Source organism: Pseudorca crassidens, unplaced genomic scaffold, assembly GCF_039906515.1.
Source record: "Pseudorca crassidens isolate mPseCra1 unplaced genomic scaffold, mPseCra1.hap1 Scaffold_189, whole genome shotgun sequence".
Taxonomy (NCBI): Eukaryota; Metazoa; Chordata; class Mammalia; order Artiodactyla; family Delphinidae; genus Pseudorca; species Pseudorca crassidens.
The window spans coordinates 1,773-73,861 of NW_027136116.1; the positions used below are offsets into that span (position 1 = coordinate 1,773).

Here is a 72,089-nt window from a genome sequence, read left to right on the forward strand (position 1 = left end):
GACCTAGTGATACTAAATGTGTGTGCACCAAACAACAGAACTTCAAAATGCATGAAGCAAACACTGAAAAAGGTAAAAGGAGAAAGTTTTAAATCCACAATTATTATTTGAGACTTCAACACAGCAATTTATACAACTACCAGAGAGAAAAATCAGCAAGGATATGGAAGAACTGAAAACATCATCAATCAACAGGATATAACTGACATTTAAAGAACACACTCAGTAAGAGCAGAATACATATTCAAGTGTCCATGGAACATTCACTCATATACCATATACTGGGCGATAAAAAAACATTAGCAGATTTAAAAGAATTAAAATCATAGAGAGTATGTTCTCTAGCCATAATGGAATCAGACTAGAAATCAATAAGAGAAAGACAACAGGAAAATCTTCAATCACATGAAAACTAAACATCACACTTCCAAATAACTCATGGGTAAAAAAGACAGCATCAAGGGAAAAAATTTTAAATGTATAGAATAAAAGAAAATGGAGATATAACAGATCAAAGTTTGTGGAATGAAGTGAAAGCAATGCTGAAAGGGAAGTTTATAGCACTAAATTGGGAAAGAAAATATTTCAAAGCAATAATCTAATTTTCTATATTAAAATAGTAAAAAAGGAAGAGGAAAAAACACTAAACAAGCAGAAAGAAGGAAATAATAAAGATGAAACAGAAATCCATGAAACTGAAAACAGGAAAATAGGGGGGAAAATCAATGAAACAAAAGGCTGGTTCTTTGAAATAAGCAATCTAACCAATAAAGATCTAGAAAGACTGATAAAGATTAAACAGAGAGATAGCACAAATCACAGATATCAGAAATGCAACCAGGGATACCATGACATATCCTGCAGGTTAATGAGGGACAAGTTACTATGAACAAGTCTACACTAGAAATTCAAAAATGTAGATGAAATGGGCCAATGTTTCTACACCCAAAACTACCAAAACTCAGCCAAGATGAAATAGATAATCTCAATTTTCCTGTAACCATTAGAAATACTGGTTTTTCATTTCAAAACTCCCAAAAGAAATGTTCAGGCTTAGATGTTTCACTTTTACCCAAGACTTAAAGAATTAACACCAATTTTACATGATTTGATAAGGAATAGAAGTAGAGGGAACAGTTTCTAATTAATTTTATGAAGCCAGTATTACCTTGATACCAAAACCAGACAGGGATAGTATAGAAAGAAGAAACCTACAGACCAATATTTTTTATGAAATTGGCTGAAAAACCCTCAGCCAAATATTAGCAAATTAAATCCAGAAATATATGAAAAGAATAATATACCATGACCAAGTGGGATTTATTCCAGTTATGCAAAGTTGGTTAAATATTTGAAAATTAAACAGTGTAATCCACCATATCCAATAGATTAAGAGGGAAAAGTCATGTGATCCTATCCATTAATGCAGAGAAAGCATCTGACAAAATCCAATCCCATTCATGATTTTAAAAAAAGAAGAAAAAAAACTCCAAGCAAACTAGGAATAGAAAAGGAGCATACTGAAACTCATAAAGATGATCTACAAACAACCTATACCGACATGATATTTAACTGTGAAAGACTGGGTGCTTTCTCTGTAAGCTCAGAAACAAGGCACCGATATCTGCTCTCACCACTTTTATTAAATATATCACTGGAGGTTCTAGTAAGAAAATAAAGCAAAAATAAATAAATACATAAATTTAAAAGTTAAAGTTTTAAAAAGTTTATTTAAAAGACAAAAGGACTATTCCTACTACGTTGCATAGGAAGGAACATATCCTACTGAATGCTGAACAGTAATATATCCTATTATACTGAATAAGGAAAAGTAAAACTGTCTGTATCTGAAGATGAGATGATAATCTAAATGGAGAAAATACCAAGGAATCCACAAAAAGCTTGAGAAATAATATTAGTTTGTAAATGATTTAGAGTACAAGATCACCACAATTTTATCAAATTATATATTAATAACAAATGTGTAGAAGCTTAAATAAAAATATGTGATGCCATTTACAACTGACCTAAATAAATACTTAAATATAAGCCCAATAAGACATTTATAGGACCTCTAGACTGAAAATTACAAAATGCTGATGAAGAAAAATTTTTAAGTCCCAAACAAATAGGGAGACACACCTTGTTCATGGATTAGAAAACACAACATGATAAAGATGTCAATTCTCCCCAAGTTAAGAGGCTTAACACATTACTCTTAAAATGCCCTCAAGGTTTTTGTGGATATAGACAAGCTTATTCTAAGATTTATATGGTAAGAAGAGGCTGAAGAATAGCTAAAACAACTTGTAAAGGAAGATGAAAATGGGAGGAATTAATCTACCCAATTTCAAGATTTTGCAGTAATGATGGAGGGTAGATACATAGATCAATGGAATGGAATAGAGAACCCAGAAATAGACTGACATAAATACATATAACTTGTTTTTGACAGCAGTGCAAAAGCTATCAAGGAAGAATAGACTTTTCAAAAAATGGTACTGAAACAGTTGGACATCCCTCGACAAAAACAAACAAAAAATGAACCTTAACCTCCACACCTTACACAAAAATTAAATCAAAGTGGATCATAATCTTAAATGTAAAAGCAGGGCATTTTTAGAAAAAAAATAGGAGAAAATGTTTGGCATCTAGAACTAGGGGAATAATTCTTAGACTTGACACCAAAAGTATGATCAATAAAGGCAAAAACTGATAAATTGGATCTCATCAAAATGAGTTAAAAATGCTTCATAGAAGATCCTTTTAAGTGGATGAAAACTCAAATTACACAGTAGGAAAACATATTTGAAAATCCCATATGAGACAAATGACTTGTATCTATAATATACAAAGAACTCTCCAAACAACTTAAAAAAATCCAACTAGAAAATAGGCAGAAGACAGGAACAGACATTTCATGGAAGAGAATATACACACGGCAAAGGAGCACATGAAAAGATGCTCAGCATCATTAGCCATTAGGGAAATGCCAATTAAGACCATAATGAGATGTCAGAGAGTAACTAAAATTAAAGTATAGTGACAACATCAAATGCTGGCGAGTACATAGAAAAATTATATCACATCACTGGTGGGAAAATAAAATGGTTTAGCCACTCTGATCAACAGCTTGACAGTCTCTTTTAATCCTAAAAGTAGATTCACCCTACAACGCAGTAATTGTACTCTTGAGCATTTATCCAAAAGAAACAAAAACTTAATTAAGTTCCCACAGAAACTTACACATAAATGTTCATAGCAGTTTTATTTATAATAGCCAAAAACTGGCAACTACCCAAATGTCTTTCAGTGGATGAATGTTGAAACAAATTGTGATAAAATCTTATGATAGAATACTACCGAGCAACAAAAAGGAACAAATTATTAATATATGCAAAAATTGAAATGAACTTCAAGGGAATGATGCCGAGGGAAAAATTTTGAAAAGCCGATCTCCGAAGATTAAGTAATTCATGATTATGTTTACATATTATTCTTAAAATAACAAAACCGTGGAGATGGAGAACAGATTAGAAGTTGTCAAGGGTTAGAGATGGGGGTAGAAGGTACAGCGGGGGAACTCTGTGAGGTTTTTGTGGTTCCAGTACAAATAATACAGCTATCTTGGTTTTAATCCCTAAAGATTTCTAAAAGCAATTCCTAATAAGAGGTGTCCAGATATTTAGCAATGGCAGATTAGAGGTATAGCTCCCCAACAGAACAACTTCAAAAGAGAACATACCAATTCAATGCATATGTTAATTTCAAAAAAAAGGCCAGTCACAATACTTAAATGGTATATATCTTAACTATATTATTCTAAGTATCCAGCTATACCAGATGGACTAGCAAGATTTTCTGTACATTCAACCTTATTTAAGACAGTAAATCTTATAATAAGACAGTTAGAAAAAGAAAAAAAAAAACAAACCTCAACTACAGTTGGATATTCTCATAGGAAGATGAGGTGAAAATATGCAGCAGTGGTTCAAAAGCTTAAGCAGTGGCACCTAAATTTGGTTGTGCATTAGAATCATCTGAAGCACTTTTTAAAAACCCTCACACTGACGGTTGGTCATCGTAGACCAATAAAATCATTTTAAATCTCCTCAGACGATGCCAATGTCTAGCCAGAACTGAGAACCAGCGGACTAAGCAGAAGGGGATGTTTCTACAAAGATCTCTTAACAATAAGTCCTTTCACCCAATCAGATTTACCTCCCCGCAAAGGGCTAAAGAACGCTAGTGTTGTCCATACTTGCTTAGCTTTAATTAGCACTTGTGACTCGCCCAAAACCTAGATCATGTTTCCCCTAAATTTCATGTTATTCCCTACGTTTTTCAAACCCAGGGCTAAGGGGTTTGCCAGGATGAGATTTTAAGTGCTCACACAGGGGAAGTCCCTGGCAAACCAGGACAGCGGTCCCCCTACACTGAAATGTAAAGCATCCTAAATAACCCTGCCACTGCTCCCAGATCCTAGTCTGTGCCAACCAGTGGAGAAAAGGCATTCTCCATTACTACCACGGCAAATGCTGCTGTACTTGCCTTGGCTGGTCCCTATCTTTTCCAGGCACCACTCCCCTTCACCTGCTGGTGGACGCTTTGGCCAGCTGACAATGCAGATATTTTCAAACTTTAAGGTGAATAAAAATCATCTGGAGGGCCTGTTATAACAGAGATCACTGAGCCTCACCAGAGTCGCTGATTCCATAGGGCTGGGACAGGGCCCTAAAACTTGAATATCTGACACATTATCAGGGGACGCTGGTAAAACTGGTCAGGTTGTTACCGAATGCAGGTTCGTGTGTCTGAAGCACAGTGAAGCCAAACAAACCTAAAGGTTGGAGTCTGGAGCAGAGAAAGGTTTATTGCAGGATCGAGCAAGGAGAGGGGCGGCCCGAGTTCCAAAACACCCTGAAATCTCCAAAGGATTTCAGCAAAGCATTTTTAAAGGCCAGGTGAGGGAGGGACGTCCCAGGGAATGTGATCAGCTCGTGCACAATCCTCTGATTGGTTGATGTGGAGGCCACAGGGCAGGTAACATTATCCATCCTTAGGTGCCAGAAGGTCTGGGGGCTACGTGCTCATGATCATCAAGGAGTTAATTTCTTCCATTGGGTGGTGGTTTTTAGCATCTGAAAACTCAAGAAATATGCCTGAGATACTATTATCTGAGTACTTCAGAGAGGAACTACAGCAGAGGATATGGGGGATGGGTCTGTCCTAGGAAGGCCCCATAGGGTACTGCTTGGTTACAAGGTGACCATACTTTGAGAACCACTGCTCTAGTGGCTTGGAATGTTCAGAAGGTAATGGAAGAATCCCTTCCCAGGTCTAGATTCTAGTATCGCCAGCTATTTTGGTGGGGGGAAGGGTAAGTTTTGTCCTTGCTTGGACTTCTTGTTCATTTATATCAAAGCCTATTTGAGGCAGTGCGCTCGGCAGTCCTGCAGTTCTGTCTTTTGCTTCAACAGTGTTTGGAATGAACAGACCCAGGGACGCTCCTTGCTCCAGCCCCCGACCACCCTCCAACCTTTCTTCCTGTCGCAACCTTTGGAATCAGCCACTCAGCTATCCTCAGCCTCCAGGACAGGCCAACACCGTTTTTTGAGCTTAGCTCCTTCTCACTGATCAACCACGAGTTCCCAGGTGCGTCAGAATTATTCCATCGAGGTGGAGGCCGCCGTCCACCGCCTGTTCAACATGCATCTGGGGACACTTACCTCTCTCTGAGCTTCTATTTCGACAGCAACAGTGGGACTCTGGACAGTGCGGGCCACATTTTTCGCCAACTGGCTGAGGAGAAGTGTGAGGGCGCCCAGCATCTCTTGAAAATGCAAAACCAGTGCTGTGGCCGCGCCCTCTTCCAGGATGCGCGGAAGCCTTCTCAAGATGAGTGGGGTAAAACCCAGGACGCTGTGGAAGCCGCCATTCTTAGGGAGAAGAGCCTGCACCAGGCACTGTCAGATCTGCGCGCCCTGGGTTCCGCCCGCGCAGACTCCCACCTCTGTGACTTCCTGGAGAGCCGCTTCCTGGAGGAGCAGGTGAAACTCATCAAGAAGATGGGCGACCACCTGACCAACCTCCGCAGGCTGGCTGGTCCGCAGGCTGTGCTGGGCGAGTATCTCTTTGAAAGGCTCACCCTCGAGCACAAACAGGAGTCTCTGAAGTCCAGCGGCCTCTGAGGAGCCCCTCTGGCATCAGAGCTTCTGCCTGAAGCCCTGCTCTGCAGCTACTAGGCAGCTTTGTAACCGCCCTGGAGCCGTCTCCCAAGCCTTGGACCAAATGGAAACAATAACGCTTTTTGCAGAAGGAAAAAAAAAAAGCCTATTTGAAACACAAACAGAATAAAGAGGAAAAAAAGAAATATATATATATATGTATATATATATATTCATGGTTTTTTTTCCTTTTTTTAAAAATTTATTTTACTGAAGTATAGTTGATATACAATGTTGTGTTAGTTTATGCTGTACAACTAAGTGATTCAGTTATACATATATACAATTTTTCATATTCTTTTCCATTATGGTTAATTACAGGACATTGACTATAGTTCCCTGTACTATACAGTAGGACCTTGTTGTTTATCCATCATATATATAATAGGTTACCTCTGCTAATCCCAAACTCCCAATCCATCACTCCCCCACCTCCCCCTTCCCCTCGGGAACCACAAGTTTGTGTGCTATGTCTGTGAGTCTGTTTCTGTTTCATGGATAAGTTCATTTGTATCATATTCTAGATTCCACATATAAGTGATATCATATGGTATTTGTCTTTCTCCTTCTCACTTACTTCATTTAGTATAATAGTCTCTAGGTCCAGCCATGTTGCTGCAAATGGCATTATTTCATTCTTTTTTATAGCTGAGTAGTATTCCATTTTATATATATCACATCTTCTTTATCCATTCATCTGTGAGTGGACATTTAGGTTGTTTGCATGTCTTGGCTATTATAAATAGTGCTGCTGTGAACATAGGGGTGCATGTATGTTTTCGAATTATAGTTTTGTCCAGATATTTGCCCAGGAGTAAGATTGCTGGATCATATGGTAGCTCTATTTTTAGCTTTTTGAGGAACTGCCATAGTGTTTCCATAGTGGTTGCACCAATTTACATCCCCACCAACAGTGTAGAAGTAAGTCAGAAAGAGAGAGACAAATACCGTATGCTAACACATATATATGGAATTTAAGAAAAAAAAATGTCATGAAGAACCTCGGGGTAAAACAGGAATAAAGACACAGACTTACTAGAGAACGGACTTGAGGATATGGGGAGGGGGAAGGGTAAACTGTGACAAAGCGTGAGAGAGGCATGGACATATATTCATGTTCTTTTAACATATGAATTGCCCCACTTTATCTGTGTGAAATAAGTTTGTTCCCGTTATTGGGCTGCTTCTCAAGCTTTGCTGCTCATTTGAATTACCTAAAGAGCTTTTAAGAAAAACATTGGTGTCTGGGTCCCAGCCCCAGAGATTTTGATTCAGTAGGTCTAGGGAGGAGCCTGGGCACAGGGAGGTCTCAGAGTTCCCCAGGTGATTCTAATGTGCAGCAACTTTGGGAACCACCTCTTGGCTTCAATCCAGCTAGTGATCAGATATTAAATCTAAGACACATGGGCTAGTGCGTGAGCTCTAGGAAGATTCGTGCCAGGGAAAATGATCGATAGTTGTGTTACTTCTCTGAAATGGACTGAAATTTCCAATTAGCATGAACAGGGGAGGGTGAATGGGTGAATGCAATAAGGTGTATCATTTACGTATTGCCCTATGTGTGTGGCTAGAAGCTTTTGCAACTGAGGTCTGCCCTACTTTTCATGCTAATGGTAATGCTTGTCCTCCTAATGCAGCTGTAAGCTTTATAAGCCCATAGGTAGACAGCATCACAAAATATTTACCCCTCCCCACTGGCCCACTCTCAAGCTTCTCTCCCCTTCCCCAATACACAAATGTACATCAATGCTCTTGAGACCACTATCAACATATTGACCTTCAATTCTTCTACTTTGCAGCTTCCCTCTTATCAGGAGATGTCAGCATTTAGTGCAAGGACAAATGCTTGCCTCTTGGTGAGTAATGCAGGCAATGCCTCCAAGAGACAAAAAGCCCTTACGGAGGGGGAAAAAGTCTTTCAAAAAGGTTGATGCCCAGAGGAGGCATTTTCAGTCGTCTCAGCTTAGAGGTCAAATATCCAAAATTAAAAAGGTTAAAAAAAAGAAAAAGAAGAAAGCAAGGAAGAAAAGAAGGAAACAATTTTCTTATCTCATAGTAATAAGGCAGTTTTCCTTAAAAAAAAAAAGACTTAAGCCATAAATTCTCTTTCCTAATCAAAATGTGCTTTCCCGTCTTTAGACTATTCCTCTTATATCCTGTATTATTCGTGACATTTAATTCTTGAAATAGCACATGGCTGAAAACAGAAGCTAACCTCTTGTCCACTATGAATTAAATCTTCTTTTCCTAGGACCTGTCTACAGTGTACAATTTGGGGTTTGCCAACATAATTATTTTCTCTGAAATAAGTTACAGCATTTTGCCTTTTCAATATATAGTTATACAATATACTGTTAACACAACATAGTTAATATAGTCAATATAGTAAATACAACTATAACACACGTGATATGATGCCACTTTGGTGATTTTCTTCATCCATGTAATTCTGAAATTTGACAGTATAGTTTTCATATTCTAATGAGCTGAGTATTACCTTTGCAAGGATAGAAAAATAAAATAAATTCATAATATTCTTGTGTGGTTTGGCCCTGGGGTGGATTACCATAATGGGGGGATATTTGAGCCTTTCCCCAAGTCATTAAAAAACCTCCAGCGAGCAGCCCCTTGTCCTCTCCAGGGAGTGGGGGGAAAGGATCTTTAATCATAATAATCCTGGGGGGAGAAATCTCAGAAATAAGACATCTGCTTCTGTGCCTTGTTGTTTTGCAGAATAGCAATGATTGCTTTAGCAGCTTCTATTGCCATGTGTGTACAATAAGTAAATGAACATAAAATTGAATGAACGCATAAAAGAAGGATAAACCCACCCAGCTTAACAAATCCACTCTCTCACCTGCTGTGCCCTGAAACATGAAAGAAAGAATCACGGGATCATAAGGATTAATAAAATAACAGTCTCTGTTAACAATATTGACAGAAGGTATAGGAAAATTTGTCTGATGTGGGACCAACAGCTTAACTGCTTAATCCTTTTTTTTTTTTTAAGGGCAACTCATTCATTTATTGTTTAAAGATTGCAAGACAACTTCTGAATTTCTGTAGCACAGTTTAAATGTTTTACTTTTTTGATAAATCAGAGTATAATAGAAAAAACAATTAGTTTCCAGTAATATCTATATCTCTATTCAGAATTAAGTCTTCCACAGACATGTAACCTGGAAACAAAAGCCTGTTACAATAAGCAAAGCTTCAACAGAGCTGCTACTTTTCGGGCCAGGGAAAGGTTCATCCCTATAGGAGGAGGATGTGCTATGTAAAATGGCTGCAAGGTCGCAGTCTTGAGGGCGCTGGAAGTCTATTATCCTATCCCACATTAAGTAGTTTGGTGAACTTCAAACGTCCGTTCATCTGCAACCAAGCTGGCAAACTTTAACTGATATCTCAAGCAGGTAAAAAATAAATTAAAAGAAATCCTTACACTGATGTTCCTTGATTCACACTGTTAAATGGTTCATTAACATGTAATTCTGGCTAAGAATTACATTTGAGACTCCTTGCTCAGATTTTGGTTAACAGTACAAATCTTTGAGAAATTCAAGTTCTTATTAATCAATAATTTGTCAGCTAGGCTACATTCAGGCATCAGCTGCAACTACAGAATAGGTGCACTGCCTCAGTGCTTTGGAAAGACATAATCTAGAACACTACTAGCAGACAAAATATCTGTTGCTAGACAGCACAGGTGCAGTACAGCAAGACAAAAACATATATTCATGTGTGCCGCGGACCAGCCGGAGAAAGAGGATCTCACCGCCCAGGGTCAGAAGGGAAGGGGTAAGGAACTGAAGTAGCACCGACGGATGGGGTCAGAAGGACCAAGACAATTGATGGTTGCAAGGCAAATTTTATTGCGCTACAGTTGCAGATTATCTAGACTAGAAAAAGGAAGGTTGACAGATGGTGGTTTACATTATCTACAGACTGTCTCGGCTCAAGGTTAACTTCCCTGGGAGGAAACCCATAAACCCAGAAGCATCAAAAATAACCTGCATGTGCAGGGGGAAGACAGCTTTGCTTGTCTCATTTTACATTCTTTCTGATCTCTGGGCCCTGGTGATAATTTATCTCCCATGGAATGGAACAAGGAGGGGAACAAGTAGGGACAGTCCCTTCGAGCAGCGGCGGCATGCCTGGCATGTCCTTACCTGCTCTCAAGGCTGACTGCTTCCCACAGGTCCCCCTTTTTTATTTTTTAACTTTTGCTGCAAAATAATTCCATGAAGTTTAGTGCCGAGAGTAGTGTACTGTTGCATGAGGATACGAAACAGACATGAGAAGATTATTATCAATAATAGGCAAATTATGGCCAGGGTAATAAATCCTGACAACCTTCCAGTAATCCAAGACTGAGGGTTTAACCACTTTAAATGATCCAGTAAAGTTTGAATTACATCTTCTGGCGAAACATCATCAAGATGTGTATTTTGTATATCCTGAATTTCAGCATTTAATTTCTTAAGATCAAGACTAATATTATTATCTGACCAAACACTCAGCAGATGCATTTTTACTTTTTCCCATTCCCAAATACAGTCACTGTACCTTTAAGGAGTAACACACATCCATGTATACTTTGCATGACAAGCTAAAGGCATCCTCAATTTTAATGCTGCCATCTGATCTCCAATCCCCAAAATTGTGTTTTTAAATTCATCTAACTTGTTATTAATCCGTAAATATATGTGACTTTGTAAAGATAAAGCAAGACTGGTATGTTGAGATAACTGATTAGCAAAGTGAGCATGATTAATACTCTGTGAAAGAGCAAGACCGGCAGTAGCCACAGTAGCAGACAGAGCAGCCGAGGCAAGTAAACTTACTATTAGCCACCCAAGAAAGCGTCTCCTTCTCTGCAAGGCTTTAGAGAGTTCCACCCATGCCTGTACTCCAGTATCTTCATACCAAGGTTCTCTCAGATGTACAGGCACCATAACATACATGGGTTGCTTTAGTATAAGCACAGATTGCGTTCCTGCAGAAGGGAACATACAACTGCTAAAAATACAATTAACACAGCTAATATTATATCCTCCTTTGGAAGAATTACCAATGTTAATAGAACCACACAAAAGTGTATATGGAGGAGCAACACAAGTTATAACAGGTGTATTGGAATAAGTTAGAGCTAGTTTCCATATATCCCAGTTCTTTTGAAATGTGATAAACCTATCTATGATGGGAAAAGAAGAGATAAGAATTGACAGCTTGGTATAATCTATAGTACACCATATTTGGTTATTATTCCAAGATGCATTGCAACGTTCAAAAGTGGATCCAGGAAAGTTAACGGTCATAAGGAGAGGCAATTGATTTTTTGATTTTCTGTTAAGCATAGTAACCTTATGTCCAGCTATAAGTATCCCTTGTCCTCCAAGTAAACGCTTCATACAGAAATAATTTCCTGAATCTTCACCTGTAACCTTGGCTATAGTAATAGCGGAATCCCTAAGTGGTGAGGCGTATGAGACTTGACCTCTAATATTAATAGCTTGCCCATGTTATACCAAATGATGGTATCCTTAAGATCCTCTCGTCGGCTGGTAGCCGGGCATGTAAAAGTAATGTTGGTTCCTGTAAAACGAAGGATGCCTGGAGAGCCTGACAAACTAATTGATTGATCCGTTCCCTCATAAACATCTGTATGCTCATAACTAATAGCCTTTACACATCCCGTTTCCAGATTCAATGGGCTAAGACAGACAGGATGGGTACTAAACCAGTTAGTATAATTTACAGACATATTGATTTGTTTTATATTCCCAATAAGAGGCCCATAAACACTTATCATTGTAAAATACAGGAAACTCTGCTTCAGACCAAGATATGGGTTGTAATAGTGGAGGATAAGGTACATAGGCCCAGTAAGTTGCTGCATTAACAGAGGGAACACATGAAATGGTTGCCAACATAGCCAAAAATAAAGTTACAGGTGTAACAGGATTATTCTGTTGTTTCACTGACTCTTGAGCTCGTGAAACCAGTTGTTTAATTCGTCCCCAAGTTGGAACATCACTCCTTTGAGTCGTCCTGGCAAGTGGTCTCCTCTTCTTCTTCTTTTTCTCAATCAACACTGTCAAATTTTCCGGAGAGGTGCAGAGCTTCTTCATCTTCTGAACTAGGTGAGCTGTGGCAAGCCATCTATTTGCTTGACTAAGCGCTCAGGAAGCCAGCAAGGTCCAGGCGCTGATCTGGGAAAGATACACACGTGACCACGTCCCCAAATCAACACAGGATCAGGACCACGCCAAGTGCTGGTTAACGGATCTTTCCAGAGGACCTCCGGAGATTGAGAGGCCAGTCTTGGCTCAGCCACCAACCTTCCCCCTGCAGAGCAGCCAAATTTGTCAACAGTGAGAACATTTAAAATAAACAGAGCATCATTTATAAGGTTATGTGGCGTTGTTCTATACAATTCCCCCCTTTTTATTTTTGCAATAGTTAGCTTTAAAGATCTATTTGCACGTTCTATAATACCTTGTCCTTGAGGGTTATATGGAATGCCTGTAATATGGGTAATTTTGTAATGAATTACAAAATGTTGCGAAAGCAGCGGGCCCATTATCTGTTTTAATAATTTTGGGAAGGTTCATGAAAGCAAAACAGTGTAATAAATGAGTGATAACATGTTTAGTAGCTTCTCCGGTCTGTGCTGTAGCACAGAGGAAACCAGAATAAGTATCGATAGTGACATGAACAAACTGTAATTTCCCAAAAGACGGGATATGAGTAACATCCATTTGCCATAAATGTCTAGGTAATAATCCACGAGGATTAACAACATAATGTGGAACAGGAAGGTGAGGTAAGCATTGTGGGCACTGCTTAACAATTTGTGGGGCGGCTTCACCAGTAAGGGAAAATTGTGTGTGTAATGTAGCCGCTGACTGACGGTGTAAAGCGTGCAACTGCTGTGCTGCTTGTGAAGCAGTTTGATCATAACTTACCATAATATGAGGGTGTCCAGGACATGGACCATGAGTATCAAGAGTATGAAGATAATGAATGCAGTATATTAGCCATTCTTGACAGCATGACGAACGGAAAGGAGGAGTACGGTAAATTGGGACATGTCCTGCTTTAGGGAAAAGAGATTGAGGAGGAGGAGTAACTTCAACTCTATTCTTGGGAGGAAAATGTACAGGATAAAGATCACGTTTAGATCGAGTTAAAACATCTGCAGTCGCATTAAGTTTAGTCAATGGACCAGGCAAGTTAGAATGAGCACGGATATACAGACCTGCAACAGGACCATCATGGGAACGAATAACCTGTTGGAGCAAACGAAAAGAGGATGATAATTCAGGGTCATTAGTATGTCCTATGCTCGCAGTCTCCAGAAGAAATCACAAGCTAATAAGATATTTACTATCAGAAAACAAATTAAAAGATATAGAAGGCAAATGTTTAAAAGACATAATGACAGCATACAGTTCAACACGTTGAGCTGAAGTCAAGGAAGTTTCTTTAACGAGGTTTGTTCCGTCGTCAATGATTACAGTAGCCACTCCTGAAGAAGAACCGTCCGTAAAAACCAAAGGTACATGAGGAACAGGCTGTTGCCTAATTATAGAAGGAAAGATATGAGTTAAGTTTGCCGAATTGGATCAATTTATCAGCAGGGTAATGGCATTCCAAGGTACCTGAAAATCCTGCAAGAGCAAGACCCCATTCATTACTATGTTGAAAAAGCCAATTTTGTTGACTAACTGAATCAGGGATAATAATTTGAGAAGGTTCTATACTTATAGGTTGTAAGCATCTAGTTCTACCTTGCATTATTAAATGACTAATAAGTTCATAATAAGGGTTAATAACTTTAGAGGGTGTAGATTTCATATGAATCTATTCAATAATTCCAACAGTTTGCCATAAGACGGCAGTAGGCACATGAGGAGTTGGACAAATTATTAAGAAAATTGGAAGGTGAGTATGAATTCTAGTTAATTGTGTAGAACTGATAGATCTATTGACTATTTGTAAAGCTTGAAATCCTTCTGGAGTCATAGAGCGTGAAGAAGAAGGATCTGAGTCACCTTTAAGAATATCAAACAAAGGCTGTAATTGAGCAGTAGTAAGTTTTAAGGAAGGCCTTAGCCAATTAATATCTCCAAGTAATTTTTGAAAAGCATTTAATGTTTTTAAATTATCAACTCGAATTTGCAGTTTTTGAGGCCTAATAGTAGTGTTATCAATATATTTTCCCAAATACAAAAATGGAGATTGTCTTTGAATTTTTTTTGAGGCAATGACCAAGCCAAATGATTGTAAGGAGTGTTGTAAAAATTGAAAAGCAGTCTCTAATAAAGAAATATTATCAGTGGCTAAAAGTATATCATCCATATAATGTATGCGATATAACGATGGAAACCTTTTTCTCACAGGAGTCAAGGCCTGAGCCACATATTTTTGGCATAATGTAGGACTATTTGCCATGCCCTGAGGCAATACTTTCCATTGAAATCTCCTCATGGGTTCCTTAAAAATTAAGGCAGGCAAGCTAAAAGCAAAATGTTTTCTATCTTCAGGAAACAAAGGAATAGTGAGAAAACAATCTTTTAAATCTACAACTAAAAGATGATAATTGTGTGGTATGGCTGTTGGAGAGGGTAGGCCTGGTTGAAGAGCTCCCATTATTAGCATAGTTTTATTAACAGCTCTTAGATCCTGTAATAACCTATATTTTCCAGATTTTTTCTTGATAATAAAAATAGGAGTATTCCAAGGACTACTGGAAATTTCTAAATGCCCTAATTGTTCCAGCACTAATTGTTCTGCAGCTTCTCATTTCTCCTTTGTGAGGGGCCATCGGTCCACCCATACAGGGTCATCAGTCAGCCAAGTAATTGGATCAGCAGTGAGTGGAGAATCCAAGGCCCCTAAGAAAAACCCAAACCTTGTCTATCATTTTTTATTTTCACATCAATAGGATAGACAGTTCCTTGTTGATTTGTTCCCAGCCCTTTTGTGGGAAGAAATCCTTGATCCAACATCATATTAGAGACTTGAGAGTTTGGACTATAAAGTAATACTCCCATTTCTTTTAATATATCTCGGCCCCAGAGGTTTAAAGGCAGCCCAGGCAAAACATAAGGCTGGAAATATCCTGAATGGCCCTCACTATCTTGCCATAAAAAAAACTGACTACTTTGCATAGGAGAAGAACTTTGTCCTATTCCGTGAAGTTCTGTAATGGTAGGACTAATGGGCCAACGTTTAGGCCAGTGTACCTGCGTCATAACAGAGACATCAGCTCCAGTGTCTAACAAACCTGAAAAAACCTTTCCATTAATGGTTCATTTCATTTCTGGACGTTCTTTCCCTATCTTCTGAATCCAGTAGGCAGCATTAGACGATCCAAAAGCCTTTGTTTCTCTCTTTTGATGTCGTAAAATTTGTCCATGAGGTACAAAGGGCAAAAGTAGCAATTGTACAATTTTATCACCAGGAGAAATAGTTATTATATTTTTAATAGTTTGTGCCATGACTTTTATTTCTCCTTCGTAGTCAGAATCTGTGACTCCTGGCATAACAGTTAAACCTTTCATGGTGACACTACTTCTTCCCAATAATAGTCCCATCAAACCCTTGGGTAAAGGTCCACAGATGCCCGTAGAGAGGGCCTGAGGACCCATTTCAGGAGTTAATACATATCGGGCGGAGGTACTGAGCTCCAGTCCTGCGCTTCCTGGTGTTGCTCTGGAGAGCGAGGATATTGTATGTTTTTGTTTTTGGTTAATGTCTGATTGATAATTTGAGGAGGATACACAGACATTGCCCTTATTATTTGTTGGGGCCGGGGAAGGCCCTGGGAAGAGTTTCCCGACAGTGGTGGCCCATCCTTGTGGGCCACTGAGCAACAATCTTGTGCCCAATGTTTTCCCCTATTGCATTTAGGGCATAAACCAGGGATTTTCTGACCATCTGGAGGTTTCTGAGTAGGGAAGGAAGGACTAGGGTTAGAATTAAAAGACCTACATTCTCTAGCAAAAGGACCTGCCTTTCCGCATTTAAAACAAGTCTTTGTTTTCTTTTGATTGTTTTTAAACCCCACTTTAGTTAATGCTGCAGCCACAGCAGCACCCTGTATATAAGTAGGCCCAATGTCTGCACAAAGGTGAATATAATCCTCCAATGTTCCCCGTTTTCTCCAAGGTCGAATCGCAGCCTGACACTCATTATTAGCATTTTCAAAAGCAAGTTGCTTAACTACAATTGTACCAGTGAGTCCGTCCACAATGAGTCTCCCCACCGCCTGTGACAACCTATCTACAAAATCAGCATATGGTTCATCAGGTCCCTGTCTAAGTTTTGAAAGATCCTCAGTTTTGTGTGTAGAAGGTCATTTCCTCCAGGCTTGTAATGCCAAATGATTTATTTGAGGATAAGCAACAAAGGGATAAGTTAATTGATCTTGTAAAGAAAGATATTGTCCTTCCCCAATCAGCATATGATAATCAACTGGAATATTATGGGCAGCATTCTTTTCTGCTTGTTCAGCAGCCCGTTCATAAAAATCAAACTTCCATATTAAATGATCTCCACCATTTAAACAAGCTCGTGCAATAGACTTCCAATCAGCGGGGGGAAGAGCTTCTCCTGTCAACCACAGCAGTAGTAAAAGGAGCAGTGGGCCCGTATTGAGCACAGGCAGATTTTCAATCTTTCAAAACTTTCAAAGGGAGAGCCTGATGCCCCCTAGTAGCTTGTTGAGGATTATTAGGATCAGGTCTTTCTATGACGGGACAACAGAAAATAGGATCTTCTCCTCGTTTTATTGCTCCTTGTACAGCGCGCTGCAAGGGACTGAGCATTTTTACAGACGTAGATTTTTGAGGAAGACAGTCCTTATTAACCTGCAGCTTTTTCACTGACTCATCTATCACAGCCATTAGAAAATCATCCTCAGGATATTTCTCTCTTTTATGTTTACAAGCCTCATCTGTTAAGTCAAAATGTTCCTCTTCATCTAAACTATTTAAATTAATTAGCTCTTTCGGTTTAGGAAGTGGCGACACAGTAGTTGATAATACAGTCTCTCCTTCTGTCAGAGGCTTATGTTTTTCTGACTTTACATTCAAATCAACACTATCATGAGAAGAATCTAAACATATTTTTATCAGATTCCACAAACTATATGTAACAACAGGAGTATGAGTAGGCCCTCGAGACTCGTAATAATTTTTTAAATCTTCTCCAACTTTCTGCCAGATTTCTATGTCAACAGAGCCGCCATCAGGAAACCAGGGAGATACACCATGGATATGCTGTAAAAATTCAGTCAACAATAAAGTTCAGAAACTTTATTACCCCGAGCTCTAAGCATCAAAAGTAAAACCTGAGCAAATAATTCATACATCTTTGAGCCCTTTTGCCCCATCTTATTTTACTTCTGACTATTGCCTTATGCCTCTAGTCGTTTCACTTTTACTGGTGGCCACACATATTTTGCATAAGGGTTCTCTTACCTGCACTTTCTTTTTCTTTTAATTGCCTTCACGCTTCAGGTCCCTGTTCGAGTGCCACTTGCCGCGGACCAGCCGGAGAAAGAGGATCTCACCGCCCAGGGTCAGAAGGGAAGGGGTAAGGAACTGAAGTAGCACCGACGGATGGGGTCAGAAGGACCAAGACAATTGATGGTTGCAAGGCAAATTTTATTGCGCTACAGTTGCAGATTATCTAGACTAGAAAAAGGAAGGTTGACAGATGGTGGTTTACATTATCTACAGACTGTCTCGGCTCAAGGTTAACTTCCCTGGGAGGAAACCCATAAACCCAGAAGCATCAAAAATAACCTGCATGTGCAGGGGGGAGACAGCTTTGCTTGTCTCATTTTACATTCTTTCTGATCTCTGGGCCCTGGTGATTTATCTCCCATGGAATGGAACAAGGAGGGGAACAAGTAGGGACAGTCCCTTCGAGCAGCGGCGGCATGCCTGGCATGTCCTTACCTGCCCTCAAGGCTGACTGCTTCCCACACGTATGTTGCCTTGTTTAAGCCTCAAGCCCTCGATCCTTTGTTGAAATACAATAATTTCATTCCTATGGTTTTCAATGCCAAAAACTCAACCTCCAGGAGGGCTAAAGTCTAATTTGTACTCCAAACCAAGTAGCAGTGCAGTTCGCTACTACTGAGACTGAATCCATAAAGACTTCAAGACCACGTCCAGAAGACAAGTTATTATATATAATACCCTAGAAGGTCTGAAACATAATTATCATATACATAGCTGGTCCTTCAGAGCTTTTTACCTATAACATGTTTTTTGATGAAAGTTATTTAATGTACTGGAGATAACTGTGACTTACTGATCAAATATTTGAATACTTATACTTACCTGGGATTTCATTTCTGCTGAAAGAAAAAGGTAGAACAGGACTCACTAAAACAAACAAACAAACATTAGAAATGAAAGTAAAAATCTTAACACACACTATCACTTTTGGAAGCAGCATAGAGGGGCAGCCAACGGTAAAACACTGGTGAAATAGGTCAAAACTCTAGGCCAAAAATCCATTATTATTATCATCAGTGACAGTACCACAACTGTGCCCTTCAGAATTAATAATCACTCCTAAGAATCTTCATTTGGCACCAGATGATGCGGTTAAGAGAAACACTCTGGGAGGTTTTGAATCAGACTTGGTTTTTTGTTAGCCAAGTTACAGGAGAATTTTTAAAGTGGGGGGAAGGGAAGAAGGAAACGGACCAGGAAAAGAATTTAAGCCATCATCTATAAACCAACAAAGCACTGATAGTTCCAAACATTATGTCAGACACTAAAATGACTGATATAGGCTCAAGTGGTTTACAAAACCTATAAAAAGACTACACCAGCAAAGTCCCCATTTATCTGTAGAGTTCAGAAACTAAAACAAGGAATATTTTAGCTTAAAAGCTTATCTCAAGAGAATCATACACACTTCACATGAATAAAAATACCTGAAACCAAACATTTTTAAAAGCTCCAATACCCAAAATATAAAGAAAAATATTAATTCAGAAGACTCAATCAATCCATGATAATCACAAAACGGCTGGGCAATCTCTATCTCCCTTCCACACTAACCATCCATCCCATGGAAGACCAAGGGAGATCAGACCTTCCAGACTTACCTTCCAGACCTTCCAGACACCTGGCTGCTGCAAAATTCTAGGGAGACTCCTTGTGGAACAGCAGTTTCCCATCTCTTGTGTCTCTCCCTATCGTGATCATGATCATGCAGGAAGCAAGTCTGGCTGTGCTATTTCTTATCATTGTCTGTCACCCATCTGCAGCATGGTATTGTACAGATAAGGAAAAAGTAGTTCCCTTTCCCCCAGAAGGTTGAGGCTCAGGTACAGGGTAATTCTCCTGTGCACACAGTCATTATTTAGGCCGACTCAGTGACTTCAACAGGCTTAATCATGTGATCAGGTTTGTTGCCAGCTGCGTAATGCTCCCACATCTGTAGATAGAGCCGCTCTAGGTCCATTGTGTATTGTTTGGTGTTGAACAGAGGGCTAGATGTTCTCTGCTTCCAGACTTTGCCACGAATTTTCTTCAGGTATTCTAGATCAGTTCCCAGTTTCACAGCTATGTCTTCATATTCTTGTCTATTTTGAGCAATAAGCTCAAGACAGCCTAAACAAGTGAGCTGGGAAGCTGCAACTCGGGAAGCAAGAGTCTCTCCTGGCATAGTCACCACGGGTGTCCCTGACCAAAGGACATCCATCCCTGTGGTGTGTCCATTACAGAGTGGAGTGTCCAAGCAGACATCAGCCAGCTGGCCTCTCCGAACATGTTCCTCTTTAGGAGCAACAGGTGAAAAAATGATACGCTTCTGGGGAAGGCCCATATTTTGTGCATACTGTTGAATATTAGGTTCTCCTACTGCTGGAAAACGCAACAGCCACAGTACACTATTGGGAACACGCTTCAGAATATTTGCCCACATCTGCAAAGTAGATGGGTCAATTTTATATAACTGATTGAAGTTACAGTACACAATGGCATCTTCCGGTAACCCGTACTGAGAACGTGTGGTTACAATAATGGTACGGGGAACCTCCTCTCCAGTGGCAGCCTTAATGTTGATCTGGGTAGTTGCCAGTCCATTGCTAAGACTGAATCCATTAATTGTTATCTGAATTTGTCCTCTGTTAATCATTTCAGTAACTGCCTCTGCAATAGTATTCATAGGAATGACAGGCATATTAAGAGCCGTATTACTGCTGTCTGCGTTGTCTCCTCCATCAGGACATTTCATCTTGACAATCTGCACATCTGGGAGACTATCAAGAAATGCTTTGAGGTCGATGCCATTCAGCACAATCCGATTGTCATAAATGTGCCCATTGGACTTAAAATCGATGACTGCCTTCTTCTTCAGGTGAGGGAACATATTAGCATGATCACCAATAAAGAAAGTATGGGGCATATAAGCCAGTTTCTCAGAATACTGCTCAGCAACTTCAGCAGGTGAAGTTTCCTGATCAGTGATGATATAATCCATGAAAAGCACGCCACTGGTCCCAGGGTAGCCCAGCCACATTGCCTGAATAGGAGCTGGCCTGAGAGCAAAGAGTTCATTTCGAGCACCCCCGGTATAACCATTCATATTTACAAGGATGTGTATACCATCTTGATGGATGCGATCAGCTGCTTTCCCATTGCATGGAATCTGAGAAAGATCAATGAAATGATGGGCTTCTGCCATCACCTTTGCTCGGAAGTTTGTGCCATCATCTGGGCTCAGGGCATAACAGAATACCTCAAATTTATCAGGATTGTGCATGCCTGGAATAGACTGCATAAGATGAGAAGTAGGATGATTCCCGAAGTCAGAACTCACGTATCCTACACGCAGTCGACCATCACTGAGCTTCAAGTCTTTTGGACGTTCGTACGGTGGTTTATGAAGGACACTGATCTCATCCAAGCAGAGGTTCCCATGGCTCTCAGCAATAGCCTTCCTGAAGCCATGAGAAAGAGGATAGAGCATACTATGATGAGGCTGCACAGAAGGCAACCTATTCTTCTCCAGCTGGTCAGCCACAATGCTGACCAACTTCTTCATTCGCTCATCATACATAGTCTGTCCAATCACAGACAATCTGCAGGCAATGAGCCAAATCACAATAAGCGTCAGGAAAATCAGGTTCAAGCTTCAGAGCAGTGCGATAAGAAGCAATTGCTTCTGGAATATTCCCTGAATACTTGTGAATGGAAGCCAGATTGCTGTGGGCATCCGCAAGTGCAGGGTTAATCTGAATGGCACGAGTATAACACTGCAAGGCTCCCTGAACATCCTGCATCTCCTTTAGAGTGTCTCCCATGTTACAGTAGGCATCAGCAAAGGTAGGACTGATTCGAACAGCCTCCTTATAATGCATCAGAGCTTCCTGCAGTTTTCCCTGCTGCTGCAATACACTTGCTAAATTTGAATGGGCAACAGCAAACTCTGGGAAGACTTCTAATGCTTTACAATACAAGCGAACTGCCTCTTCAAAGTTTCCCTGGTCTCCTTTGATATTGGCTAGGTTATTCAGAGAGTCTGCATGGGTGGGACACAGCCGCAGAGCTGTATTATAACACTCTTCTGCTTCGGCAACACTGCCCTTCTCTTCCAGAGCGTTGGCTAGGTTGCAGTAAGCATCAGGGAAATGTGGTTGCAATTCAATAGCTCGCCTGTAGGTGTCTACTGCCAGATCCATCAGGCCTTGCTCATAGTATACACAAGCCAGGTTGGCATGTACCACTGCATGATTTGGGCTCAAGCTTAGGGCACAAAGGTAAGCTGCCACAGCTCTGTCAAAAATCCGTGCCTCTTTCAAGACATTTCCTAAATTGATATAAGCATCCAGAAAATTGGGGTCAAGGGTGACAGCCTTTTCAAAGTGATGAATTGCAAGCCAAATCTCCCCTTGTGCATTGAAAACACAGCCAAGATTACTCCAAGCTACTGCAAAGTTCGGTTGCGTCTCCATTGCTTTCAAATAACATGCCTTGGCTCCTTCCAAGCGACCCAGGGCTTTGAGCAGGTTCCCCAGGTCACTGCGAACACAGTACAAATCAGGATTGCACTGAAGAGCAGAGACGTAAGCTTGTACTGCCCCTTCCATGTCGCCTGCTGCTACCAAAGCGGCTGCCAGGTTAATATAACCATCGATGAAATCTGGTTTGAGATGCAATGCATGCCGGTAATGCTCAATTGCCTCCTGCAACTGCCCTCTTTCCTTGTACACATTCCCCAAATTCGAATAGGCTTCTGCCAGAAGAGGGTTCTGTTTAATTGCCAGAGTACTAAAGTGGGCAGATCTGTCCAGCCTTTGACACTGGAAGTGTAGAGATGAAAGTAATAAAAGTACTCCAGTATTGTCTGGCTCTTGTCTCCACAGCTGCATGCAGTGTCTCTCAGCTGCCTCAAAATCTCCTGCCTGATACTCTCGATGTACCAACTCAGCTAACCCTTGGAAGGAAAGCATACGTTTCGTTGGTTCTGTGCTGTCGGCCACGTTGCCCACAGAAGACGCCATCTGGAGCTTCTGGAGAGAGTGAGAAAAGGGGGTAATTGAGTCCCGCTGCTGCCACTCCTGGCAAGAATGTTTCTAGAGGTAGCAAATACGAGGGCAGCAGCCATACCACTGCTTTGGCAGGCTTAAGTGGCAGCAACAGTTACACGCACTGAAACTTAGGAACTCTGGTTGGCCATCTACCTCTCACGCTCTTGAAATCTTAATTCTTAACCCTGCCCTCTTCCACCATTTTTCTCCTAATCAGGGAATAAAAATTACCTATACACTTGCCTTAGAAGAAATCAAAAGTCAGTAGTCCAAACACTTTTTAAAATTTTGTTTTCTGTCCAGTTGGAAAGGAAATACATGATTGACTTTACTTCATCATTCACATAGTCAATGTGGAAAACATTAGGGCCGTGAATTTCAATACAGTAAGATCAGAAAATTTTAAATTGGCCTTCCCAAACCACTAATAAGTAACCAATGTTGTATATAATGCTAAAATCTTAGAGACCGAGTTTGATATTTTAAAAGTTCTGAAAGGATTAGCTAATTTCTCCTCATCATACTTCTCATGCCTCAAACCTGAGTATTACTTTTTTAAAATTAAATTTATCTTTATTTATTTATTTTTATTTTGGCTGCGTTGGGTCTTCAATGCTGCGTGCAGACTTTCTCTAGTTGTGGCGAGCGGGGGCTACTCTTTGTTGTGGTGCCTGGGCTTCTCATCACAGCAGCTTCTATTGTTGTTCCACAACTCTATGGGTTCCTTTTTAGGTCCTATGAAGAACCCTAGAAATTAGTTCATGGAATTATAAGTTTTTGCAAAATTGTCAAAAGTGAGACATTTTAACTTCCATCAGGTAAGACCAGCGTCTCTTTCTTTGCCAATTTTCCTTCTATCATATTCCGCTATGTTGGATCATATTGGAATGGCCACAGGCTTTTTTGAAATCTGGCTAAGGAGATTTTCTTTTTTCTGTGGTACGCGGGCCTCTCACTGTTGTGGCCTCTCCCGTTGTGGAGCACAGGCTCTGGACGCACAGGCTCAGCGGCCATGGCTCACGGGCCTAGCCGCTCCGCGGCATGTGGGAGCTTCCCGGACCGGGACACGAACCTGTGTCCCCTGCGTCGGCAGGTGGACTCTCAACCACTGCGCCACCAGGGAAGCCCTAAAGAGATGTTTTAAGTGAGGCTATTATGTGATTTTCAGACACCGCCATATGTAATTGACTATATACTATCGCATTACAGGAATAACTTCCAGTACTCATACTGACTACTCTACTGACTTAACCTAGCACAAGACACAGAAGCATAAGGACAAAAACCACCTTACAATATAGCCATGTCTTGCACTTCACAGCTCTCAAAGCATGTGCGTTTGAAGAAGAAAAAAAGAACTGGAAAGTACAAAACCAGAAGCTAATCTGTGGAAAATTATTTCAATCATCAGGCATGTGAAAGATAAGTCAAAGATTCAGTTCTCATCAATGCTTAGTCAAAACGGAAATTTTCTTCTGTCAAGAATATACTCCAGGGGCTTCCCTGATGGCGCAGTGGTTAAGAAGCCACCTGCCAATGCAGGGGACAAGGGTTCGAATCCTGGTCCGGGAAGATCCCACATGTCACGGAGCAACTAAGCCGGTGTGCCACAACTACGGAACCTGCACTCTAGAGCCCGTGAGCCACGACTATTGAGCCTGCGAGCCACAACTACTGAAGCCTCCGTGCCTAGCGCCCGTGCTCTGCAACAAGAGAAGCCACCGCAATGAGAAGTCTGTGCACCGCAACGAAGAGTAGCCCCCAGTCCCTGCAAGTAGAGAAAGCCTGCGCACAGCAACGAAGACCCAACACAGCCAAAAATAAATAAATAAATGAATGAATGAATGAATGAATATACTCCATCAACAATGTGTGCAATGGAATGGTATGAATGAGTATTTTATCAGAATCCCTGTAATGCACAAACCTATAGCAGTACTGAAATCAGTAATGCATTTATAATAGTAAATACTTATGAGGAAGTAATCCATAGAGGTTTTCTCAAAGTTAACAATGAAAATTAATGTGACATTATCAATAATAAATTGTGAAGCTGAAATAAACTTTTCTAAACTATTAATAACTAGAAGCAAATTCTAATCAACCATGCTACAAGAAATCTATGTCTAAAAACTACAAAGTTTATTTCTTAAAATTTTATTTCGAAAATACATAAACTGTCGTATGAGGAGGCAGTTAAAGAATATATAGCTAAAAGAGTGGGGGAAAAGGTTTATAGAGACACATCTGGCAGTAGTTAATTTTTAAATGTCATTTTTCTAGATTTTGTGACACCTATAGTATTGATATTTGAAAGCATTTAAAAAATTGTAATTTGAAGATTTGCTACTTCCAGGTAGAATAAAATATTTTGAAGCAAAACAACGTTTGCACTGAGAAAAACAAAAAAAGCCAAATAAAATAGCCAGCATTCAATCAAAAAGTTCTAGACAAACCAAGAGATAGAATCATATGGCTAAAATTCTAAGAAAAGAACAGATAATACAAAAATATTTATATAAGATATTGTGTGTCTTTATCAGGAAAAGTCTTTATCAAGAAAAGACTTTAAAATCATCAGAATTAATATTATATTTTATTTATTTGTATATTATATTTATATAGAGATATTTATATATTTATATAAAGAACTTAAAGATAAAGCCCTAGTTAAGGCAGTGACAAGAGCAGTAGCAGTGGGAGTGAAAAGAAATGGTTATATTTAAGCATATTTTGTCAGGAAAAGTCCATGATCAAATGTCTGACTGCATACACGGGATGGATAGACGGAGTGGGAAAAATCAAAGTTAACTATAGAGGTTCTAGTGAAGATGGGGTTGCCGTCACCCAACCCAAGGGGCTGCGATCATCCCCAAGGTCTAGGAGACTCAAAGGGAAGGTCATGGTCAGAGGCAAAGTTAATTGGTGGGAAAATAAGACTCCCAGTCTCTCCATCTCCTTATACCAGTTTTTTTTGTAACATCTTTATCGGAGTATAATTGCTTTACAATGGTGTGTTAGTTTCTGCTTTATAACAAAGTAAATCAGTTATACATATGTCCCCATATCTCCTCCCTCTTGCATCTCCCTCCCTCCCACCCTCCCTATCCCACCCCTCTAGGTGGTCACAAAGCACCGAGCGCATCTCCCTGTGCTATGCGGAAGCTTCCCACTAGCTATCTATTCCTTATACCAGTTTTGTTTTTCTGCTCATATACGTAGCAGCATTTCATTCAAGGGGAAAGTCATTGATCTGACTGGTCAAATTAAACAACATAGTTCAAGGCACATTTACAGTGGTTAGTTCCTCCACAATTTAGAAAGTCACATTCATAATTTCCCTCTTCCTACGCCGCGGAACACACTGGCCATTCCTCCAAAGTTTCCACTCCACAGAGTGGACCAGAGATGACGTGAGCCCAGAACTGAGAGCTTGGCATGAGATGGTGTCAGCCCCACGTAGAGCTCTGGCATAAGTTATAACCCAACCCAGCTCTACAGAGAGCTCTGCATGGAATCCTGGGAGTAAACTCAGCCATAATAATGGGATTCTGTTTTTCATTTGCTTTTCTTCCTTGCTTAACTTTCCCTGGCCACTCTGACAAACAAACTTTCAGGCATTCCTGGGCCACTCACTAACTTTATTCCATTTTATGTCATCCAGATTCCCAAGAAAATTACTAACTATAAGGAGGGAAATTTGGAACATGCTGAGTTTTAGATGCCTGAAATATACAGGTCATTGAATCCAGTGAAGTAGCAAATTATCTGGATCTCAAACATGCCAGTAGAATAGCAGACTAAGCTCAATTTAATGTACTCTTACTGGAGACACACGTAAATTCTGGGTCAATTTTGCAAAAGTTAAAAGGACATAGCTGAGATTAAAAGAAAGAAAGGAACACCTGCATGTTTCAGAAAGTAACAGAGAAATTAAATCCAGAGAAAGAAGAGCGGACTGATGTCTGTGGGTTCCGTTCCTTAGTATAGGCCTTATGTAAATAGGGGCTGGAGCTAGAAATCTAACATTACCTTGAGGCCAGGAATTTATAGACTCAGGATGGAACAATATTGAGAAGTTGGTACAGATATCCTACAGAAATTTCATGAGGAACTGCTTAGTCCATTAAGAGGGCCAAGGGCGGTGGTGAGGAAGATTGATATCTCTTGAAAACCTTCAGGTACAGAAAACATCAACACCTCTGAAAAGTAGGCCTCTCCTTCCCAGCGTTGTGATGGCCAGGTTGTCACTAACCTGTAAGGCCCTGTATGAATCAGAAACTGCAAGGAGAGTAATTCAAAGAAAAACAGATGCAGGATGGGTGTGGCAATAAATCCTAGGACCCTATCAGAAACAAAATTAAAACCACTCTAAAGGGAAATTTTAACAAACCAGAGCAGATAGTATCCTAACCAGAATAGAATAATAATTCTGAGGAAGTTACTTTAGTTATTTAAGTAATATTCAACATCCAGAGCAAAATTCACTTAAGTACTGTACTGGTGGAAACTAGGCAGCACTATGGAGACAATAAAAAGGTGTTTACCATCAAAAAACATCAAGGTAAGAAAGATAATGTCTAATTTTTAATTATCCTGTGGTTTATTGAAATCTTTTGGAAACCCAAAATAGAGAAAACCTAGCAGGCAATGAAGACTTAAATATTTAGAGATTTATCAACTCATCTATAAAAGCTTTATTAATCTCTTCTTTTAATACCACTCCTGAGAGGTATAAATGTGTCCAGTGATAGGGTTGAAGAAGCCTGAGAGAATTTCAATTGTTTACTATTCTTGGTCAGCTATTAAGACCTTTCAGGAGCATCTTGATTTTCATGGCATCATCCAACAAAAAGCAGGATATTTTACAGAAAGTCCTGGTCCACTTTTTGGCTTGCCTTTGTGTTTATGTTTTTGGTTTTCTCACATTGGGCGGTACATTAGGCTACCTATTGCACACTCCCTCATTCATGCATGCATTCATTCAAACAATATTTACTGAGTTGAGATATTTAATTAACACCCAATAAATGATGTTTAGATGAATGAATGCGCTTTTTATCAAAGTAAGTGTAAGTACTGAGAAAAATTACAGAATGTATGATCCCAGCCCCACAAAAGCGTATAATTGTGTTGAGGATATAACATATGCTGGTGAAATAACTAATATATCATATTGGACAGTTTCTAAGTTCAAAAATGAGTTTTTGTAAATAATCAGAGCCTAAGGAGGACAAAGAAGGGACAGTTCATTATGGGTTGAATCTATCAATAAATGTACATTTCAGATGAGATTTGAGATTGACCTTAAAGAAAGAAGAGGACTTAGATATATGAACAGAGAACAAGAAAGGCATGGTGATAGCATGTGCATAGATAGTGTGGCCAACATTTATGTTCTTCATTAAAGACAGTCAGAGATAACCCAAATGTAACTGTTTCCATGGGTCCATTCTCAGTATCCAAACAAAACAGCAAATCCTATCTTAGTAAAACTAATGAAAAACACAGTCTTTAACAAAGACATTGTGAAGGAAAGGGGGAGAGAAAGGCTTGCGTCCCACACCACACAACAAAACTTATTTAATTATTTGTTTCATTTTCTCCCTCTGAAAATTTCCTCTCCCTCTCTCTGTACGTCTCTCTTCTCCCACCACATCTGGCCACACTCTACCAGCCACCTTTCCAGATCTTCCCAGAACTCTCCATCCTAGTTTCATTATGCCACAAGTTAAACATCTCACAGGTCTCCAGGATGCATCCTCATCACTTATTCCACAAAGACAAACAAAGGACACTTCTCAGGATCAAGTTTCTTGGAAGGAAGAGGTCACGAGGAGTGATTATAAATAATATAAGGTGGAGAGCAGTGACTTAAAATACCGTCTTTCCTCTTAGAATGTGAATACAGGGAACTTTGGGAAACTAGAAAATCTAGAAAGGATTCATTGATAATTATTTATTTTCAATGAATAAAATAAAATGTAATAATACGGATAAACTCTGACAGATTAACTTTTTCAAAAGTTGCTTTCACACACCTTCACTATTGGGATGTTTCATAAACACATCTTTCTTCTTTCTTTGCAGATACTGGCACCAAACTTTCAAACAATAAGAACCTTCCCATAAGTCCCTTACCAGGCAAGATTAAGGTATAACAATCCAAACAGATTTTTGAAGAAGATAACTGGTTGAAAGCACAGGAAAAGAGCTAGGTTTCTCTTTTTCAACAGTCACATAATGAGTCATGTGGGAATTGGTTTACAAAGTCTCTCTCCATGAGGGGCTAAGGTTAAGATTAGAACTTCTGAGGCCAGAAGAGCAAAATAACTACAACAACACACATATTTTCAAGAGCCGCCCTTTGGTTGTGAGGGATTGATTTTTCCCACGCTTTTTTCAGCAACCCAACTGGTGTCTTTAGTAAATGACATAGGAGAATACAGTGTGGCCAAGAAGGCTTAGATTTCCTTAGCCCCAAGTCAGATATTCTCAAGTGACTGTCCACTCAAAAAGAGAGATTTACAAGAGGAAACTGGATACAACTGAGTGTACTTTTATTTCAACCCTTTACCTGAATGTTTTGTTTTGATTTCAGTTCTCCACTGAAGTTGCCTACATTAATATATTTTTAAGAACATTTCCTTAAGTTGAAGTATTCATTCAGTATATTCATTTACTATAATTGAGAAAAGCCAAATGACTTAGGCAAATTCATTTCTATATTGCCACAGCAGTGTATTGTGAACTAAATGACACCTGGCAGTTCTTTACTCAGATACTAACTCAATTAGAAGGCAGAACAAGGATACCTACCCATTCAGGGAAGGAAACGTCACTTAGCCTCTGTAGCTGTCTTAGGTCTCTTATCATCACAGTAGCAAACTGAAGACTAAAAACCATACGATCATCTCAATAGATGCAGAAAAAGCTTTTGAAAAAATTCAATATCCATTCATGGTAAAAACTCTCCAGAAAGTGGGCATAGAGGGAACATACCTCAACATAATAAAGGCCAAAAATGACAAGCCCACAGCTAACATACTCAATGGTGAAAAGCTGAAAGCATTTCCCCTAAGATCAGGAACAAGACAAGGATGCCCACTCTCACCACTTTTATTGAACAGAGTTTTGGAAGTCCTCGCCACAGCAATCAGACAAGAAAAAATAAATAAATAAAAGGACTCCAAAATGAAAAGGAAAAAGTAAAACTGTCACTGTTTGCAGATGGCATGATACATAGAAAATCTGAAAGACACCATCAAAAACCTATTCGAGCTCAAACATGAACTTGGTAAACTTGCAGGATACAATAGATTTCCATATATAAATTTTGTATTTTTATACACTCACAGTGAACTATCAGAAAGAGAAATTAAGGAAACAATCCCATTTACAATCGCATAAAAAAGAATAAAATACATAAGAATAAACCTGCCTAAGGAGGTAAAAGACCTGTACCCAGGAAACTATATGACTCTCATAAAAGAAATGAAAGATGACACAAACAGCTGGAAAGATATACCATGGTCACGGATTGGAAGAATTAATATTGTTAAAATGACCATCATACCCAAGGAGATCTACGCATTCAATGCAGTCTGTATCAACATATCAAGGGCATTTTCCACAGACCTAGAACAAATAATTTTAAAATTTGTATGGAAACACAAAAGATCCTGAATAGCTAAAACAGTCTTGAGAAAGAAGAACACAACTGGAGGAATCATGCTCCCTGGCTTCAGACTGTGCTACAAACCTACAGTAATCAAAACAGTATGGTACCGGCACAAAAACATCCATCACTGGAACAGAATAGAGAGCCCAGAAAGAAACCCATGCACTTATGGTCAATGAATCTATGACAAAAGAGGCAAGAATATGCAATGGAGAAAAGTCTGGGCTTCCTTAGGGATGGTTTCATCAATTAATTTGTTTTCTTAAATGGACCATACTTTTCCATGTCTTTGTATACCTTGTGATTTTTTTGGTTGAACATTTGGCTTTCAAATATTGTAATGTGGTGTCTATGGAAATCAGATTCTCCCACTTTCCCAGGGTTTTCTGGGCTTTGGATTGTTGAAGGCTGTAGTAGTCTGTTTGTTTAGGGACCTTTCCAAACTAGTTTTGCAATGAATGTACTCCTTATCGTATGTAGGCACTGAAGTCTCTGTTCCTTTAGTTCATGTTTAGCTAATGTTTTGACAGAGATGTCCTTGAATTCCTGCACCTAAGACAAACAAAAACAAATATACACAAGCACATCCACATGCACACTCAAAACCACACACCTCTCCCCATTTTGCAGATTGCTGGATCACTCCTTCAACATTTAGCTGACCTGCACTGAGTTCAGGGCTCAGCCCATGGTAAAAGCTTAGAGACTCCTCTGGTGTTTTCAGAGCATGCATCTGATCTTGAGTATGCATGTGGCTTTCTTAATTTCTCTGGACACATGTGTACTTTTTGTATGTTCTAAGTTCCCAAAGAATCTCCCCCAACTTTTGCTCCTGCGTCTTATGTGGTCTATTGTATTTCAATGCACAGTCTTCTGCCCCAGCCATCTGTGCTTTGTCAGTTCACCTTGCACTTTTTTTGAGCAATGACCGCTGCTTTTCCAGACTGTGTTCCAGGTTAGCTAAGACAGAGATAAGCATCTTGTGTCAGTCCTTCAGGTAGCTCCCAGACAGGTTAGAACAGATACACATAATAATCCGAGAGTATGGGCTCTTCTGCTCCCTCCTGAAGCAGGATTGAGGGCCCCATACTACGAATGGTCTGCTGCTACTTTAAGACTATCACTGCATTAAGACCCCACCACTTTAAGACCATCACTACACTAAGTGTAGATGGGGCAAGGGCAAGTAAAAATGCCACAAAGCTTTCCTGCCATTTTCAAATTGCCTCTTCCCTGGTTCAGTATGTGTTTGCTTGCTGTAAATCTTTGCCTGATTTCAGGACTAAGAGAAACTCAAGGAACGCCACAACAAGAAACAGTATAATCAAACTCTCAGATGCCAAAAGACAGAGAAAGAATCTTTACTCCCAAAGGAGAAAGAAAAAACAAATTTGTTACAAAGCAGGGATCCTCAAAAAGATTCATAGCTAATTTCCTATCTGAAACCATGGAGGCAAGAGGCCAGACATATTTAAAGTGCTGAAAGAAAAAAACTGTCCACCAAGAATTCTATATTTGGCCAAACTGGTTTCAAAACGTAGGGAGAAATTAACACATTCCCAGATGAACAAAGGCTGAGGGCGTTTGTTTTACAACTTCCTAACACTGCCCTATGACAAATGCTAAATTGAACCTTCAGGTTGAAATGAAAGGACACTAGACAGCAACTCGAAGCTGTATAAAGAAATAGAACTCTCCAGTAAAGATAAATACATGGGCAGATACTAAAGCCAGTATTGTGCTACTGGCTTGTAACTCTACTTTTTATTTCTTACATGATTGAAAAAACAAATGCATAAAATAATCATAAATCCATGTTATTGGGCTCACAAAGTATAAAGGTGTAATTTTGTGACAACAATAATGTAAGGAGGAGGAATGGAACTGTAGAGGAACAGAGTTTCTGTGTGCTATTGAAGTTGGTTTCAATTCAAATGATACTGGTTGAACTTTAGAAGGGTAAATGTAATCTTCTTGATAACCACAAAGAAAATATCAATAGACTATATGCAAAAAGAAATGAAAAAGGAATCAAGAGTTCACTACAACAAAATCGGCTAAGCACAGAAGAAGTCAGTAATGGAGTAAATGAGGGGCAAAAAATGCATAAGACATACAGAAAACAACCAGGAAACAGACAGAATTAAGTTCTTCCTCATCAGTAATTTTTGAAAAAGTAAGTGGATTAAGCTCTCCAATAAAAAGATAAAAATTGGCGGGCTTCCCTGGTGGCGCAGTGGTTGAGAGTCCGCCTGCCGATGCAGGGGACACGGGTTCGTGGAGGATCCCACATGCCGCGGAGCGGCTGGGTCCGTGAGCCATGGCCGCTGAGCCTGCGATTCCGGAGCCTGTGCTCCGCAACGGGAGAGGCCACAACAGTGAGAGGCCCGCGTACCACAAAAAAAAAAAAAAAAAAAAAAAAGATAAATATTGGCAGAATGGACTTTAAAAACATCCATAATCCAAGTATATGCTGCCCGCAAAAAACTCACTTGATTTCAAGAGACACAAGTTAGTTGAAAGTTAAAGCACAGAATAAAATATCCCATGCAAATAGTAACAAAAAGAAAGAAAGAGAGAGAGAGAAAAAGGAAGGAAGGAAGGAAGGAAGATAGATCTGGGATGGCTACATTAATATCACACAAAATAAACTTTAAATCAAAAACTATCACAAGAGGAAAAGGAGGCCACTATATGTTGATAACAAGTTCAATCTATCAAGAAGATATAACAACTATAAACATATATGTACCAAACATCCCCCAAATATGTGAAGCAGACATTGACAGAATTGAAGGAAGAAATAGATAGTTCTAAAATAATAGTTGGAGATCAATACCTTGCTTTCAATAATGGATAACACATCTAGACAGAAGATCAGTAGAGAGGCAGGGGGACTGAATAACACATTTAACCAACTAAACCTAACAGCCATATATAGATCACTCCACTCAACAACAGCAGAATACACATTTTTCTCAAGTACACATGGAACATTCTCCAGGAAAGACCATATGTTACGCCACAATACAAGTACCAATACATTTTTAAGAAACTGAAATCATACAAAGTATCTTCTTTAGCCACAGTGAAAGGAAGGTAGAAATCAATAACAGAACCATTGGTAGCCATTTCCCATCATGCCTGCCACACATGATATAAAGCAATGAAGGGAAAAACATAATTGACCATTTAGAAAAGTGGGAAAGAGGACATATCATTGACACAGAGTGTGTGCTGTTTCCCGTTGTCAGAGATAGAAATAAATTAGCATCATTTATTCATTAGTGTGTTAATTTCTTGGTCAATCATTGCGCAGCCAGTGTTTCTGCCTGATGGGAAGATTTCCTATACTCAGTGTTGAGTGGAGACAACCTTGAAAGGGACATTTAAAAGGATTATACTGTGATGGGCTTAGCAGTAGCCTTCCTCCTATGCCAGTATTTAGGCTGGGGTATTTCCATGCAGTGTGTACAACCGTAGGCCCCAGGTCACCAGAATTTAGTTGGATTCGTTTTCTTAATACATTCCCTCAGTACTTTGTCTTTTATTTGACTGTTGCATTTACTTCATTCTTTATTATCACTGCGAAACAACTTTGTTTCCTGTTCAGATGCCAAAAAGTGGATATCAATACCTCCTGAGTTTTACACATCACAGATCTGTTTTACATATCAGAGACAGAGACAGCAACTATTTCCAATGACTTTGAGACATGCTTTGAACATGCGATTAACATGTTGAGTGTTGAAATGTGTGTCGAGCTCATTATACTTGCTCCAAAAGGTTTCAAACTGCAAAGATTTAAAAATCTTTGTCTTTGAATAGTTTTCCTGTGCTGTCCCTTTGTGTCAGACTGTTAATGTGCAGTCTGGCACCTTCAAATAATGTGGCTTTGTAACCAATTATTTACATGTTGTTTTATCCACAGAGAATCTTTTCTTTTTTAAATAAATTTATTTATTTTTGGCTGTGTTGGGTCTTTGTTGCTGCACATGGGCTTTCTCTAGTTGGGGCGAGTGGGGGCTACTCTACATTGTGGTGTGCGGGCTCCTCATTGCTGTGGCTTCTCTCGTTGCAGAGCATGGGCTCTAGGAGCTGGGGTTTCAGTAGTTGTGGCACGCGGGCTTCAGTAGTTGTGGCTCATTGGCCCTAGAGCACAGGCTCAATAATTGTGGCGCACGGGCTTAGTTGCTCCGCGGCATGTGGGATCTTCCCAGACCAGGGCCCGAACCCATGTCCCCTGCACTGGCAGGAGGATTCCCAACCACTGTGCCACCAGGGAAGTCCCCACACAGAGAAGCTTAAGGTCAAAACATACAACTCGATTAACTACACGTCCTCCTGTTCACATTTCCCTCATCTTTTCTTCATCTTCTATGTTTCCTTGGCACTGTTTATATTAAGTGCTTTTGCCATTATATTTGATTGTCTGTATTCCGGTGAGTTACCACAATGCTTTATGAGACACGGTAGGATATAAATGCATTTAAGATATATATATTTTATATATATATATATATTTTATATATATATTTTATATATATATATTTTATATATATATATATAATTTGCTTTAGTGCAGTGTTTTTTGTTTTCTGTACTGAATTCATTAGCATGGGTCGGTATAAAATTTAGCATAGGTCAATATGTAATTTGTAAACTAATAAGGTCTTAAAAGTGAGGAATTAATAAGTCTTTTAAATTTAATTATTTATTGTAAAGAGCAGAATAGCATACATAAACAGGTGCCTAAGGAAAACTTGTATTCTAATATGGAACTCTCATGAACACCTTTTTTTTTTTTCTTCTAACGGTATGATAGTAGGCCATTTGCTTATTTTTATGGCTTTAACTTTACAACAATGAAATATTCGTAAATTTTAAAAAGTATTTTTCTTTATTTGATGCGGGTGGGATACTGGAGAAATGAAAGGTCAAACACCTATTGAGGAATCCATACTTGTCTATATATTGTGTACTTTTATTTCAATAACTGATTTAAAATTCCTAAAAGGATGCTATAATAAGTTATTGTGCCATTTTACAGACTGAATTAAGTGAATTTCAGGGAGGTATGAAACTTGCCTAAGGCTATCCATCTACCAAGCGGTAGAAGTGAGAATTAAATCCAGGTATACCTATCGCCAAAGTTTCTGCTCATCTCTTTACATCATCCACTTTTAATAGCCAATGCTTTCCTGCTTACAAATATGACTGAGGTTTCCAGACAGTCAACAGTCCTTTTTAATCAGATAGAAAACTTACTGTTGATTCTCTAAAGACATATTCCTTTTCCATTAAGTGACTTTAGTTGTTCAAATAATACTTCCAGACAGTAGTAATCATACAGCTGGAGACTAAGAACAGAACTCAGGGATGTGTCTAGCAGTCAGTAAAGACCAACTGGGCTCACTGATGATATTTACGGTCATTTCCTCTAGACTAACATAATCTTATTATAAGACCCTAATAATTCACAGTACTGCCCTTGCCTGATTGTTTGTTCTTCTCCCTCTATCACTCTCTCTTTCCCCATATTATTATTATTTTTGGCAATTTTTGGTGAATTAAATTCAGGGATTAGTATTCAGGAGTACTCGTCACAAAAGCAGAGAATCTTAGCTCACACCAAAGGAAGAAAATAGAGAAAAAGTATAAATTATATGAATACACACACATACACACATGTGCCAACTATATGCTGCACTTCTCCAAAATCTATTCGGTATCTGCACATTTACTGTATATTAGCAGTAAGAGCAGAAATGAGCGTAACGCTCTGTTTACAAGGCACAGAAAACAGACCCAAATATGGAAATTACTAGCAATAAGAATGGGGAAGAAAGACTACAACAAGGAATGTAGATGATATTTTTGTTTCCTAGCTATGATGCCAAATATTGAACTTTCAACTTGAGACAAGGAGGCCATAAAAAGTTGTATGAGTTTCCTAGAGCTGCCATGACAAAGTACCAGAGACTGAGGAGGTTAAACAACAGAAATTTACTCACTCACAGGTCTAGAGGCTAGAAATCTGAGATAAGGTGTCAGCAGGATTGATTTCTTCTCAAGTATCTCTTCTTGGTTTGTAGATGCCATGTTTTCCTTTTGTCTTCACATGGTCTTCTCTCTGTGCATGTCTGTGTCCTAATATTTTCTTTTTATAAGGACACCAGTCATATTGGATTAGAGCCCACCCATTTGACCTCATTTGACCTCAATTACCTACTTAAGGGCCTTATCTCCAAATACAGTCATATTACGAGGTATTGGGGGTTAAGACTTCCACATATTAACTTGAGCAGGACACAATTCAGCTGATAATAGAAGATAAGAGTAATTTAAGCAAGTAAGTAACTATTGTTTACAGTGAGTTGCTTAAGGATATGAATTTACTCAAGAAAAACAAGAAATTACATAACACTGTATGTTATACAAAGATATTAAATTAACCATCATAACATCCTGTGAGATGGGCATTAAATTAGACTAAGCAAGATGAAGCAACTTATCCAGAATTGTATAGTTGGTACTTTCCAGAATTTAAACCAGGTATTTTCCCAGTTCCATTCTACGTTATATATTCATTTCATTATTTGAAATGAATTTTGAGTCTTCATTTTGCTTCGTTTCTGAAGTTATATGGGGATAGAATGGAGTTGGATATTTTCAGTGACATTAACACATGGGGAAGGAAATTGAGTCCAGAAGCTTCAGCAATGTTTCCATGGAGAACACTAACAACAGAACCAGAAACACCATTACCCTTTTGGTTCAGTGATCTTTCCTGAAGCACTACAAGAATCAATTTTAAGAAGCCCAGTGTTTTCCAAACTTTCACCAATGGGCTCTGTAGGGTCCTCTAACAGTATCTAAGAGACTAAGTAGTTTCTCATCCCAAGCCACTTAAGACAAGGAGTTCTGATTGTTCTCTGTGAGGAAATCAAGTGACAATCATAGCTGGTGATTTAGGATAGTTTCTTCAGGGCCCAGGCAAAACCTAATACACAGTAATAATCATTGTTAACTGCATCTTTGACAAGGATTAATCAGGTATCAGAGAGGTCTATAAATTGGGAGAAATTATGATCAAAGAGAAACATAGACCACAGATATTTAATTAATGCTCAATTATTTATGAGTTTAACTTTGGTTAACCTAATTTTCCTTCTTCTAGACAATTTCCAATTCGTCTCCACAAAGAGACCAGAATAATCACCTTCCAATACAAGAATTATTGTGTTGCTTTAATTTAAAGCATGCAGTGACTTCTACATTCACTCCACCAAGTTTTGCCAGGAGAGAAAAGGAGACGTGATATTTTGTCTTGAATTAGATATGCCACCATACGTGACTTAGCTCATCCTACTGGAAGCACTTTGAGGGCAGGTTCTACAGTCTTGTCTTACATTCTCTATGGAATCAAGCCAAGGGAATCACACACAGTTACAGCTGGGAAAACATCTGTTCTGGGTTAATACTTTTAGCCTTTACCACCAAGACTTTATCACCAAGACCTATCTTTACAGTCTCGAAACAGGAGACCTTCTTGCCTTCCCTTTTCATATTGACTAGGAAGGTAAAGGGAAGAACTGAGAAGTACCCAAAGTCAGCTAGCAGCCAGCACAGATAAATCATCTGTGGAGATAGTGTTTCTTTCAAAAGATATAAACATAAGAGGAAGTCCTAGTGTTTGAAACAACTGTGCATAATAAAATTGCATGAAAACCTAGAAATCCAGATGCAGATCAGTAACATATTGGTTAAATGAGCTGTTATGTTCCTGCAATGGACAAGTGTACATACATTAAGAAGAACGAGATACTCTTTTCTATGAGATTCTCTTTTCACTGAACTCATCAGTGCTGCAAACACAATGTTACATAATACTTTTTCTTTAACATTATATCAGGCATCCTCATCTTGTCCTGCATTTATTGCCAGTGTTACTAAAGTCTATCACTTACCTCTTTCTCTTTTAGACATATAATTTCTTCTTATTTTGGAAGCATTCATCAATCCCTATTTTACTCTTTCTTTTAAATTACAAATGAATATTGAATTTTATAAAATATCTTTTGGGGGATATTTCAAGTGATTGTATACTTTTGCTCTCCTTTGACCTTGTTATATGGTAAATTATATTTTGTTATTTTATATTATGCTATTTATTATATACTGTGTTATGTTTACTAATGACATTTATTATATTATAATTACATTATTTTTAAGGTAGCATTTTGTTTTAGATAGACAAAACAACCAGTGGAATAGGAAGCATCTTAAAATTAGATGCAAGAGCATAAGGGAATTGAGATTAAAATAAAATTCACGTTTTGGATCAGCAGCAAAAATTATTCAACAGAAGTGGGAAAATATGGCTATCATAGAATTACTAAATTCTAGACACAGCAACTAGTTAAAAGTGAAAAAATAATGAAAGTGTAAAAGTATCAGAAACCTGGGAGACTTGAAATAAATTATTCATGAGGAATACCTTTCTAAGATACAAAGAAAAAAGGATACATTTAATTATATAAGAATTAAAATTTTCCTCATGGCAAAATGCACTACAAAGGTCAGAAAACAAGCAAAAGAAATTGGGAAATATATTTAGAAATGGATATGCCTCCTTTACAACTTTTGAGAGAAGCACCTGTTTCTTTTTCCTTTAACCTGTTATGTGGGTATTAATCTATAATGTAAGTGCATGGTTCCTTTCCTTTAACCTGCAATGTGAGATTTAATCTGTATGGTAAGTGCATGGTTCCTTTCCTTTCATCTGTAATGTGAGCATCAACATGGGGCACTGTTTCCAAGCACAGACTTTGGATGTTCCTGTACTGGTCCCGTCACTGACCATCCACAAAAACTTACAAATGCTGCTTTACTTTCCTGGGGGTTAGAGTCTTAGCTAAGAAATGGAAGCAAAATAGAACTTTCCCCCAGGGATGATAGAAGGTTTAAAGGAGTAAATATGTAAGTGACTTAGCACAGTGCCTAGTACAAGAGAGATCAATATAAGTACATAGCAATTTTTTAAAGAGACACATGAAAGAAATAAAATGTGGTGATTTCAATCTATTGATATATATTCTTGACATTAAACTACATTGGATGACCTAACTTGCTCGTGCTTTTTCTTACTCTAGTGAACTTGGGTAGCTAATATCATAGTTTAAAATTTTTCCTTTTATATTTACAAGTAAATTTGACCTGTAAATTTCTTTTTCCTTACAGTCCTAATCTATTTTCAGTATTAGCATTATATAGACTTCGTAAGATGAATAAAGGAGCATTCTTCCTTTGCTACTCCCTAGAAGTTTTTCTTTGTTAATATTGATGTTATCTGTTTAACAGAAGTTGGATAGAATTCACCTCCCAAATGATCTGGCCGGGTCTGGTATTTTCTTGGTGAAAGCTTGTAAACTATTGACTTAATTCCTTTACTGGTGCAAGAACTCCAGCTACAAATTTCCTCTTGTGTCAGTTTTGGTAAACTTTAGGAGCTAGGAAATTGTCCACTTTACAGAAATGTTCAAATTTACTGGCATTTCATATATTCTCTGTTTGTACTCTCTGCTATAACACTGTCCTGATTCTTTCTGTATATTGTTTACTTACATTTTTGTTTTGCTTAATCAAAGTTTGTTTTTTTAAATCTTTTCAAAGAATATTCTTTTGACTTACTAAATCACCTCAATTTTATACTTCTTTCTGTTTTATTAAGTTCTGCTCATATCTTTATTGTCTATTTTTCTATGTTCTCAGGGTTTATTGTTTTACTCTTCTGATGTCAATTAAAACACTTGGTTATTAATTTTAATAAATCTTTTTAGTTATAAATAGTTGAACTTTTTGAAGGTTCCAGCTTAGTTGTACGTATCTAAGGGTCAGCTCCTCCTCACAGTTGCTGGCCTAAGGCTTAGTTGACCCTATAGCAATGTATATACTGACATTTTTTCCCCTCGACTTTCTGTGTTTTGCTACTTCTCACTTCTCTTTGCAGAGAAGCCCTTTGAAATACCCTTAACTTATCTTACAGCCAATAAGTCTTTAAAATACTGTGTATTTTTTAAGATAAATCAACTTATATAATTAGGCAGGAAATCTGATCTGCCATATTTTTAAAAACAGCATAATTTCACTCTTCTCCACGATTAATCTGCTGTATTACACGACCTTCGAGTTTTTAGCTTTATCAATGACATGTACTTTAAAAATGTTTGAAAGATCCTACCCAGTCTTTTAAAACATCCTCGCTCCTTGTTTCAGTTCTAGTTTTATGTATATTTTCTGCCTGGCACCTGATTATTCCAACATCTGATGGATGGCCTTGGGAATCTAATTCTGGTATTGATTGTTTTTGCTGATTCTCTCCACTTGTAGCTGATTTCTTCATTATTGTGTAAATTTAGATCATGAGCTCACGTTTAGCTAAACTTTATCTGTGGGAACGCTATAGGCCTGTGTTGAAGGTCTACCTCTCCAGAAAGGGTTTAGTTTTGTGTTTGGAATACCACCGATTTGGGAGCATTTTAAGTTAATTTCTTAGCTTCTGTTTGCAAGACCGCAAATAAATTTGCAACCCAAACACTGTGAACACAGATCTGCGGTTCAGAATTCTCAAGATTTCCTACCTGTTTCCTACCCAGAGCAGAGGCCAAGAGAATTTGCTCTTAGTCTCCCTTTGCCAGCAGATATTTTTTTCTCCTGGCACACCCTTTCATTACAGGTGAAGCCAGGGATAGGTAGGTTTAGTTCTAACTTCCCATCTAGTAGGGATGGAGTCTTACCTCCTGCCTCCCATGTGGTCATGGCCATTTAAAAACAAGTCTCTATACCAGGTGTGTCATTCAACTACGGCCTGTATTCCAAATCCAGACAGCTGCCTATTTTTTATGGCCTATGAGCTATGAATAATTTTCACGTTTTAACTGGTAACATTTTAAATGGTTACCTAAGTACCTAAATAATATCCTCAATTTTGCCTCTTTGGTCTACAAAGCCTAAAATATTTGCCATTTGGCTCCATAAAAACAGGATTTCCAGCTTCTGTTCTACGCTAGCAAGATCTTCAATCCACTCTTAATAGAGCTATCACTCTCACACATGGACCACCCTTCCTTCATGGGTCCTGGACATTTCGACTGCACACTTCCAAAATCAACCACGCACTTAAAAATAAGTTGTGTACATTTAACCTAGCATACCTAACCCATTTCTTTTAGGAGAGTTTTTCAAGTAATCTTGCCCACCGTATTCTTCAGAACTTCATTAATAATGGCAAAAAACCGGGCTTACCTGGTGGCACGGTGGTTGAGAGTCCGCCTGCCGATGCAGGGGACACGGGTTCGTGCCCCGGTCCGGGAAGGTCCCATATGCCGCAGAGCGGCTCGGCCTGTGAGCCATGGCCGCTGAGCCTGTGCGTCCGGAGCCTGTGCTCCGCAACGGGAGAGGCCGCAACAGCGAGAGGCTTACGTACCAAAAAAAAAACAAACAAAAAACAAAAAAAGGCAAAAAATTAAAACAACATTCAACAAAAATGCGAAATGTTCATAACAATTATAGAAGCACATACAGTAGAAAACTATAAACTGTTATTGAAACAGTGAGACATAACTTTTTATTCCTAAAGAACTATATTTAGGTCCCTTTTGTTTAAATAAGTATATTTCTGTGTATGTATGTATACAGTCATGTGTTTATATACACATACATTATTTGTATATTTATATAAACATATGAAATACATACCTATACACATACCTTTGATTTATATTTGTATACATAGACAGGAATATAATTATATATTATATATTTATATACATTCAACTGAAAACTGGTAGTATACATATATATCGTGTATAAACGTGTGTCTACGTGCATGTGTAGAAAAGCGGGTTGAGAGATATGGAAGCATGAGTTAGACAGGGTTCAAGATTTTAAAAGTACTTATGTGTAGGTAGTGAGGTTAAGGCCCATTTGATTGAAAATATTGCATATTTTTACATCAATTGTTATGATGACCAGATTCCTATGTCAATAAAATTATAAATAGCTATACATACTCGTATGTGTAATGTATAACTAGAAGATATATAGTTTTATATATGTATTATATTTATATTATATAATACAATTATACTAATACATTATATATATATATAGAATATATTAACTATAGTGTATTATATCAGATAATAATAATTATATATTTATATATTATGATATAATTGTTTTATAATCAATATTACAGGATATATCATATTAATATTATGAACATATTAACCATAGAAATACATTTCATTACTCATATATTTTGTATATAATATATGCTAGGCAAAAATATATATTAATATAATACATAATTGTTATACACTAATATAAATATTAGTATATTACACTTATACATCAATATAATATTTAATATTGGTATATTTATATTATTTTTAATATATACATAGCTAATACTCTTTAAAGCCATCTGCTACAAGTAGAGTAAGACCAGGAGTATGGCCAAAGCAAATTGTAAAAATATTAGATTACTTATATTCATTTATATGTCATTTTCCTGGAATCTGCATCTGGCTACTAGAGAGGACACACAGCAAAATCAACAAAAAGTGCCCAGGACATAGGATCCTTTATTCATTGGAACCTCAAAGGAAACACAGTGCTATTCAGTCCCCCTTCAAAGAGCCAAGAGCAAACCTTGAAGCACCCAGTAAAAGCCAATTCAAACAAGAAAGCTTTTCCACTTAAACTGGAAAAAGTTAAGTTCCCAAGAGACCCCCTACATCAACCACTGAAGCTCATTTGGCAGTAAAAACAATAATGTTCACCGAACAACAAGAAACGCAAAACAATAGGTGTTTTACCAAAAACACAAAAAAGCAGCTAATTAGTGTCTTTCCTGTTTGAAAGAAGGGGGTGGGAAGTGGGCAGACGACCTGATAGGAAAGATAAAAAGAAAAGGAAAAGGAAAATAACAGTTTCCAGTTTGACACTCAAGCTGTCTTCTGCATCCATTTCGTCAAGACCACCAAGTCAATGTGGAGGCTTTTTCCTCCTTCCCTTTTCTTTTCATGAGACCCATCACAACCAGCACTGCAGATTCCATCCAATTAAGGAATGCTGTTGCCTACATGTGTGAATGAGCTGTGAGTAAAGTACTGAAGTAGAGGACACCTAAAGTGAAACGTCTTCATGAATGTCCACGTGGCTGAGCAGCAGGTTAACCTTTCATAGATGTGCTAAAGAAGAACAGTTGGGTTTTATTTTATTTACTTTTCCCTGGACTGTGTTGAATGACTATCATCGACAAGTTCAGGCTACTTTTTGCTGAGGATTAATGCACTGGGAGAGCTGAGAGAACACTGAACAGTAGAGCTGTCTTTTTCTTGACCAGTTCACCTTAGTTTCCCAAACTCTAAGTCTTTCCCTAATTCTTTCTCCTTTTTATTGTAGTAAAATGAACATAACACAAAATTCACCATTTTGATCATTTTACAATTCACTGTACCATTCAGTGGAATTTACTACTGTCACAATGTTGTGCAACTATCACCACTGTCCAACTACAAAACATTTTCATCACCCCAAGAGGAAACATACACCCATTTTGAGGAGTCATTCCCTATTTCCCTCTCTTCCAAACCCCTGGAAACCACTAATGTATAGTATTTTCCGTGTGTATGGATTTGCCACTGCTGGACATTTCATATAAATGGAACCATACAATATAGAGCCTTTCGTGCCTGACTTCTTTCACTTAGTTGCATCCATGATGTAGCATGTATCAGTAATCCATTCACTTCTGTGGCTGAATTCCCTGATCCTGTTTTCTTCATACTGTTTGAATACAAAATTTAAAATAAGTTGAGAGTGAAGCTCTGTTTTAAGGGCACATCTACGAGGCCAACTCTTTTAAAAAAGGTGAAAAGGGAGATATTGTTGTGAAATGATAATCGTTGAGAAGCCTCAGCCAATTTGATAATGAAAAGTTTGGGAAACGTTGCAAAAAATTATCTGCTTTATATTAAAAGCCTTTTAAGCAAGGATTCAGGAGATTGTCTTTTTCTTGCAGGTAACTTAAATGAGTCAGAAGGAAATAACTGCGCTTTAAAACAGATTTTGAAAGGATTCTATTTATTCTTAATAGACGAATGGGAGTACAAGTAGTTCACATCCAATATGGACTCCCTGTCCAAACACTGTTTATTGTTTTAGCCACCACTATCGAATTATATTTCTTGAGAGTAAGGCAGCTCAATTCCTGCATATTACTATTTTTTTCCTGCATATTACTTTTTAAAATTCATCTATCAAATCCATTAATACAGTATAAACAAGAGATGTTCATGTTTCAGTGCAGTTCAAATATCAGGTATAAAGAACCACCAGCAAGAAAAAGAATCCTATATCTCTTGCCAGAATGTGGTCAGCTCTGGGGTGCTTTGCTAGCTGAAACACACTTTCATTGTTAAGAGGATAGAGGCTGTTTAAGAGGGATGAGAGCCAAAAAATGTTAACTACGTGTATGTGTTAAGAACAGTGCTAGGTTATCTCATATTCTATATCAGCCAAGGCTCACCATTTTACATATGTGAAAAGTGAAGTTAAAAGTGTTTTAGTAGGGCTTCCCTGGTGGCGCAGTGGTTAAGAATCTGCCTGCCAGTGCAGGGGACGCGGGTTTGAGCCCTGGTCCGGGAAGCTCCCACATGCCACGGAGCAACTAAGAGCATGCGCCACAACTACTGAGCCTGCACTCTAGAGCCCGTGAACCACAACTACTGAAGCCCACACACCTAGACCCCGCGCTCAGCAACAAAGAGAAGCCACCACAATGAGAAGCCCGCGCACCGTAACAAAGAGTAGCCCCCGCTCACCGCAACGAGAGAAAGCCCGCGCATGGCAAGGAAGAGCCAACGCAGCCAAAAATAAATAAATAAATCTTTTTTTTTTTTTTAAAAAGTGTTTTAGTAACTTACTAAAAGGCACGCAATCAGTAAATCTGAGCAAGAATTCAATCCCAAATCTGTCACACTGAAGTTTAAGCTAATACATGAGATTAATAAAAACAGCACTAAATTAAAAGTTCAGAGATATTTTTAATTTCATACTCTTTCACTAACGCTCTTTGGAGATAAATCATTTCTTTTATATGGGCCTTAGTTTTCACAACTATAATAGTTGGAAGCTTTTCTAGATGATCTCTATGTAGTCTTCCAATTCTAAAATGTTCCACTCATTTGGATTCCTACAATAATTGCCCTTGCAATACGTGCATGCTGCCACCAAGCAGCCGCAGAGACTATTAGTTCCTTTTATATCCCTAGTGGGGAGTGCATTTTGACATCAGACTTACCGGTCAATAGTACAAACTGTTAATATAACTATAAAATAACAAAATAATAAAAAGTATTATTTCCTGTAAAGCAGAAGCTTTACATTGTCTGTGAATCATATCAGAATCACCTGTAGGTTTGTTTGGTTGTGTTTTAACATCTTTATTGGAGTATAATTGCTTTACAATGGTGTGTTAGTTTCTGCTTTATAACACCTGTAGGTTTTTAAACATAGAGGAAATCCATAACCCATCGAATGGGAATCTTCAGAGACAGGACATGGGCATCTGGATTTTTGGGCTCCCATCATCCGTATATTTTATTTTATTTTATTTTTTGCCTATGTACAATATTTGTCACATCCTCTTGAATCTTTAAATGTTTCTTTTTGTTTTAAAATTTTAGCATATTCCATAATCTTCACCTACTTTTCATAAGGTGTTATCTGTTATGTTTATTCGATCTTGTGCTTCTCCTGGTTGTCTTCTTTTTTTTCTTTTTTATTTGGGGGGGGGGGCGCTGCCTCATGGCTTGCAGGATCTTAGTTCCCTGACCAGGAATTGGACCCTAGGGCCCCAGCAGTGAAAGCGCCAAGTTCTAACCACTGGACCACCAGGGAAGTCCCAAGACTTCTGTTTTAAATGACTTTTTCCCCACTCTAATTCATTCCTGGGATCAGTTTCATGTTTGAACATTAAACCAACCTTGCACTACTAGAATAAAGCTACTTTGATTGTGATATATGATTGTTTTACATACCATGGATACAGTTTGTGCTTCTGTTTACACATTTTGCATGCATGTTCAAAAGAGAAACTGGCCTGTGATTCTATTCTTGTAATATTCTTTTTAGTTTTGGTCTGAAGCTTATGTTGGCCTTATAAATATTTTGAGCAATATATACTTTTCTGTCTCCTGGAAGATTTTTATGTAAGATTACCAATATTTCTTCCCTAAATATTTGGAACAATTTACTTGAAAGCCATTTATCCCTGGAAATCATTTTCTGTAAAGGTACTTAATTATACAAACAACTTTTGCAGTAGATATAGGTTTTTGAGATATGTTTTCTTTCTTGGGTTAGTCTTGTTAGCTTGCATTTTTAAAGAACTTGTCATTTTCGATGAATTTTCAAATTTATAAATATAAAATTATCATAATTTTAACAGCTTTATTGGGATGTAATTTACATACCATAATTTCAACACTTTAATGTATACAATTCAGTGGTTCTCAGTGTAACCACTAAAAGACTTGTGTAAGCATCACAACAATCCAATTTTAGATTTCTGTCCCCCCACTAAAAACCCATTACACATGAACAAGCTTTTTTCAATCTCCTCAACCCTCTCAGCCCTAGGCAACCACTCATCTACTTCCTGTCTCTACAGATTTGCTATTCTGGGCATTTCATATAAATGGGACCGTACAATATGTGATGTTTTGTGAGTGGCTGCTTTTACTTTACATAATGCTTTCATGGTTCGTCCATGTTGTAACATGGATCAATAGATCATTCCTTTCTATAGCTGAATGCTATTCTATTGTATGGATATTCCACATTTTGTTTATTCATTTATCCAGTTGTCATTCGAATTATTTCCACCTTTTGTTTTTAGAAATACGCTTCTATGAACATGCACGTACAAGCTTTTGTGCAGACATAAGTTTTTATTTCTCTTAGGTATATATTTAGTAGTGGAACTGCTGGGTCACAGGGTAACTCTATGTTTAACACTTGCAGGAACTCTCAAGCTGTTTTGTAAAATGGCCGCACCATTTTACATTCCCACCAGCAATGTATGTGGGTTTCAATCTCTTCTCTTACAGCCTAGCATGTCATCTATGCTGGAAAACGTTTCACATGTAGTTGAGCAGGATGAGTATTTTACTGTTTGGTTGAGTGTTCTGTAAACATTTATTAGGTCTTGTTAATTCATAGTCTCGTCCAACTCTTCTATATCGTTGTTGATCTTCTGCCTAACTGTTCTATCCATTTTTGACTGTGGAGTACTGAAGCCTCTACCTAATGTTGTGCAATTATCTATTTCTTCCTTCAATTCTTCATGGATTTTGGTATTTTCTTCTTCGTGTATTTTGGTTTTACCTTATTCAGGGCAAATATGTTAAAGATTTTTGTATCTTCCCTCTCTTTATCATAAAATGTCCCTTTTCATATCTAGTAACTTTTTTGTTTGTTTTAAAGTCTATTTTTTCTGGTATTAGTATAGCCACTTCAGCAATGCTTACGGTTGCTATTTGCATGAGGTATATTTTTTCATCCTTTTACTTTGTACACATTAGACTTTTGAATCCAAGCAGTGTCTCCTATAGAAAACATTTTTTAATACCCAGTTCGACAATATCTGCCTTTTGATTGTATTGTTTAATTCATTTACATTTAGTTTTTATTATTTATATGGTAGGATTTATTTATGTCTATCATTTTACCTTTGGTTTTCTACATGTCTCATGTTTTTGCTTTTTTGTTATTGTTCCTCCATTTTCCTTTTATAGTAAGTAGATATTTTCTACTGTAACATGTAATTCCTTTAATGATTTTTAACCACATTGTTTGAGTAATGGCTGCACTAGGGCTTATGGAATACATCTCAGAATCTCTTCAGATTTTTACTAGGTTCATTCCAGATAGAAACAGAAACTGTACTTTTATAGAGCTGTATGCCTTCCCCTCTTTTTTGTTTTTATTACATTTATATATTTTACATACTTAACAACATATTATTATAATAATTACTTCTCAGAAGCTTATTTTTTCAAAGAGCTTAGAGAAGAAAGTTGAGCAAATAAATATTTTTGAGTTTGTCGGGTTAATCTATTTACCATTTCTGGTTCTCTTCCTTTCTTCCTGCGGATTCAGCTTATGATCTACTGTCATTTTTATTCTAACACAGCTTTGTTCTCACTGCCTTCGTTGTGCCATATCATCAAATATATGATATTTTTTTATGTTATATAGAGAACAATCCAAATATAGTCATATTGTTTAGGCACTTACTTTTTAAATTAGTTAAGAGAAGAAAGGAGAAGAAATTTGAAATTACAGTATCTTTTATAATTCCCTACACAACTGCTCTAGTCAGCATTCTTTGTTTTGTTTGTATGGCTTGAGTTAACTGTCTGCTATCATTTGAAGAACTTCCACTAGTATTGCTTGTGAAGCCCGTCTGCTAACAATGAACTCACTCAGTTTCTGTTTCTGTTTCTGAGTTATGGTGAAGTATTGATGATAAGTTGTGGAGTGGTAGGAAAAACTAAAATGCGATGTGCTGTATGATGTATGTTTCACTGAAGTGTCTTGGTCAAATTCTAATGATTTATGATAGAAATCACATAAAGCAAGCATCACAATTCTCCAGGAATGTTCTGTAGAATGCTAATGTTAATGATGAATATGTGATCCCAAATCTTTCACTTGTATTGACCTTATCTCAATAATTCTTCTCCCAACAATGCCATAACTAGAGTTGAGTTCTAAAGTGTACCTTCCTCTTTTCCAATAGAAATGGTCCCACAATTTCAGAAAGTTCTCAAAGGTGAAAAAGTGCACACGGCGTTTATCACGTTTGCAAATGCCAATGAAAATGCTAAGGTGACACTGTCCAAAAGGCAATATTCTTCTGTGAGGGCACCCAACTTTAAACAAATACACATATTCTAAATACAGCTTAGATCTGTGACATGTTTTGGCCAATGAAGTGTGAGCAGACATGATGGCCTTCAATGAGCAGCAGAGGCCTTAAATGGGCTTGTGCAGTTGGGCTCACCTCTTATGTATCAGTGAACTTTGTGAGAAGACAGGGCCTGGGAGCTGCGGCCTCACAGTTGGGCTCCAGAGGAAGATGTGTGTTACAGACCTCAAACTGACCCAAAACACGGAGCAAAACCAGCCATCTAGAGGTCTAAAAGAGAGCCACTGCAGCTAGCCAATAGGTCCAAGAAAAATAAATTCTTGTTTATGGAACTGAGTTTTGGGTCGATTTGTTCCAAAGCATTATCACAGCAAGAGCTGACTAACACAACATCCTCCAAATCATTGTTATGTAAATGGATGCCACCATGCCTACAAGTAAGGCAATTGTGTACTCAAATTGTGAGAGTCCTTGAACTCTTGGTGCCTCTCCAACACAATGTACATGGCTAAATTTCCACAAATAAGTTCACTAATATACCACAAAGATCTCCCTAAGCTTTTATTAAATGTAATGCAAAGTTCTTTCTTTTCATTTTCTGCTTCTACATAGTTAAAATGCTTTTTATCAATGTAAAATGGCTCTTACCTTTTGGCTTCTGTCGTGAGAGTCTTTTGAACTCTGAAACACTGTAGGATATCACCTATATATGGAATCTAAAACATACAACAATTGAATAAATATAACAAAAAAGAAGGAGAGTCACCGATATAGAGAACAAACTAATGGTTGCCAGTGCGGAGGGGGAGGAGGGGGCAATACAGGGGTGGGGAAGTGAGAGATGTAAACTACTGGGTGTACGACAGGCTCAAGGATGTATTGTACAACACAGGGAATATAGCCAATATTTTGTAATAACTGTAAATGTAAAGTAACCTTTAAAAAGGATATAAAATTTTTTTAAAAAGAAATTCATACTTAAAATTCGAAACAATTTAAATGTCCATCAACAGGAAAATGCACATATAAATTATTGGATTTCCCTACATGGGAATCCTACGTAGCGAGGAAAGTACATGAACTAGACAGATCTTTACGTGTCAGCATGGATGAACCTAGCAAAGATAACACTAAATAAAGCAAGTAACAAGAGAAAACAAAATAGAATACGATATGCAGTTTAAGAATACTTAAACATGTAGCCTACATAGAAAGACATCCATGCCAGTGATGGAGACCAAGTTCAGAAGAGTGGTTACCCAGGGTCAGCTGGGGAGTGGCTGTGTTTGGGAAAGTGGTCACACCAGAGACTCCTCAACAGGAATGGTAATGTTTCACTTCACACGCTGGCTGGAGGACGGAGGAGTGTCTGCGATGTTATAATGTGAGCACGCTGCATGTAAAACCCATTGCTGACCACATCTAGGGGAACTGATGCGTGGGAGCTGGTAGTGGGTGGAGCCATCCAGAAGGTGGTGGTAGAAGAGGAACGTTGTACACGTAACGCCTAAGGCCTGACCAGAGGACGACCACTGCTCTAGAAACTGGACACAAATCCAACTTCTACGGCCAATCTTACAAGACAAACTGAGGCATATTTAAAATTTTAACACTTTATGTGCGCAAAAACAGATTCAATTCAGGCAACACAAAGCGGAAGAGGTGAGGAGCACTCCAGCCACAGGAGCTGCAGAGATGTTTATTTTAAAAGGGCAGAAGCAAAGCAAGGAAACGAGTGATTTGCTATGGCTTTAACGCCTAGTTGGTGGTTTGTGACTGGGTGTCCTCAGCGGTGTTCGTCACCCTGAGGCGCTGACAGGCTTAGATTTTGGTTGGTTTAAGTAGGCGGCCGCATCGCTAGAGCCACCGCAGGCTAACGGCCTCCTTGCAGGGTTAATTTACTAACACCAATTGAGTCCTTCCTCTTACTCAGTCACTTCACTTCCTACGCCTCAGTTTCTCTTCTCTAAAGTGGATATTCAGTAGTAAATTCTCTGTGGAGGTGTCAGTACAAAACAAAGTGATTATTAGGAACCACGATCATGTCCTGAATGCACGGAACACGTCACCGTTTGCCAACCACCGTGTCAAGTCAGCAGAAACGACAGAAATTAAGAGCTCTCCGCAGAAATTCACACACCCGTGCACCAGGTAAGGGACCACAGGCAGACGTTCACTCAGCCTTTCCTGCGTGCCTCAAGGAGTTCACGCTCTCTCCTGGGCGGGGCGAGCAGAGACACTTTGAGGGAGTTTAACTACTTTTAAAATGCGCTGATACAACCATGTCTCACTTTTGTTTGGATCAGTCAGCAAACGCTTTTTGGAAACCCCAAATTCTCCACACCTCCTACCTTTTGCGCTGCCGAAGTCTCGAAGCTGCCGACACCGCTCCTCAGGCCGCGTCGTCAGGGGAGGCGGGTCTGCGTGCGGACGCACGGCTTAAGCCGCAACCCCGCGGCTCGGGAGGCAGTTGATGCCCGCGCCAACACCAGGCCGCGCGTGGGCTCCGGAGCGCGGCATGGAGGCCCCGGCCTAGCTGGGGCCCGTGGCCCTATGTCTTCTGGCTGCTATGCCGGTCCTGCCCACGATGCGGGGCCGCAGCCGCCGGGTCGCAGCCGCCGGGCGGTGGGCGCCCGAGGGGCCGGGAGGCGAGCCGGGACCCACAGGAGGGTGTGGGCATCCTGTCTGCAGCCAGCGTCCCCGAGGCCGCGCTCAGGCCATGAACACTCGGTGAAGCTGCGCCCGGACAGCACGGCCGACTCCTTCTCGCGCTCTGAGGACCTGTGCGCGCTGCAGGACTCGGTGCCTCTGCCCTCCGTGCGGGCTTCCCTGAGGGAGGGCCTGCTGGACTTAACGCCGACCGCCTCCGCGGGGTAGACTGGGCGCCGCTCCTGAGCACCCTCTGCCCGTGATCTGTATCCAGAGCTTCTTCCAGCCACGGCTTCTCAAGACAGTTTTGTACTTCCCGCTTCCAGGGGCCCTCGTGTGGGCGCTGAGAAGCGGGGTATTAAATGGTTAAAGGTGGAGGGTGGGCACTAGAACCGATGCCCAGTGCCCGGGTGTGCGTGCACTAGACGGGGCGTGCGGCCTAGGACTCCTGCCAGCTCGGTGACCCCGGCCGAGTGCCTTAAGGCTTCAAGGTCTCAGTGTTCTCATCTGTAGCATGGGCTTAACAGGACCCAGCCTCCGTGGCGGTTACAAGGATGCACTGTGTTAATGCTTCTAGACTCTACAAAGTAGAACACTTAGCACAGTTTGGAGTATCGTTAATTGTTGCACAGATGTTACCTGGTCTGTTGAATGACTTTGCCTGGTACACACCAAAGCGATGAGGAAATGGATATATCCCAGCTTCATTTCCTTTCCATTCAAACAGGGCTCGGGAAAAAAAATTTTTTTTCAATAGGTGTATCATATATAGTGGAAAGAGCACCGGTGTGAAGGCAGCTTAGGGTTTGAATTCCAGAGCTTATGCTCTCTGTGGCCTGGACAGGTTTCTTTTGCACTACAATCCACACACTTGTAAAATGACATTAAAAACCACTCTTTCTGTGGGTTCATAGAATTAATTAAGCAGGTTATGTGTGTAAAGTATCCTGGCACTTGAATGAGTTGTCAGAACCAAGGGCTGCTGGAGACCATGCTTCTGCCCTAGGTAATCTTCCCTTCTACTGGGCAGCAAGTAAACACAAGCACAGGAGTCAGTGCTCTGGAAGAAGTGAGTTCTGCTGCTACAGAGCACAGAATCTCTTTTTTCTTTGATTTAATTTTTATTCTATATTGGAGGATAGTTGATTTACAATATTGTGTTAGTTTCAGGTGTACAGTAAAGTGATTCAGTTATACATATATCCATTCCTTTTCAGATTCTTTTCCCGTACACTTTGTTACAGGATATGGAGTAGAGGTCCCTGTGCTATGCAGTAGGTCCTTGTTGATTATTTTATATATAGTCGTGTGTATATGTTAATGCCAAACTCCTAATGTATCCCTCCCCGCCATCTTTCCCCTTTGCAGAGCACAGAAACTTGGAAGGGCAAGTTCAGGGTAGGATTCTTGGAGGAAGTGCCGTCCTTTCTAAGGATATGTAGAAGCTCCTGGGGTGGCAGGAGAGAGCAGTGTGTGTTGAAGTTTGAGAAATGTAAGAAAATATGGCAAAACTAATGTACAGGACTGGAACTCAGGGTTTGGGAAAGAAATGAGAGTCGATACTGAAAACTTAGTGGGGCCCAACAGAAAGGCGCCTTGTTTGTCCTGTCAGAAGTTTGGATGTTTATCCTGAAGGCTGCGGGAAACACCAAAGAACAGTGAAATGGAATTCTGGTTTAGAGGCTCACTTGGACCTCCATGTGGAAGGCAGTTGATTGGGTGCAGGGTGAATTGTAATCTAAGGGTCCCACTTAAGTTATAAAAGGTGGGACCGGGTTTTGCAGATCTGAGAGAGAATGGGTGAGGCCTGGTGACCAGTTAGAAAAGGGAGGGCAGCAAGCGTGGGTGACAGTTTACAGCTGCATCTTTTTGAGAGATACAGAGCACAGTAGAAAGGGATTGGGGGTGGCGAGAGGATCTTACTTCATCTTCAGTGCTTTAGAGGGGCCTGGTAGATAGGTCTGGGCCCAAGGTACAGATGTGGGCTTTTGGGAGGACAGGTGTTTGAAGGCATGGTAGAGACTTAGGTTATCCACAAGAATATCCAAAGAATCATAGGTCTGAGAGTTTTTTTAAGTGTGTATATTTGAGGATGTTTATAAGCTGAGAGAAAGTGGCCAACAGAGGAAGGGTGTAAAGATCTAGGAGAGGAAGTGATTGTTCATTTGTTTTTGAAAAGCTGAACACTTATCGTGTGCCTGGCCCGTTTCTAGGATCTGGGGTTCACACCTTATGTTATCTCTTCTGCAAGGACAGTTCAATTCATCCCCTGGTGAAAAGAAGTCAGATGATTCTTTGCATCCCATTCAGGTGTAAGAACTGTTTTGTACCTCTGAAGGGAAGCAAGCTCTATCCTTTGGTCACCTGCTGATGATAATAGCATTGGCTGAGACCTGACCATTTACAGTGAAGGCACTTCTGTAGGTAATAAGTTCCAGGAGGGCCCGAACTGAGTATGTCTGTTTCAGCATTTAGCATGGTTTAGCATCTGAGAGGCCGGTACATTATTGGCATATAGTAGACTTAAAAATGAATATTTGTGGATTGTCTGAATGAGTGGATGTGTGTGATTCACATCCTATTTGCAGGTCCTATGCCCTGCAATGGATTTTCAGTGTCAGGTTGTGAAAGTATTTATGACGGGGATTGGCATTGTTCCCTATCTAATGGATAAAGATTACACATGAAAGGACTTTACACTGACATCCTAACAGCCTCATAGGAATTACTTAACAAAAAAATAAAATTGGATTCTGTATAATTTCTAATTAAGCTGGCCAGAACACTGGTATTTCAGCCAGTCCTCTGGTAGTTCCGATGACGTCCCCATGATCACCCAGGCATAATCAGAATGGCTTTAGGATTTGGGAGCCAAAATGTTCCTCAGTATTTACGGCTTTGCTCGTCCATTTAAGAAAATGGACTATTGAAAAAATAGCTTCAGACACAATATGGCATTATATGATTTAGCATGAAATCTGAGAAATATAGAGGTTATCGGAAGCCTGCAATGGTGACGTTCCCTCTGCTATTGAAGTTATTGTCTTTAAACAAAGATTCTACATCACTAATGCTATATATATATATTTTATGATATTCAGGTTAATTTCCAATTCTAAGGAAGTAATTGGTTCGTTGGTATGAGAGATGGTGTGGCTTCCAAAGGTGAAAAGTATTATTTTGTTGTAATTTCCGGCTACCTAAGGATGGGAGAGGCCCAGGACACTGCAGTCAGTATATTATGTGGAGCAGGTTATATTGTGGTTTATTTATGAACTTTTACATGTTTATTTTCTTCTTTGCGGTATGCGGGCCTCTCACTGTTGCGGCCTCTCCCGTTGAGGAGCACAGGCTCCGGACGCGCAGGCTCAGCGGCCATGGCTCACGGGCCTAGCCACTCCGCAGCATGTGGGATCTTCCCCGACTGGGGCACGAACCCGTGTCCCCTGCATCGGCAGGCAGACTCTCAACCACTGCGCCACAAGGGAAGCCCACATGTTTATTTTCTATGCAAGTTTGTGTGCTCCTTTTTGAGTTTTGGTAGATAAGTGTTTTGTAACTTTGGAATACTTGGAGTTATATATATATATATATTTTAATGTAGTAGTTAAAGCCGTGGAGAGTGTACTAGTCTACCTAGGTTCAAATTCTGGCTTTACCCTATGACTTCCCTGTGGCTTCCTCTGCTCACCTATTAAAAAGGAGGATAATAAGACTGCTGTGGTGAGTTACATACTAAGTGCTATTTAAGCATTTGCTATAATGATCATGTATACTCGAAGGCAAGGAACTTGCCCCTTGATCGTCTCTGTATTCCTAGTGCTTAAGAATTCCTAGTGCTTTCCTAGTGCATTGTCTTAGGATAGACATAGCTCAGTATAGTTCTTCTCACTATAAAGTACTGTTACGTTGAAAGTCTTTGCTTGTGTACTAATAATCTATGACATATCTGCTGAGGACAAGGAAAGGAATAGTTTTAAAACTGCAATGGATAACAAAAGATTGTATGATGTAACGCCTTTATTATGTAATTATAAAACTAACAAATGATCATGGTAGAAAATTTGAAAAACTCCTAGACAAAAGAGAGATCAACAACATTTGGAGTAACTTTCAGAGTGTAGAGTTGTCCATGAATATTAGTGCTTTCATATTTTCCAGGACTTTCAGTAGACTCTGCTTCTTAAGAGTCTATTCATGATATTTTACTTTAATGATGTTTTCATCATGGGGACACACACACACACAGAAATCTGTTAAAAAAAAAAAAAGAAAGGCATGTAAATCACTGATGTTTCAGATGGCCACATGAAATAAAGTGAGAAAGGTCAACAAGCTGAAAGAATGTGGAGTAGCATCTCCTTAATTGCTTACATAACTCTGATAATTACCTCTTTGTGGATAAAGTAATTAATGGGGAATCTAATTCAAGAAAAATGTATGAACTTCAAGCCTTCTCAAAGCCAAGTATTTCTTTCCACAAAAGGTTACTTTCCACGGCCATTCTTCCTTATTACCAGACAGGGAAAGAGTATTGTATGGCAAAGGATCTTCCTGAAGGAGGGTGCTTCCCACACTGATTGTCATAAATGACTTCGGAATGACTGTTGCTGTATTACCAAAATCTTAAACTAGGATATTTTTGACAAATGCGGTCCTTAGTTAATTTTTAGAACTACAAACTGTCAGATGGCTCTGAAATAACAATTGTCTGGCTATTCTTCAGGGTGATCACAATATGGTAATGACCTTGAGGTATGACTAAAAAGCAGGAGGGTGTGAGTCTTCCTTTGGTGCCAGAGTGAAATGCGAGTTGGAGTTGGAGTTGGAAAAGAGGCCCACAACCAAGTGATAGAGAAGGAAATGTGAGGTCATTGGTGAAAAACCAGGTTGAAGTTAAGGTGAAGAGGCATGAGGAAATGGGCAACTGTTCCAGTATTACAAAGATCATCAAGAAGCATATCCATGAATGTGGTTTGTATTGCAATCTGCTGAAAAAGAGACAAATATCCTGGCCTGGCCTTCATGGAGATTATATTTTATTGATTCTGATAATAGATTATTGTTGAAAAGGGCCTCCTATAAATTATAACCATGCAAAGGCAGCAAGATAATTTTTTTTCTTTATGTATGTGTTTCTCATTCCTACTCACTTCTCTCTTAGTGGAAGAGAAAATCACAAAAAGCAAAAATGTGAATTCTCAGCTATTCGTTTTCAAAATAATTTTTTTTCCAAATTCCAGTGGAGGCAATAGGTTAACTGTTAAGATTTGTAAGGCTCAAAAAGCTAGATTTTTACAAAGTGTAGCCAAATTCCATTCCATAAATAATAGCTTTGGAAAGAATATGTGGTGATGCAAAGTTGGAAAAAGCTGGTTTTCCTTCCGTGAATGGCTTCACTGTGTTGGGAGAAGAGGCACAGAAGAAATCAAAGTAATTAAACATGGGGTGAGTTTTCCCGATAGGGGACTCTAGTACTTTAAAATAGACTAGATAATCCTACGGATAATCTGAGGGTAGAACAGACCAATGCCTCATTTCCAATCTGGTACCCTGGAAGAAAACAGTGTATTTCCTTTGAGGTCTTGAGAGGTTCTTCTTCCGCTTTGTTTTGGTTTTGGTTCATTTTGTAATCAACCTTATTAAGGTATCATTTACATACAATAAAATGCAGACATTTTTAGTCAACGGTTCAGTGACTTTTAATTAATGTATACATTTGTTTAACTACCACCCCCATAAAGATAGATAACAATTCTAAAACCCTAGAAAGTTTCCTCCCAGGCTTTTGCAAAAGTATCCCCATCTCCCACCGCAAGGCAACCACGGATCTGTTTTTTATCTTTAGAGATGACTTTTGCCCAGTTTAGAATCTCATGTAAGTTGAATAATACAGTAGGTGCCCTTTTGATCTGGCTTCACTTGCTCAGCATATGGTTTTTGAGATGCATTCATGTTGGGATGTTTTAAACCAGGACTTTAGCCTGGGTGGCTGATGTTGTCTGAAGGCACCTATAGGTACATCTGAGTCTCTGGCATTGTCACTGTCTGTTCTTGGCTCAGTATTTTCAACTTTACTGAGAAGCACAAGGTTGAAGTAAGGAAGATCATTGTCAGTATAATGGAGGTGAAGTGGGTTCTGTTATATAATATTCTCAGCAAAAATAGACCTGCTTGGAATCATTGTGTTGATAATCGACAAGGATTCTCTTCCTCCAAAAGCCTTGATACTATATAAAACTTCTAAAGGACGCTGTCCTAGGACCCTTCTTTTAGTTTTCATATTTTGGGAAACATTTCTGGAAAATTCAAATGCTCGCAACCTGAAAGAAGCAATTATTCACCTGAAGCCTAACTCTGCTAAAGTTGAGTTGTCCGACCGTTACATGCTGATAGAACCCAAATAGCCTTGCAAAACAATGCTCTCTTATTGGGTATAAGCATATAGATTGTTTAAGATGGACGTGTATATGCAGTAAAGTGAAAAAACAAAGAATCTTTGAGTTTCCCTTGCTGGGTTTTTTTTATTTTTTCATTTAAGTTTCTATAGCGTATGCTAATAGTTCAGGGAAACCTCAGGTTAGTTTTAGGTCCACTCTTTACATAAATGTTGAAGTACTCCATACCCACCTTTTTTCTACCTTCCTTCTTTTCTTCCATCTTTCCTTTCTAACTTCTTATAATCCATTATACTTAATCCTGCATTTGCTGAGGTGGCAATTAGTGTAGGAAAATACTGTGAAATTTTGCTGTTCAGAATGCATGTTGACCAAATTCTATATTGAGAAAAGGTCTGAATTTACCCAGAGTAACCCTTTCTCAGAGTCTTTGAATAAACGCCATAGAAAGTGGGCTATATATAATATCCTGACAGGTATGTAGAACTCATAGCAATTGCCCTAAAGAGCTTACCTAGCATAGATGCATATGAATGCATTTAATGATTGTTTTATTGGCAGCAGTGCCGACATACACAGTCTGTTTTGTTTTATATCATTCTCATTACCTGCTGTTTACCACTGTATACATTGCTAATGGCATGGTTTCTATGGCTTGTGAATTTCACGGCCAAATAATATGTAATTTATTGCACAATTCAGTGTGGAAGATGGAGACTCCATAACTTTTCGTGTGCTCTTTGCCCCTTTGGAATGTATTACACTGAGATCAGGCAAAGTAATAAATTTATTTCAAATGTGCATGATAGCTTAACATCAATTAGGACTGATGGGCAATATTTCTTCTTCCAGCAACATAACAGTTTTTAAAGACTAAGCCATTGAACGTGGAGTCACTGAACATGGGACTCAGTTCACTGGGATCCTTCTTAGAAAAATAAAGGACAACTTGGATTGGATTTGTGTGGCTTATTCAAGTAGTAACTAATCAGCTACATCTTGGTGAACTTAATTTGTCACAATCGTTTGGTATTTTATTAACTCTCTTCCCCTTCTTCCCCCGACTCTCACGAGAACGGATCATGAGTATCTTAAAACATATTAAGTCATCTTCCATCCCTGTTAATCTAACTACAAACGCACACTTTCCTTATCCAATGTAACTTACTGTCTTTTAGAGTGGCTGGGGTTTTAATTCTCTACAAAATTAAAACCAGCAAAGAGAAACATTTTCAAGGAGCCATCACATTGTAGATCCTTAGAAAGAAGACTTTAGAATTAAGGGCAACTGTATCATTTTATAGCTAAAGCACCTGAGGCCTAAAGTAGGAAGGTAACCATCAAGGTCAGGGAAGGGGTGGAAGATCAGGTTTCAAGCTGAGGAAGAGTCTACAGGGACTCAGTCTGAGCAGGTCGGAAACTGAAAGAGACCACAAATGTTCTAGGAAGGCTGGCATCTGGCCTCAAGTGTGGCATTCAGACAGGGAGTGGGCCCGGGGGAACTGCGCTTCTGCAGTAGGCAGAGAAGTCCACTTCCTCTCCGGAAAGTGCCACTGACATCAGGGAGTTGAGGGGAAAGAGCAATGAATTCCAGTCCACCTGAGAGAGAAGGCCAGTTTGATTAACTCTGAATTTAGGCTTATTTCAGATACTTCTTGAGAAAGAACTTGGACAAGAGCAAGTCCCATGCAGCCTCTTTTAAATCCATGCCCAGTATTTTCTGGTGGAGCTGCTTAAACCCTCCAAGTGACTCCAGTATTTTAATTTCACTCTATATTTAATTCCGACAGTTCTATGATTGACTATTTAATGGTCAAATGAGTAGGGTCACAAAAGAGTGTGAATGTATTTTACAGGATGAGGATGGGCGGAGTGGAGCAGTCTGGAATAGGACACCAATAAAAACGGATCTTGGTAAAGAAGAACGTCTATTAGAAATGGAGAGGAATTCGCAAGGAAATTAGTGCCTGACACCACGCCCTTCTCTCTGCATGTTTAGAAGCTAGTTTCTAATTTTATTTTCATAGGAGATGTGCCTGTGATGAATTGTCTTTTACCTCCACACAATTTATCACATGGACATACTGTGAAGTTTGTGTGAGAGAAAGCAAGTATTAGAATGTGTCTTGCAAGGAGCTATAAACACTTCCTGGAACAATCTAGGGTAGAAGGAAAAGGAAAGGAAGGTGGAAACAAAGGAGAAAGACAGCTAATGATGCTGGAGTCTCCCGCTGGGATTTGTGGTATCTCTTTTTGAAACTAAGTACAGAAAGTCAGACCTTGACTGATTGTTTCTTGATCACGGTTTGTTTTCAGTTTTGCTTTTCTCTTGCTCTCTCATCAGTTATTCCAGCCAGTGCCAAGTCATTTTCAGTTTCAGTAAGCATGCCTGTCTTGTTTCCATTTGCATTATTCATGCAAACGTTGAACTGATGACCCCGAGTTATCACGGAAATAAGTGGATAAACCTAAATAAAATCTAACAGCACAAAAGAGTAATAATAAAATATATCAAAAATTAGAATGCATTAAAACAAATGGAAGAAGAAAAAGTAGTAAAAGAAATTTAAGATCTCAGCATTGCTTGAGAAGCAGTAAAAGAGCTAATAAGTCATGGTACATGTGTAACTGCTACTTGTGTAAAATTAACAAGCTAATGTAAGGGAAAATGGAATTTGAAGAAATCTCAAAGGAAGAAATAAGAGCAAAAGGAACATAACAAGGTGGGACAAAGAGTAAACAAGGAGTAAACGGTCTGTAAGAAAATACATTAACTGTAAATACTCAAATTAAAGGACAAGGATTATTGAAACAAACAAAAAACATAATTCTATGCCACCTACAAAAGACAAGAGTCAGATTGAAAATGAAAGGATTCAAAAGTTATGTCATAACAACAATAAGTAAAATTGAAGAAGATTTTTTAATGTTAACATAGATTTGAAAGCAAAAAGTATCACTGGCGATAAGGCAGGATAATAAAACCCACTGTTACTTTACAAGGAATATATTATAAATCTAAACTTCAATGCAATATATGAAGGGAAATTCCAAAAATCTAAGTAGAAATAGAAAAATCTAAATTACCTAGATCAGAAACATAGAACCACAACAACATATCAGCAGATTATAGAAGATCTGAATACCATCATGAAAAACTTTGGCCTAAATTTACATAAAACACCGCACCAACAATGATGGAATATATATATTATGCAGAAATTTTTAGGTGCACATGGCACATTTATAAAATTGACTATATTCTGGTTATAACACAAGACTCTGAATAAGCAAGAAATTTAAACCTATATAACCAATATTTTACCAAATAGTTGGATATTAAAAACATACTTCTGATCATTATGTAGGTCAAAGATAAAGTTGCAATGGGAATTAGAATTTTATTAATTCAATGATAATGAAAATATGCCATAACAAAACCTGTGGGTTGCAAAAAAGCTGTGGTCATAGAGAAGTTTATGTATTCCAGTTATACTCTCTAAATATAAAAGGGAAAGGAATAAAGCAACTAGAAGATAACCTATCACCCTGAGGTAGGCAGCTAGCTCCTGAACTGTACCTGTTGGGGAAGGTAGGGCAGAACTTCAGGAGGCCAGCTGGGAGCACGGTGAACACCATGTCAGGAGCAGTCTCCAAGAAAGAGAATTTAATGTACAAAGGGATGCCTAAAATATATTTAAGAGCTAGCACCCTGACCCCTCTTAAGGATGACTTGTGTTGCTGGGGAAAAAATAAGAAGTGCTCGATGTAGAAGGTGAATAGCTTTATAATTCCCAGGAGAATCTTGGTACCAGGACCACACAAGAAAGAACTTGGAGTCCCCATGGCTAATCCAGCAGAGAGAAAAGGAGGAACAGAGATGCGAGAGAAAATAAAGGGAACTCTTGGTGCAATTCTGTGCTGCTGCAGGCCCAAGTCCAGGTATGTGCTCTCTATCTCCACATCTTAAATAAAAGCCACCATGTTCCTCAGTCTTTCAGGTACTTAGAATTTCTCTTTAGAACCTAAAAATGGGGTCACGTTTCCTGTCTGCATTGCTAGAGTACAAAATAGAGGCAGGATGTTTGAAATAGTTCTCCATCTGGCAGAGGAGGCCTTGAAGCTGTGAGCCACTCACGGCAAACCAGCAGGACATGAAGGATTCTTGAGCAGATCTGAAGCTACTGGGAGGCCTTTGAGGAGTTAAATCCCATAGTAAATACTGTACCTTCAATGGCCCCTTCTCCCTCTCTGTCCAGTCTTCCTCCACTCCCGTGGGGGCCCAAAGGGGTTTAATGAGCACTCTTTGACTTGTACTTGGTGGTCCCAGAACTTGACGTGGGCTTGGAGACTTCCATGAAAAGTCTGCCTTCCATCTACTGGCTTGGGTTTCTTGGGCTCTCTGCTCCAGGCTAATCCCTTCAACCTGCTTTTTCCATTTCTGCCAATAATCCCCCTCTCCAGACCTTCCTAATGCTCTTCTGGGGCGGGAGGAGACTTACTGAGGGCAATATTTATTTCTAGAGGGAGAGGTGACCACATGACTTTACAGTGGTCGTCCCCTTGATTATTCAGTTTCTGTCTAGATTAGTCGTGGGTGTTTGTGCACCCCAGCCTCACCCCCAGGAGGCTTTAGAACACTGTCCTTATCTCAGCACTGAGCCTCTCTCTAGCCTCCTTCCCTCTCTCTCCTTACCCATCTTTACCCACAGACTCGCAGGCTTTCTGCACTTCTGATGAAGATAAGCACTTCACAGAACCTCTGCTACAGAACCAAACATATTGGAATGACTCTTTACGAAGATACTGAAACAACAGAAAAAGAATACATGACGATTGTTTCTCCTGAGGGTTCACTTACCTAGGGGGCCTTTAGCAAACTTTGACTGATAAATCTAACCTTTCCTTCCTTGGCAATAGTTGATCACACTGTGAGGAAAACAAGTTAGAGAATGGAAAAATAATATTTGGATTTCAACGAAATAATAAAGATGCAGGGGCTATCTTTGACTTTTGCAAGGTGAGAAGACAGTTTACATTTTGATTATTTGATGGCAGGAATCCCTTTTAAAACAGGGCCAGTCTACATGATGCCTTTAAAAATCAACCTTTTCAAATATAGCCATAACCCCCACAAGATTTCTTGATTTCTCTGGGGTCAGATAAACCGTCACATTTCACAGTGGTGCCCTGTACATGAAAGTGATAAACATAACCTGGAAGCACAGCAGTGGCTAAAAATATGGAGCTGGTAGCCATTCGTTGAAATTATTTTTTGCTTTTAATTCATTGCATAAAATGCTAATGTCCAAATTAAGGCAGGTACATCTTACCAACCGTCAAGAGCTTCAATCCTGCTAACAGCTAAGTATGCACTTTTAAACCCTACTTTGACTGCTCCAGAAACTTACTGGGTTTCTTTAATGCCTCTTTTACTATTTCCTTTGTGTCATTTTGTTTTTCTTTAAAAACACAGCTGTGTGATCTTGGGGAAGTTATATTATTTCCTTGAGACTTGGTTGCCTTCTCTGTGCATATCTGGGTATAATTTTAGTATTGCTCAATAAAATTTTTGTTGATAATGAAAATATTCTATATCTGTACTATGTAAAGCAGTATTCAACAGCTACATGGAGCTAATAATAAACATCTTTGAAATATGGCAAATGCAAATGAGGAACTGAATTTTTAATCTTATTTTTAAATTTGTTTAAATATAAATAACGCCACATGGCTAGCATCTGTCGACAGTACAGATCTACATAATATTTTAAGGACACTCTCCACTCAAAAACTCTACCATTCATTAACTCAACCTAAATATTTTTGCCCCCTGACAAACAGAAAATAATTTATGCTTCCCTTGAAATTATCTGTCAAGTCCTTTATCAGTTTGGGGACATTATATTCTTAAAATTCACTTTGCTTTATGAAACTTTAATAATGTTGGAGTTCCCTGCCCTTGGTACCACCTTTGTGATGATGGGAAATATTGTGGATGATCAAGGACCATTTCAAGAGATCATGGAGAGAAATCTCCTTTTGGATTTAATTTCATTATGAGGATGTCAAAATGCTAAATTACTTAAAATAAAACCCATACCGTTTTTATGCTAAGTTATATTCTACATGTAGCTGGAAAAATGTTAAAAAGATTTTTAAAGAACTGCACATCTATTTTTGAAGCTGATTTGGCTGTTCAAGGTTTGTTAGCACTTTATCCATCTCAGTGCTATTTCACTTAGTAAACAAATGCAGTTGCCATAATTGCTGCATATGTGTCTGTGTTCCCTTCTAGGCTATATGTTTTTGAAGTTAGAAACTATATTTATATCACAGCGCCTATGTATAGCACAATATCCATTGCTAATTCAGATTGTGTTTTAAGATATGAGGCAAAATGTAAGACTTTTATTATAGTCATAAACATCTAACAAACCAACCAGAAAATAAAAGCGAACTTTCAGTTGGTTGGCCGAGAACAAAAGAACGAAGAATACCTAGTGCAAAACCATATCTCTAATAACTACTGTTGAATTTAGAGCACACACATGCTAAAAAATACCTTATCAAAGATTTGAGGTTGGACCAGAAAAAATTATATCAGAAGTGAAAATAATCATGTGGTCTGACCAGCGTGTATCACACAAAGTAAGTGTAAACTATATATAAAGTAGATAGACTACGAGGTCCTACTGTATAGCACAGGCAACTATATTCAATACCTTGTAATAACCTATAATGGAAAAGGATCTGAAAAAGAAATACATATATCTGAATCACTTGGCTGTACACCTGAAACACAACATTGTCAATCAACTATACTTCAAGTAAAACAAAACAAAAGAAAAAACTAAGTGTAAAGGGAAGTATAGTTTTATAAATTCACCTCTGATATCCAATGGACCAACTGAAAGACAACAGAAACTACAACTATCTAGGAGACAGGACATGGCCGGCAAACAAGGCCGTTACCCTCGGTAACGGTCATACCTGCCAAAAAATATACAGACTAGCCTGCATTCATGAATACATAGGAATTCTTCATTTATCTGGCATTGTTAGGCAATGAGGTATTGTATGTTAGGAGAAGTTTTTTTAAAATGACAAATTGAAGAGGAGTTATTTTAACCTTCACTCGGTAATTTTTTTCCAGCTACATGTAGCATATAACTTAGCATAAAATCGGTATGGGTTTTATTTTAAGTAATTTAGCATTTTGACATCCTCATAATGAAATTAAATCCAAAAGGAGATTTCTCTCCATGATCTCTTGAAATGGTCCTTGATCATCCACAATATTTCCCATCATCACAAAGGTGGTACCAAGGGCAGGGAACTCCAACATTATTAAAGTTTCATAAAGCAAAGTGAATTTTAAGAATATAATGTCCCCAAACTGATAAAGGACTTGACAGATAATTTCAAGGGAAGCATAAATTATTTTCTGTTTGTCAGGGGGCAAAAATATTTAGGTTGAGTTAATGAATGGTAGAGTTTTTGAGTGGAGAGTGTCCTTAAAATATTATGTAGATCTGTACTGTCGACAGATGCTAGCCATGTGGCGTTATTTATATTTAAACAAATTTAAAAATAAGATTAAAAATTCAGTTCCTCATTTGCATTTGCCATATTTCAAAGATGTTTATTATTAGCTCCATGTAGCTGTTGAATACTGCTTTACATAGTACAGATATAGAATATTTTCATTATCAACAAAAATTTTATTGAGCAATACTAAAATTATACCCAGATATGCACAGAGAAGGCAACCAAGTCTCAAGGAAATAATATAACTTCCCCAAGATCACACAGCTGTGTTTTTAAAGAAAAACAAAATGACACAAAGGAAATAGTAAAAGAGGCATTAAAGAAACCCAGTAAGTTTCTGGAGCAGTCAAAGTAGGGTTTAAAAGTGCATACTTAGCTGTTAGCAGGGTTGAAGCTCTTGACGGTTGGTAAGATGTACCTGCCTTAATTTGGACATTAGCATTTTATGCAATGAATTAAAAGCAAAAAATAATTTCAACGAATGGCTACCAGCTCCATATTTTTAGCCACTGCTGTGCTTCCAGGTTATGTTTATCACTTTCATGTACAGGGCACCACTGTGAAATGTGACGGTTTATCTGACCCCAGAGAAATCAAGAAATCTTGTGGGGGTTATGGCTATATTTGAAAAGGTTGATTTTTAAAGGCATCATGTAGACTGGCCCTGTTTTAAAAGGGATTCCTGCCATCAAATAATCAAAATGTAAACTGTCTTCTCACCTTGCAAAAGTCAAAGATAGCCCCTGCATCTTTATTATTTCGTTGAAATCCAAATATTATTTTTCCATTCTCTAACTTGTTTTCCTCACAGTGTGATCAACTATTGCCAAGGAAGGAAAGGTTAGATTTATCAGTCAAAGTTTGCTAAAGGCCCCCTAGGTAAGTGAACCCTCAGGAGAAACAATCGTCATGTATTCTTTTTCTGTTGTTTCAGTATCTTCGTAAAGAGTCATTCCAATATGTTTGGTTCTGTAGCAGAGGTTCTGTGAAGTGCTTATCTTCATCAGAAGTGCAGAAAGCCTGCGAGTCTGTGGGTAAAGATGGGTAAGGAGAGAGAGGGAAGGAGGCTAGAGAGAGGCTCAGTGCTGAGATAAGGACAGTGTTCTAAAGCCTCCTGGGGGTGAGGCTGGGGTGCACAAACACCCACGACTAATCTAGACAGAAACTGAATAATCAAGGGGACGACCACTGTAAAGTCATGTGGTCACCTCTCCCTCTAGAAATAAATATTGCCCTCAGTAAGTCTCCTCCCGCCCCAGAAGAGCATTAGGAAGGTCTGGAGAGGGGGATTATTGGCAGAAATGGAAAAAGCAGGTTGAAGGGATTAGCCTGGAGCAGAGAGCCCAAGAAACCCAAGCCAGTAGATGGAAGGCAGACTTTTCATGGAAGTCTCCAAGCCCACGTCAAGTTCTGGGACCACCAAGTACAAGTCAAAGAGTGCTCATTAAACCCCTTTGGGCCCCCACGGGAGTGGAGGAAGACTGGACAGAGAGGGAGAAGGGGCCATTGAAGGTACAGTATTTACTATGGGATTTAACTCCTCAAAGGCCTCCCAGTAGCTTCAGATCTGCTCAAGAATCCTTCATGTCCTGCTGGTTTGCCGTGAGTGGCTCACAGCTTCAAGGCCTCCTCTGCCAGATGGAGAACTATTTCAAACATCCTGCCTCTATTTTGTACTCTAGCAATGCAGACAGGAAACATGACCCCATTTTTAGGTTCTAAAGAGAAATTCTAAGTACCTGAAAGACTGAGGAACATGGTGGCTTTTATTTAAGATGTGGAGATAGAGAGCACATACCTGGACTTGGGCCTGCAGCAGCACAGAATTGCACCAAGAGTTCCCTTTATTTTCTCTCGCATCTCTGTTCCTCCTTTTCTCTCTGCTGGATTAGCCATGGGGACTCCAAGTTCTTTCTTGTGTGGTCCTGGTACCAAGATTCTCCTGGGAATTATAAAGCTATTCACCTTCTACATCGAGCACTTCTTATTTTTTCCCCAGCAACACAAGTCATCCTTAAGAGGGGTCAGGGTGCTAGCTCTTAAATATATTTTAGGCATCCCTTTGTACATTAAATTCTCTTTCTTGGAGACTGCTCCTGACATGGTGTTCACCGTGCTCCCAGCTGGCCTCCTGAAGTTCTGCCCTACCTTCCCCAACAGGTACAGTTCAGGAGCTAGCTGCCTACCTCAGGGTGATAGGTTATCTTCTAGTTGCTTTATTCCTTTCCCTTTTATATTTAGAGAGTATAACTGGAATACATAAACTTCTCTATGACCACAGCTTTTTTGCAACCCACAGGTTTTGTTATGGCATATTTTCATTATCATTGAATTAATAAAATTCTAATTCCCATTGCAACTTTATCTTTGACCTACATAATGATCAGAAGTATGTTTTTAATATCCAACTATTTGGTAAAATATTGGTTATATAGGTTTAAATTTCTTGCTTATTCAGAGTCTTGTGTTATAACCAGAATATAGTCAATTTTATAAATGTGCCATGTGCACCTAAAAATTTCTGCATAATATATATATTCCATCATTGTTGGTGCGGTGTTTTATGTAAATTTAGGCCAAAGTTTTTCATGATGGTATTCAGATCTTCTATAATCTGCTGATATGTTGTTGTGGTTCTATGTTTCTGATCTAGGTAATTTAGATTTTTCTATTTCTACTTAGATTTTTGGAATTTCCCTTCATATATTGCATTGAAGTTTAGATTTATAATATATTCCTTGTAAAGTAACAGTGGGTTTTATTATCCTGCCTTATCGCCAGTGATACTTTTTGCTTTCAAATCTATGTTAACATTAAAAAATCTTCTTCAATTTTACTTATTGTTGTTATGACATAACTTTTGAATCCTTTCATTTTCAATCTGACTCTTGTCTTTTGTAGGTGGCATAGAATTATGTTTTTTGTTTGTTTCAATAATCCTTGTCCTTTAATTTGAGTATTTACAGTTAATGTATTTTCTTACAGACCGTTTACTCCTTGTTTACTCTTTGTCCCACCTTGTTATGTTCCTTTTGCTCTTATTTCTTCCTTTGAGATTTCTTCAAATTCCATTTTCCCTTACATTAGCTTGTTAATTTTACACAAGTAGCAGTTACACATGTACCATGACTTATTAGCTCTTTTACTGCTTCTCAAGCAATGCTGAGATCTTAAATTTCTTTTACTACTTTTTCTTCTTCCATTTGTTTTAATGCATTCTAATTTTTGATATATTTTATTATTACTCTTTTGTGCTGTTAGATTTTATTTAGGTTTATCCACTTATTTCCGTGATAACTCGGGGTCATCAGTTCAACGTTTGCATGAATAATGCAAATGGAAACAAGACAGGCATGCTTACTGAAACTGAAAATGACTTGGCACTGGCTGGAATAACTGATGAGAGAGCAAGAGAAAAGCAAAACTGAAAACAAACCGTGATCAAGAAACAATCAGTCAAGGTCTGACTTTCTGTACTTAGTTTCAAAAAGAGATACCACAAATCCCAGCGGGAGACTCCAGCATCATTAGCTGTCTTTCTCCTTTGTTTCCACCTTCCTTTCCTTTTCCTTCTACCCTAGATTGTTCCAGGAAGTGTTTATAGCTCCTTGCAAGACACATTCTAATACTTGCTTTCTCTCACACAAACTTCACAGTATGTCCATGTGATAAATTGTGTGGAGGTAAAAGACAATTCATCACAGGCACATCTCCTATGAAAATAAAATTAGAAACTAGCTTCTAAACATGCAGAGAGAAGGGCGTGGTGTCAGGCACTAATTTCCTTGCGAATTCCTCTCCATTTCTAATAGACGTTCTTCTTTACCAAGATCCGTTTTTATTGGTGTCCTATTCCAGACTGCTCCACTCCGCCCATCCTCATCCTGTAAAATACATTCACACTCTTTTGTGACCCTACTCATTTGACCATTAAATAGTCAATCATAGAACTGTCGGAATTAAATATAGAGTGAAATTAAAATACTGGAGTCACTTGGAGGGTTTAAGCAGCTCCACCAGAAAATACTGGGCATGGATTTAAAAGAGGCTGCATGGGACTTGCTCTTGTCCAAGTTCTTTCTCAAGAAGTATCTGAAATAAGCCTAAATTCAGAGTTAATCAAACTGGCCTTCTCTCTCAGGTGGACTGGAATTCATTGCTCTTTCCCCTCAACTCCCTGATGTCAGTGGCACTTTCCGGAGAGGAAGTGGACTTCTCTGCCTACTGCAGAAGCGCAGTTCCCCCGGGCCCACTCCCTGTCTGAATGCCACACTTGAGGCCAGATGCCAGCCTTCCTAGAACATTTGTGGTCTCTTTCAGTTTCCGACCTGCTCAGACTGAGTCCCTGTAGACTCTTCCTCAGCTTGAAACCTGATCTTCCACCCCTTCCCTGACCTTGATGGTTACCTTCCTACTTTAGGCCTCAGGTGCTTTAGCTATAAAATGATACAGTTGCCCTTAATTCTAAAGTCTTCTTTCTAAGGATCTACAATGTGATGGCTCCTTGAAAATGTTTCTCTTTGCTGGTTTTAATTTTGTAGAGAATTAAAACCCCAGCCACTCTAAAAGACAGTAAGTTACATTGGATAAGGAAAGTGTGCGTTTGTAGTTAGATTAACAGGGATGGAAGATGACTTAATATGTTTTAAGATACTCATGATCCGTTCTCGTGAGAGTCGGGGGAAGAAGGGGAAGAGAGTTAATAAAATACCAAACGATTGTGACAAATTAAGTTCACCAAGATGTAGCTGATTAGTTACTACTTGAATAAGCCACACAAATCCAATCCAAGTTGTCCTTTATTTTTCTAAGAAGGATCCCAGTGAACTGAGTCCCATGTTCAGTGACTCCACGTTCAATGGCTTAGTCTTTAAAAACTGTTATGTTGCTGGAAGAAGAAATATTGCCCATCAGTCCTAATTGATGTTAAGCTATCATGCACATTTGAAATAAATTTATTACTTTGCCTGATCTCAGTGTAATACATTCCAAAGGGGCAAAGAGCACACGAAAAGTTATGGAGTCTCCATCTTCCACACTGAATTGTGCAATAAATTACATATTATTTGGCCGTGAAATTCACAAGCCATAGAAACCATGCCATTAGCAATGTATACAGTGGTAAACAGCAGGTAATGAGAATGATATAAAACAAAACAGACTGTGTATGTCGGCACTGCTGCCAATAAAACAATCATTAAATGCATTCATATGCATCTATGCTAGGTAAGCTCTTTAGGGCAATTGCTATGAGTTCTACATACCTGTCAGGATATTATATATAGCCCACTTTCTATGGCGTTTATTCAAAGACTCTGAGAAAGGGTTACTCTGGGTAAATTCAGACCTTTTCTCAATATAGAATTTGGTCAACATGCATTCTGAACAGCAAAATTTCACAGTATTTTCCTACACTAATTGCCACCTCAGCAAATGCAGGATTAAGTATAATGGATTATAAGAAGTTAGAAAGGAAAGATGGAAGAAAAGAAGGAAGGTAGAAAAAAGGTGGGTATGGAGTACTTCAACATTTATGTAAAGAGTGGACCTAAAACTAACCTGAGGTTTCCCTGAACTATTAGCATACGCTATAGAAACTTAAATGAAAAAATAAAAAAAACCCAGCAAGGGAAACTCAAAGATTCTTTGTTTTTTCACTTTACTGCATATACACGTCCATCTTAAACAATCTATATGCTTATACCCAATAAGAGAGCATTGTTTTGCAAGGCTATTTGGGTTCTATCAGCATGTAACGGTCGGACAACTCAACTTTAGCAGAGTTAGGCTTCAGGTGAATAATTGCTTCTTTCAGGTTGCGAGCATTTGAATTTTCCAGAAATGTTTCCCAAAATATGAAAACTAAAAGAAGGGTCCTAGGACAGCGTCCTTTAGAAGTTTTATATAGTATCAAGGCTTTTGGAGGAAGAGAATCCTTGTCGATTATCAACACAATGATTCCAAGCAGGTCTATTTTTGCTGAGAATATTATATAACAGAACCCACTTCA

General features: G+C 38.8%; 3 long non-coding RNA genes and 2 pseudogenes across 3 annotated transcripts in view; 3 read left to right on the plus strand and 2 right to left on the minus strand.

The window, feature by feature from the left end:
* The first annotated feature begins 3,521 nt into the window (after positions 1 to 3,521).
* LOC137218109 (ferritin light chain pseudogene) lies at positions 3,522 to 8,761 on the plus strand (annotated as a pseudogene).
* A 6,301-nt stretch (positions 8,762 to 15,062) lies between these two features.
* Positions 15,063 to 41,900, minus strand: LOC137218110 (UDP-N-acetylglucosamine--peptide N-acetylglucosaminyltransferase 110 kDa subunit-like; annotated as a pseudogene).
* LOC137218111 (uncharacterized) lies at positions 16,963 to 34,444 on the plus strand. The gene is made up of 4 exons (XR_010940467.1): positions 16,963 to 17,831; positions 20,489 to 20,621; positions 22,630 to 22,785; positions 28,885 to 34,444. It is a non-coding gene; the product is annotated as an uncharacterized lncRNA (long non-coding RNA).
* Positions 41,901 to 56,132: 14,232 nt separating the features above from the next.
* LOC137218101 (uncharacterized) lies at positions 56,133 to 68,119 on the minus strand. The gene is made up of 2 exons (XR_010940464.1): positions 67,878 to 68,119; positions 56,133 to 56,383 (listed from the first exon to the last, which is right to left on the minus strand). It is a non-coding gene; the product is annotated as an uncharacterized lncRNA (long non-coding RNA).
* Positions 62,236 to 72,089, plus strand: part of LOC137218102 (uncharacterized) — an 11,980-nt gene continuing 2,126 nt past the window's right edge. Inside the window, exon 1 of the long non-coding RNA XR_010940465.1 lies at positions 62,236 to 62,470. This is a non-coding gene — a long non-coding RNA (uncharacterized lncRNA). The remainder of the gene's footprint in view (positions 62,471 to 72,089) is intronic.